Source organism: Mytilus edulis, chromosome 7, assembly GCF_963676685.1.
Source record: "Mytilus edulis chromosome 7, xbMytEdul2.2, whole genome shotgun sequence".
NCBI lineage: Eukaryota > Metazoa > Mollusca > Bivalvia > Mytilida > Mytilidae > Mytilus > Mytilus edulis.
In genome coordinates, this window is record NC_092350.1 from 92,863,133 (window position 1) to 92,935,221 (window position 72,089).

General features: G+C 32.2%; 1 protein-coding gene across 1 annotated transcript; it reads right to left on the minus strand.

Moving 5' to 3' along the window:
* Positions 1-2,544: 2,544 nt before the first annotated feature.
* LOC139483510 (uncharacterized) lies at positions 2,545-57,653 on the minus strand. Its single transcript, XM_071267530.1, has 9 exons — positions 57,607-57,653; positions 54,410-54,597; positions 52,168-52,479; positions 48,851-49,156; positions 45,765-45,979; positions 43,394-43,496; positions 8,398-8,451; positions 3,351-5,921; positions 2,545-3,254 (listed from the first exon to the last, which is right to left on the minus strand). Exons 1-9 carry the CDS (start codon positions 57,618-57,620, stop codon positions 2,545-2,547), a joined length of 4,473 nt encoding a protein of 1,490 aa, XP_071123631.1. The 5' UTR covers positions 57,621-57,653.
* Positions 57,654-72,089: the final 14,436 nt, after the last annotated feature.

Sequence of the window (72,089 nt, forward strand, 5' to 3'; positions counted from 1 at the left end):
TGCCCCCTCCCGCGCATGTCTTGCGGGGGGCCCATTTTCTTCATCTTGTTTCTATTTTCAACATACCCTTTGATTTTCTCCTTGGGTTGTTTGTCTCTTTTATTTATCTCCTGAAATAAGTTTGAGTGATATCTTCTACGAATCTCCTGCTCCTTAAATGTTTTTGTATTTTTCTTTTTTAACTCTGTTATTTGCTGTGTTTTGTTGATGGGTTTTCTTAATAGGTTAACTTCTTTATTGGCTATTTGGCATCCTGGTGTGATTTGGTAATGTTTCTCAGAGTTGAAAATTGGTCCACTGTATGGTATTCTCAATTGGTTTTTCTTTACAAAAGAACCATCAGTTCTTATCTGTATCATCCCTAGCTCAATCAGAGTAGATTTACTAATTAATGGTGGAGAATTGATTTTTCCTTTTACAACAACGAATTTTGTCTCTGTGCCACATGTTTTGTTTTTGATGATAGTTTTAAATTCTCCCTTGATTGGTAATGAATTTTGCAGAGAGCTCAACTTGATTTTACTCTTTTCTAATACTGGATTACCATATGTTTTACTCTGAAATTTTAGAAATAGGTTTTCATCCATTACGTTTACATCAGCTCCACTATCAGGTTCCACCTTCACATCTACGTCGTCTATTCTTACCGTCAATGTTTTGTCCATGTCTCTTATGCCTTGTACGGTCTTTACCTTTCGTATTTTCATTGTATGTTTGATCGTTTCTCCAAAATAATCTTCATCTTCATTATATTCTGATATATCTGTATTTGAATCTGTTTTAATTTTTTCTTCTGTTGTTTTCTTCACACTTCTTCCTTCTCGTCTAAAATTGCCAGCTCTGTACTGTTGTCTCTTCTTTTCCGCTCTGCATACTGATGCAAAATGATTATATTTCTCACAGTTTCTACATTGTTTACCATATGCAGGACATTTGTTTCCCTCACAATGTTCAAATCCACAATAACCACAATTAGACTTGGTTATATAATCCTGTGACCTATTATAGCTTGACCTTTTGCTTTGTATTTTATTTATGGAACTTGTACCTATGTCTCTGTGATCTCCTTTCATATCCTTCATCTGTAAACATGTGTCTTCCATCTGTCCTGCTTCTTCTACAAATTTATCTAAATTCCATCCTTTGCTTATAGCCCTCTTTATCAAATCCTGATTGGTTATTGTTTGAATACAATGTTCCAATATTCTTTCATCGCATGTAGCTTCAAACTCACACTCATGTGCCTTTTCTCTCAGTCTCGTTACATATGTTACTGTGTATTCATCTCTAAATGGCTTCATTTTGAAAAATAAATACCTGGCATGATGTTTGTTTTTCTTTGGCAAGTAATATTTATTTAATTTGTTCTTTAATACTTTATACTCATCTTCTCCTTCTTCATCTCTTAGGCTTCTTTCCAATCTTGATGTGTCTTTTCCTCCATAAATGATTAGTACATCCTTTTTATCTGCAGGTTCAGTTATCCTGAAATATCTTAATTCCCTCTCTATACTTTCCATCCATTCTTCCCAATGTTTTCCTGTAAATATCTGATTATCCGACTGTATAAACGGTTGTGATCGTAAATTTCTAGTTTCCGTTATTACCGTTATCTGCTGGGGCTCTCCTCGGTCCATAATCTCTATTTTATCAGTATCTTCTTTGAATTCCTTGTTTTAGCACTATCTTCTTTCAATTCATTGTTCCGGTAAATTTTCTCTTTATTTACGCTGCTAAACACTGCTTTCTTCTTTGTTTTTAATCCTCGTCGCCATTGAAAGATCGGAGTAAGACTTGATGGTTCAGATAGTAATTTAATAATGGCTGACAAATATACAATTGGTATCGCTGTAGCGACGTTACGTAACAAGTAATTGTCCCGAAGGTTTGTGCGTGACGTTCCCGGAATAATTGCAGATATTACAATTGCCAATCAGATTATCCAGCCATGTGATAAGAATGAGAGGTGGTATGATTAGATATTAAACAATTATCCACCAAAATAAAAAGATGATTGCAAATAAGAAAAACTAACCAAAGTAAACATAAGAAGATGGGGTGTGTTGGCCAATGAGAAAACTATCCACCCAAAAAAAAAGATAAGAAAGTATGGTATGATTGCCAATGAGACAACTATCTACCAAAAAGCAATTTAGGCACAAATAGTATACCGGTCAGGTGATTTATATGACAATAACTTTTGAGTTGAATTGGGTGATTAAATAAAAAAAAAAACAGACGTTTGTACCAAAATGTTTATGCTGACCCCAACCCCAAATGCGTGTGTTTGTGTGTGTGAATACCGGTATCACTAAAGACTGGTGGTGAAAACACAAAACGATAAGCTGCATGTGCGTTGTAAAATTAGAAACAGAGTAGAGTAGAGTAACAGGAGTAGATATCAAACTTTTCAATAAATAACAGATCATACTAGCGAAGAGCATTTACAGTAATGTATGATCATTTTCAGACTGGTAGGTATATATGAATGTTTATGTAAAACTGAGATAAAGAGTTAAAATTCATTGACCAAAAAAAAACGAGTTAAGAAAAATTTGGTTCCGCCTTATTTGTGAGATTTGCTAACATCATTACTATAGATGTATGTCCATTATCCTTAGCAATCTGTAAAGGAGATTTCCCATCAAGTCTACATATCTGTGTATCTGCTCCTTTATCTAACAATAAACGTACAATATCCTCATGTCCTACTTCACATGCATAACATAATGGTGTGGTGCCATCATCTTTTGTCATGTTAATGTTAGCAGTGTGGTCCAGAAGACAAAGGACTACATCTATTCTACCCATAAAACAGGCTATATGTAATGGAGAACAACCAGCTACTACATCAAAGGCATACTCTACCGACTTCTTACTCACGTATTCTGTTACACGTGATGATGTATTATTTACCAGGCTTTCAAATACTAATTGTTTTCCTTTATCTAATGTGTATGTATCTGTTAATGACTTTTTACTATATATACAGATATTACAATCAGCATTGTTCTCTAACAGTAACTTTGTTATCTCTATGTTTCCATCCAGTGCACTGACATATAAAGCATTACCTCCATCAAATGTCTGGGCATTAATGTTTGGTTCATGTTTGATTAATAGCTTGACAATACTGGTATTGTTATTAACACACCAGAAGATCAATGGTGTGAAGCCATCATTATTACATAGATCAACATCGGGATTATTATTTAACAGTAACTTTACTATATCAGTATGTCCTTTGTCACTTGCTGTATTCAGAGGACTCCAGCCATCATTGTTACATAGATCTACATTAGGATTCTTCTCTAACAGTAACTTTAATATTTCAGTATGTCCTTTAGCACTTGCTGAATTCAGAGGACTCCAGCCATTATTGCTACATAGATCTACATCAGGATTCTTCTCTAACAGTAACTTTACTATTTCAGTATGTCCTTTGTCACTTGCTGTATTCAGAGGACTCCAGCCATCATTGTTACATAGATCTACATTAGGATTCTTCTCTAACAGTAACTTTAATATTTCAGTATGTCCTTTAGCACTTGCTGAATTCAGAGGACTCCAGCCATTATTGCTACATAGATCTACATCAGGATTCTTCTCTAACAGTAATTTTACTATATCAGTATGTCCTTTAGCACTTGCTGAATTCAGAGGACTCCAGCCATCATTGCTACATAGATCTACATTAGGATTCTTCTCTAACAGTAACTTTACTATATCAGTATGCCCTTCATGACTTGCTGCATTCAGAGGACTCCAGCCGTTCTTGTTACATAGATCTACATTAGGATTCCTCTTTAACAGTAACATTACTATATCAGTATGCCCTTCATGACTTGCTGAATTCAGAGGACTAAAGCCATCATTATTACATAGATCAACATCAGGATTATTATTTAACAGTAACTTTACTATATCAGTATGTCCCTCATCACTTGCTGAATTCAGAGGACTCCAGCCATCCTTGTTACATAGATCTACATCAGGATTCTTCTCTAACAGTAACTTTACTATTTCAGTATGTCCTTTAGCACTTGCTGTATTCAGAGGACTCCAGCCATCATTGTTACATAGATCTACATCAGGATTCTTCTCTAACAGTAACTTTACTATATCAGTATGTCCCTCATCACTTGCTGAATTCAGAGGACTCCAGCCATTCTTGTTACATAGATCAACATCAGGATTTTTCTCTAACAGTAACTTTACTATATCAGTATGTCCTTTCTGACTTGCTGTTTTCAGAGGACTCCAGCCATCATTGTTACATAGATCTACATTAGGATTCTTCTCTAACAGTAACTTTACTATTTCAGTATGTCCTGTAGCACTTGCTGAATTCAGAGGACTCCAGCCCTTCTTGGTACATAGATCTACATTAGGATTCTTCTCTAACAGTAACTTTACTATATCAGTATGTCCTTCGTCACTTGCTAAATTCAGAGGACTCCAGCCATCCTTGCTACATAGATTAACATTAGGATTCTTCTCTAACAGTAACTTTACTATATCAGAATGTCCTTTCATACTTGCCATGACCAGTCCAGTAGTCCCATCATCTTTACACTGATCCACATCTACATCATTATGTAGCAGCCATTCTACCATATCATGAAAACCATCATAACAAGCGTCTATTAGTGGGGTATTACCTGATCCATACTCTTCTTTTGATCTCACTGTATCCTTGGTACTTGCTAATGTTACTTGTTGTGATACATCTAGTTGTAGTAAGTACTGTAATAACTGTTGTCGGAATGAAGATTCCTTCATATTATTGTTATCAAACACATCTGACACCTTTCCTGCTGACCAGTCTTTTATCAACCTTTGTAGATATGATTCTAAATAATCATCTGGTATATCAATAATGAAGTCTATGTTACTGTTTATGTCATCTGGTGATTTCTGCCAAATAAAACGTTCATGTAGTAAATCACTATCACCATGATCTATCAAACATTCAATCATTTTCTGACCAAAGTAATGAGCAAGAAAGTCAAACAGTTTATCATGTACAGTTCTATAAATTCCATTCTGTTTACATATAAATGTACCATCTAGAGTGTCAAGTTCTTTCTTTAATTTTGCCTTTGGTATACTATTGAACTCACAAGCCTCACATGTGTCATTTATGATCTGTCTTTGTTCATCAGTCGCTTTACCCTGGAACCATTTTTCTTCTAGCTGATTATTAAAGAGAACACACAAAGCAAGACTACATATCTTAAAGTTCCCTTCATCCCCATTCTCACTTAACCTGTCCAGCTCATCTTTATAGACCACAAAAGGATTTCTGAAAAAATCTTTCATATCTGAACTTTTTTTTTCATGATATAAGTAGCATAAAAGTGGAAAAAAATCACTGTTTTGTGATAAATCATCAATATCTTTTACATTTGTTCCAATATAGGTTTTTGCTATTTTTGTTTTCTCATCAGATGTAAGACATAATTCATCTGATACCAAGTTACATTCACAAGATTTAAAAGGTGTTAATATCTTAAACTTATCATCTTTATAGACTTGTAACCTACAAGATACAATGATCTTACAACATTTGTCTGCAATAACTCTATCAATCACAGGTAACAGTTGTTTCCAGTTATTAATCTGTTGTTGGTTGGCAGTGTAATTTCCACAAATATCATCTACAATGAAGACAGTCTGTTTACCAGGCTGATAATAAGTCTTTATCTCTGTTGGATATTCCACTGGTATTATTTTGTATCCTTTCTTCTGTAAAACAAGCGCTGTATGTCTACAGATAAAAGATTTCCCAACTCCTGCTGGGGCAGTTAAAGTCACACAACTGTTGTCCTGTACAGTTTCCATGACGTAATCACTGGCTCTTGTTGACACAAACTTCTTATCTTTCTGTTCCCAGTCTTCTATTTGAGCTTTTATCTGCTCTGAAAATATATATGATTCTTATCAATAAAAGAAAATCAAAAGCTTTGAATACACACCTGTGGTAAAATATAAATATATTGTTTGGGCAGTTCCGATCGTACTCCCACGTCATATGCTTTTTTATGAATGAGCTACCTGACGTCATAGAACTATGAAGTCAGAATATCAGCATTTTACGTGAAAATACACGCTTGTGAATTCGAAAATCATCACAAACAATGAAATGTAACCAACGATGCTAAAATGTGTTATATAAGCAATTTGTGTATACTTATAAGACATATCAGTACAATTGTCAATTAGATTCATTCAAACAAATATTTTATTGTAAATAGTTTAAGCATGTCACTTATTCAGTTTGCTCCGTTCTTTTGTGTCAATTCAAAAGTGCGTTTATTTATTGGAACAGCAAATAAAGCCTTCACCTAGAGCGCTTCAATCCAAAACAATTGCTGCATTTTGAAATAATTCATTTGGGCTTGAATATATCGTAATTTCACCACGGGTTGTCCCTTTGTGTTAATATGTTACTCTTCGCTATCGCTCAAGGTAAAATATTTGGCATAAAGGGCCAACGGCAACCCGTGGTAAAATCACGATATATTCACGCCCCCATGAATTATTTCTTTAATCTAGTATAAAGGTAGAAATGCCCTTTACTGTCAGGCGTCAAACGGTCATTTTAACATTACCATTAGTGTCAAATTGGTTAACATTTTACTGTGATTCGTCAAAATATCCTGATGGAGATTCTTCAGAGATCTGAAATATTTATCATTTATCCCAAAATAACATGATTCAAAATCAGTCGAATTCTTATCTTCAAAAAGGAAGTGTACATTTTATCATGATGCACCAAAATGTACTGATAATGTTTACCCTCTATTATTAATACATTAAAGTTGCAAACAGAGATAAATAGAGATTTCCCTTTTTCGAAAAATAATACAAGTTAACACTGAGCAAATCATATGTTTAAACACTGATGAGTCTTATATAGACGAAACGCGTGTCTGGCGTACTAAATTATAATCCTGGTACCTTTTATAACGATATTGCCCATAATATTATGAGAATCACTGAAAGACAAAAAAAAATATCTCAAAGTTAGGAGACTTAGAAAGTGACCGAATATCAGATAAAGCATTCATGGATAGCAAACATAGAAGCTCAAGAGAGTTACATCACCAATCATTACCGGTTTTAGAAGAATAAGACACAATTTAAAAAATAAGAAGAATGACGATTTCATCCATATTGTCATATATACTAGGTAAAAAACAAAAAGAAACGTTAAATTGGTTTTTAATTTGAAAAAAAATAACATATATTGATTTCAAATATTTTCAAGATTAAAACTAGTAACCTTATTTACTCATTTGTAAAACTATAGGAAATGACATGATATTATTTTCTGATTTCAAAGATTTAAAAAAAAAAATTACATATAGAGATGGAATCAAGTTTTCCTATTGGTTATTTATTCTGTGGAACACGATTGTTAACAAAAGGGTCGCATTAGAAAATAGAGAAACTTACATCGTAACTACAATCCCCTTCCCTTTCATGAATGTGACCTACCAAATTAGGACTATTTACCGGATTTTTTATCACATAAGCAACACGACGGGTGCCACATGTATAGCAGGATCTGCCTACTCTTCCGGAGCACCTGAGATCAACCCTAGTTTTTGGTGGGGTTCATGTGGCTTATTCTTTATTTTATTATTCTATGTTGTGTCATGTGTACTTTTGTTTGTGTTTTTCATTTTTAGCCATGGTGTTGTCAGTTTATTTTCCATTTACGAGTTTATCTGTCCCTCTGGTATCTTTTGTCCCTCTTTTACATGTAAATCAATGCCACGTCTATTTCAAAATTAGACAGAATGGGCTATTGGTATGTTCCCAGCAAGAATTACTCAAGTGCAGGTGGCAAATCATTTTAATGTTTATAGAATGACTATTGCATGGCTTAAGACTCGTCTAAGACTCGTCTAAGAGATACTGGCACACCGAATGCCACATGAAACGATGTTACATCAAACAGGCACATGCGCATTATTCATCACAGTAATCGATTTGTAGGCGTATCAAAACTGCACAACAACCCACGGATTTCTTCAAAAATAAGGTGTAACACTTTTACTCTTCCCTGAGCACATGAAATTACCACTGGATTTCTTAAGGGTTTTTAATGTGTTTGTTATGCAGTTCGTGTTGTGTATTGGTATTTGTCTTCTCATTGTTTTTGTTCGTTGCCATGGCATTGTCAGATTATTTTATCGCTTTATTGGTTTGAATATCACTTTAATGTATTTTTTCTCTCTTCAACCATCTACAATATAAACTATTGGAATAAAATTAAAAACTTATTTTGGCCGTTATGCTGCAATAGAATTTCCATACTTTGCATCAGTGCTGTCATTTTGATTGTCAAGTTAGAGAATATCAACACTACATGAACTATTAACATACCTCTTATATTCCTTGGGATAACTTCTTCCTCTTCAGTTTCTTTTTCCTTGTTCTCTAGAATAATGAAATATAGACTATTAAAAAAAAGTAATTAATAAAAATTATCAAGCAGTAGTCACAAATGTTATATTAATATTAATTAAATACTGGTACTGGTTACATGTTAAATTATGGAATCACATGCTTATTCCATATACATCAAATCATCCAACATTTATAACAATTTTGATACTGATTACAGTTAGATCACCTATCTGTTACTATGTACATTTATATCAGGTGTATGGTACTGGAAACATTTCTATCAGGCATCTAAAACTAAAAACATTTCTATCAGGCATCCAAAACTGAAAACATTTGACATCGGACAACTAAAATAGATTCCAATTGACATCTGACAACTAATCCTGATTACATTTCACATCTGACAACTATAATTGATTACATTTCACATCTGACAACTAAATCTGATTACATTTCATATCTGACAACTAAAACTGATTACATTTCACATCTGATAGCTAAATGTGATTACATTTCACATCTGACAACCAAAACTGATTGCATTTCACATCTGACAACTAAAATTGATTACATTTCACATCCGACAACTACACAGCTACTTTTGCATAGGTACTATTTCTGTACTTAAAATCTGTAGTACTGGAAATATACTTGTAATATATAGTATTATTTCTTTACTTTGAAATTATTGTAATATTTAGGTACTTGTATTTTTCAGTACTTGATTTGTACTCAAAATATTAGTACAAAAATGATGCCAACAATGATCACATATGCCATGTTTGAACATCATAACTTCATGACATTTGAAAAAGATAAACGGTCAAAATACTGAAAATTTAACCGTGCAACCAAAAATCTGTAGTACTTAAATTTCAAATACAAATCAATTACTGTAAAATACAGATACTAAAATATTACTATAATTCATAAGTAACATAATATTACTGAATATTAAAAGAAGATTTCCAGTACTACAGATTTGTGGTACATAAATAATACATAAATAGTAAAACTGATAACATTTGACATTTGACAACTAAAAATGATTTCATTTAAAATCAGCCTTCTAAAACTGATTGCATTTAAAATCAGCCTTCTAGAAATGATTGCAATTTAAAATTAGCCGACTTAAATTGATAACATTTGACATCTGACAACTAAAACTGATTACATTTGACATCTAACAACTAAAATTGATTACATTTGACATCTGACAACTAAAACTGATTACATTTGACATCTAACAACTAAAACTTATTACATCTGACAACTAAAATTGATTACATTTGACATCTGACAACTAAAACTTATAACATTTGACATCTAACAACTAAAATTGATTACATTTGACATCTGACAAGTAAAACTGATTACATTTGACATCAGCCAACTCAAACTGATTGCATTTGACATCTGATAACTAAAATTGATTACATTTGACATCTGACAAGTAAAACTGATTACATTTGACATCTAACAACAAAAACTTATTAAATTTCACATCTGACAACTTAAACTGATTACATTTGACACCAGCCAACTTAAAATGATTGCATTCACATCTGACTATTAAAACTGATAACATTTGACATTATTTATTTATTACATAGCTTTTATATAGCGCCTATCTAATAAACATAATACTATAAGCGCTCTGACAACTAAAACTCATTACATTTGACATCCGCCAACTAAAACTAATTACATTTGACATCTGACAACTAAAACTGATTACATTTAACATCTTTTCACATCTGACAACTAAAACTGATTACATTTAACATCTTTTCACATCTGACAACTAAAACTGATTACATTTAACATCTTTTCACATCTGACAACTAAAACTGATTACATTTAACATCTTTTCACATCTGAAAACTAAAACTGATTACATTTGACACCAGCCAACTAAAACTGATTGCATTTCACATATGACAACTAAAACTGATTACATTTGACACCACCAAACTAAAAACTGATTGCATTTCACATCTGAATACTAAAACTGATTACATTTGACATCTGACAACTAAAACTGATTACATTTGACATATGACAACTAAAACTGATTGCATTTGACATCTGACAACTAAAACTGATTGCATTTCACATCTGACAACTAAAACTGATTACATTTGACACCAGTCAACTAAAACTGATTGCATTTCACATCTGACAACTAAAACTGATTACATTTGACAACTAAAACTGAATACATTTGACATCTGACAACTAAAACTGATAACATTTGACATCTAGCAACTAAAACTTAATACATTTCACATCTGACAACTAAAACTGATTACATTTGACATCTGACAACTAAAACTGGTAACATTTGACATCTAGCAACTGAAACTGATAACATTTGACATCTGACAACTAAAACTGATTACATTTGACATTATTTATTTATTACAGAACTTTTATATAGCGCCTATCTAATAAACATAATACTATAAGCGCTCTGACAACTAAAACTTATTATATTTGACATCAGCCAACTAAAACTAACTACATTTGACATCTGACAACTAAAACTGATTACATTTAACATCTTTTCACATATGACAACTAAAACTGATTACATTTAACATCTTTTCACATATGACAACTAAAACTGATTACATTTGACACCAGCCAACTAAAATGATTGCATTTCACATCTGACAACTAAAACTGATTACATTTGACACCACCAAACTCAAACTGATTGCATTTCACATCTGACAACTAAAACTGATTACATTTGACATCTGACAACTAAAACTGATTACATATGACATATGACAACTAAAACTGATTGCATTTGACATCTGATAACTAAAACTGATTGCATTTGACATCTGACAACTAAAACTGATTACATTTGACACCAGTCAACTAAAACTGATTATATTTGACATCTGACAACTAAAACTGATAACATTTGACATCTGACAACTAAAACTGATAATATTTGACATCTAGCAACTGAAACTGATAACATTTGACATCTAGCAACTGAAACTGATAACATTTGACATTTGACAACTAAAACTGATAACATTTGACATCTAGCAACTGAAACTGATAACATTTGACATCTGACAACGAAAACAGATTACATTCAACATCAGACAACTAAAACTAATTACATCTGATGTCTGACACCTAAAACTGACTACATTTAACATCAACCAACTAAAAACTGATTACAATTTGACATCCGACAACTAAAACTGATTACATTTAACATCAACCAACTAAAACTGATAACATTCAACACCATCCAACTAAAACTGATTACAATCAATATTAACCAACTAAAACGGATTACATTTAACATCAACCAATTAAAACTGATTACATTCAACATCAGCCAACTGAAACATATTACATTTGAAATCAATCAACTTAAACTGATAACATTTAACACTAGCCAACTAAAACTGATTACAATCAACCTACTAAAACGGATTACATTTAACATCAACCAACTCAAACTGATTACATTCACATCAGACAATTAAAACTGATTACATTCACATCAGACAACTAAAAGTGATTACATTAAACATCAGATACCTTTGATAACTATAACTACCACAATACATTTGACATAAGAAAACTGAAAGGAATTATATTTGACATCAGATAACTAAAACATATTTCATTTAGCATCAGACAACTAACATGACTAAAACAACTAAAGCTGATCAGAAAACTGAAAATCTTTACTTCTGACATCAGGTAACTAACATGACTAAAACAACTAAAGCTGATCAGAAAACTGAACATCTTTACTACTGACATTAGGTAACTAACATGACTAAAACAACTGAAGCTGATCAGAAAACTGAACATCTTTACTGTTGACATTAGGTAACTAACATGACTAAAACAACTGAAGCTGATCAGAAAACTGAACATCTTTACTGTTGACATTAGGTAACTAACATGACTAAAACAACTGAAGCTGATCAGAAAACTGAACATCTTTACTTTTGACATTAGGTAACTAACATGACTAAACCAACAAAAGCTGATCAGAAAATTGAACATCTTTACTTCTGACATTAGGTAACTAACATGACTAAAACAACTGAAGCTGATCAGAAAACTGAACATCTTTACTGTTGACATTAGGTAACTAACATGACTAAAACAACTAAAGCTGATCAGAAAACAGAACATCTTTACCTCTGACATTAGGTAACTAACATGACTAAAAAAACTGAAGCTGATCAGAAAACTGAACATCTTTACTTCTGACATTAGGTAACTAACATGACTAAAACAACTAAAGTTGATCAGAAAACTGAACATCTTTACTTTTGACATTAGGTAACATGACTAAAACATCTGAAGCTGATCAGAAAACTGAACATCTTTACTGTTGACATTAGGTAACTAACATGACTAAAACAACTAAAGCTGATCAGAAAACTGAACATCTTTACTGTTGACATTAGGTAACTAACATGACTAAAACAACTAAAGCTGATCAGAAAACTGAACATCTTTACTGTTGACATTAGGTAACTAACATGACTAAAACAACTAAAGCTGATCAGAAAACTGAACATCTTTACTGTTGACATTAGGTAACTAACATGACTAAAACAACTAAAGCTGATCAGAAAACTGAACATCTTTACTTCTGACATTAGGTAACTAACATGACTAAAACAACTGAAGCTGATCAGAAAACTGAACATCTTTACTTTTGACATTAGGTAACTAACATGACTAACACAACTGAAGCTGATCAGAAAACTGAACATCTTTACTGTTGACATTAGGTAACTAACATGACTAAAATAACCGAAGCTGATCAGAAAACTGAACATCTTTAATTTTAACATTAGGTAACTAACATGACTTAAACAACTGAAGCTGATCAGAAAACTGAACATCTTTACTGTTGACATGAGGTAACTAACATGACTAAAACAACTGAAGCTGATCAGAAAACTGAACATCTTTACTGTTGACATTAGGTAACTAACATGACTAAAACAACTGAAGCTGATCAGAAAACTGAACATCTTTACTGTTGACATTAGGTAACTAACATGACTAAAACAACTGAAGCTGATCAGAAAACTGAACATCTTTACTTTTGACATTAGGTAACTAACATGACTAAACCAACAAAAGCTGATCAGAAAATTGAACATCTTTACTTCTGACATTAGGTAACTAACATGACTAAAACAACTGAAGCTGATCAGAAAACTGAACATCTTTACTGTTGACATTAGGTAACTAACATAACTTAAACAACTAAAGCTGATCAGAATACTGAACATCTTTACTTTTGACATTAGGTAACTAACATGACTAAAACAACTGAAGCTGATCAGAAAACTGAACATCTTTACTTTTGACATTAGGTAACTAACATGACTAAACCATTTAAAGCTGATCAGAAAACTGAACATCTTTACTTCTGACATTAGGTAACTAACATGACTAAACCAACTGAAGCTGATCAGAAAACTGAACATCTTTACTTCTGACATTAGGTAACTAACATGACTAAACCAACTGAAGCTGATCAGAAAACTGAACATCTTTACTGCTGACATTAGGTAACTAACATGACTAAAACAACTGAAGCTGATCAGAAAACTGAACATCTTTACTTTTGACATTAGGTAACTAACATGACTAAAACAACTGAAGCTGATCAGAAAACTGAACATCTTTACTTTTGACATTAGGTAACTAACATGACTAAAACAACTGAAGCTGATCAGAAAACTGAACATCTTTACTGTTGACATGAGGTAACTAACATGACTAAAACAACTGAAGCTGATCAGAAAACTGAACATCTTTACTTTTGACATTAGGTAACTAACATGACTAAAACAACTGAAGCTGATCAGAAAACTGAACATCTGTACTTCTGACATTAGGTAACTAACATGACTAAAACAACTGAAGCTGATCAGAAAATTGAACATCTTTACTGTTGACATTAGGTAACTAACATGACTAAAACAACTGAAGCTGATCAGAAAACTGAACATCTTTACTTTTGACATTAGGTAACTAACATGACTAAAACAACTGAAGCTGATCAGAAAACTGAACATCTTTACTGTTGACATTAGGTAACTAACATGACTAAAATAACCGAAGCTGATCAGAAAACTGAACATCTTTACTTCTAACATTAGGTAACTAACATGACTAAAACAACTGAAGCTGATCAGAAAACTGAACATCTTTACTGTTGACATGAGGTAACTAACATGACTAAAACAACTGAAGCTGATCAGAAAACTGAACATCTTTACTTTTGACATTAGGTAACTAACATGACTAAAACAACTGAAGCTGATCAGAAAACTGAACATCTTTACTTCTGACATTAGGTAACTAACATGACTGAAACAACTAACTCTGATCAGAAAACTGAACATCTTTACTTCTAACATTAGGTAACTAACATGACTAAAACAACTGAAGCCGATCAGAAAACTGAACAGATTTCTTCTGACATTAGGTAACTAACATGACTAAAACAACTGAAGCTGATCAGAAAACTGAACATCTTTACTGTTGACATTAGGTAACTAACATGACTAAAACAACTAAAGCTGATCAGAAAACTGAACATCTTTACTGTTGACATTAGGTAACTAACATGACTAAAACAACTGAAGCTGATCAGAAAACTGAACATCTTTACTGTTGACATGAGGTAACTAACATGACTAAAACAACTGAAGCTGATCAGAAAACTGAACATCTTTACTTTTGACATTAGGTAACTAACATGACTAAACCATTTAAAGCTGATCAGAAAACTGAACATCTTTACTTCTGACATTAGGTAACTAACATGACTAAGCCAACTGGAGCTGATCAGAAAACTGAACATCTTTACTGCTGACATTAGGTAACTAACATGACTAAAACAACTGAAGCTGATCAGAAAACTGAACATCTTTACTTTTGACATTAGGTAACTAACATGACTAAAACAACTGAAGCTGATCAGAAAACTGAACATCTTTACTGTTGACATTAGGTAACTAACATGACTAAAACAACTAAAGCTGATCAGAAAACTGAACATCTTTACTGTTGACATGAGGTAACTAACATGACTAAAACAACTGAAGCTGATCAGAAAACTGAACATCTTTACTTTTGACATTAGGTAACTAACATGACTAAACCATTTAAAGCTGATCAGAAAACTGAACATCTTTACTTCTGACATTAGGTAACTAAAATGACTAAGCCAACTGGAGCTGATCAGAAAACTGAACATCTTTACTGCTGACATTAGGTAACTAGCATGACTAAAACAACTGAAGCTGATCAGAAAACTGAACATCTTTACTTTTGACATTAGGTAACTAACATGACTAAAACAACTGAAGCTGATCAGAAAACTGAACATCTTTAATTCTGACATTAGGTAACTAACATGACTAAAACAACTGAAGCTGATCAGAAAACTGAACATCTTTACTGTTGACATTAGGTAACTAACATGACTAAAACAACTAAAGCTGATCAGAAAACTGAACATCTTTACTGTTGACATGAGGTAACTAACATGACTAAAACAACTGAAGCTGATCAGAAAACTGAACATCTTTACTTCTGACATTAGGTAACTAACATGACTAAAACAACTGAAGCTGATCAGAAAATTGAACATCTTTACTCTTGACATTAGGTAACTAACATGACTAAAACAACTGAAGCTGATCAGAAAACTGAACATCTTTACTTTTGACATTAGGTAACTAACATGACTAAAACAACTGAAGCTGATCAGAAAACTGAACATCTTTACTGTTGACATTAGGTAACTAACATGACTAAAATAACCGAAGCTGATCAGAAAACTGAACATCTTTACTTCTAACATTAGGTAACTAACATGACTAAAACAACTGAAGCTGATCAGAAATCTGAACATCTTTACTGTTGACATGAGGTAACTAACATGACTAAAACAACTGAAGCTGATCAGAAAACTGAACATCTTTACTGTTGACATTAGGTAACTAACATGACTAAAATAACCGAAGCTGATCAGAAAACTGAACATCTTTACTTCTAACATTAGGTAACTAACATGACTAAAACAACTGAAGCTGATCAGAAAACTGAACATCTTTACTGTTGACATGAGGTAACTAACATGACTAAAACAACTGAAGCTGATCAGAAAACTGAACATCTTTACTGTTGACATTAGGTAACTAACATGACTAAAACAACTGAAGCTGATCAGAAAACTGAACATCTTTACTGTTGACATTAGGTAACTAACATGACTAAAACAACTGAAGTTGATCAGAAAACTGAACATCTTTACTTTTGACATTAGGTAACTAACATGACTAAACCAACAAAAGCTGATCAGAAAATTGAACATCTTTACTTCTGACATTAGGTAACTAACATGACTAAAACAACTGAAGCTGATCAGAAAACTGAACATCTTTACTGTTGACATTAGGTAACTAACATAACTTAAACAACTAAAGCTGATCAGAATACTGAACATCTTTACTTTTGACATTAGGTAACTAACATGACTAAAACAACTGAAGCTGATCAGAAAACTGAACATCTTTACTTTTGACATTAGGTAACTAACATGACTAAACCATTTAAAGCTGATCAGAAAACTGAACATCTTTACTTCTGACATTAGGTAACTAACATGACTAAGCCAACTGGAGCTGATCAGAAAACTGAACATCTTTACTGCTGACATTAGGTAACTAACATGACTAAAACAACTGAAGCTGATCAGAAAACTGAACATCTTTACTTTTGACATTAGGTAACTAACATGACTAAAACAACTGAAGCTGATCAGAAAACTGAACATCTTTACTTCTGACATTAGGTAACTAACATGACTAAAACAACTGAAGCTGATCAGAAAACTGAACATCTTTACTGTTGACATTAGGTAACTAACATGACTAAAACAACTAAAGCTGATCAGAAAACTGAACATCTTTACTGTTGACATGAGGTAACTAACATGACTAAAACAACTGAAGCTGATCAGAAAACTGAACATCTTTAATTTTGACATTAGGTAACTAACATGACTAAAACAACTGAAGCTGATCAGAAAACTGAACATCTTTACTGTTGACATTAGGTAACTAACATGACTAAAATAACCGAAGCTGATCAGAAAACTGAACATCTTTACTTCTAACATTAGGTAACTAACATGACTAAAACAACTGAAGCTGATCAGAAAACTGAACATCTTTTACTTCTGACATTAGGTAACTAACATGACTAAAACAACTGAAGCTGATCAGAAAACTGAACATCTTTACTTTTGACATTAGGTAACTAACATGACTAAAACAACTGAAGCTGATCAGAAAACTGAACATCTTTACTTCTGACATTAGGTAACTAACATGACTGAAACAACTAACTCTGATCAGAAAACTGAACATCTTTACTTCTAACATTAGGTAACTAACATGACTAAAACAACTGAAGCCGATCAGAAAACTGAACAGATTTCTTCTGACATTAGGTAACTAACATGACTAAAACAACTGAAGCTGATCAGAAAACTGAACATCTTTACTGTTGACATTAGGTAACTAACATGACTAAAACAACTAAAGCTGATCAGAAAACTGAACATCTTTACTGTTGACATTAGGTAACTAACATGACTAAAACAACTGAAGCTGATCAGAAAACTGAACATCTTTAATGTTGACATGAGGTAACTAACATGACTAAAACAACTGAAGCTGATCAGAAAACTGAACATCTTTACTTCTGACATTAGGTAACTAACATGACTAAAACAACTGAAGCTGATCAGAAAATTGAACATCTTTACTGTTGACATTAGGTAACTAACATGACTAAAACAACTGAAGCTGATCAGAAAACTGAACATCTTTACTTTTGACATTAGGTAACTAACATGACTAAAACAACTGAAGCTGATCAGAAAACTGAACATCTTTACTGTTGACATTAGGTAACTAACATGACTAAAATAACCGAAGCTGATCAGAAAACTGAACATCTTTACTTCTAACATTAGGTAACTAACATGACTAAAACAACTAAAGCTGATCAGAAAACTGAACATCTTTACTGTTGACATTAGGTAACTAACATGACTAAAACAACTGAAGCTGATCAGAAAACTGAACATCTTTACTGTTGACATGAGGTAACTAACATGACTAAAACAACTGAAGCTGATCAGAAAACTTAACATCTTTACTTCTGACATTAGGTAACTAACATGACTAAAACAACTGAAGCTGATCAGAAAATTGAACATCTTTACTGTTGACATTAGGTAACTAACATGACTAAAACAACTGAAGCTGATCAGAAAACTGAACATCTTTACTTTTGACATTAGGTAACTAACATGACTAAAACAACTGAAGCTGATCAGAAAACTGAACATCTTTACTGTTGACATTAGGTAACTAACATGACTAAAATAACCGAAGCTGATCAGAAAACTGAACATCTTTACTTCTAACATTAGGTAACTAACATGACTAAAACAACTGAAGCTGATCAGAAAACTGAACATCTTTTACTTCTGACATTAGGTAACTAACATGACTAAAACAACTGAAGCTGATCAGAAAACTGAACATCTTTACTTTTGACATTAGGTAACTAACATGACTAAAACAACTGAAGCTGATCAGAAAACTGAACATCTTTACTTCTGACATTAGGTAACTAACATGACTGAAACAACTAACTCTGATCAGAAAACTGAACATCTTTACTTCTAACATTAGGTAACTAACATGACTAAAACAACTGAAGCCGATCAGAAAACTGAACAGATTTCTTCTGACATTAGGTAACTAACATGACTAAAACAACTGAAGCTGATCAGAAAACTGAACATCTTTACTGTTGACATTAGGTAACTAACATGACTAAAACAACTAAAGCTGATCAGAAAACTGAACATCTTTACTGTTGACATTAGGTAACTAACATGACTAAAACAACTGAAGCTGATCAGAAAACTGAACATCTTTACTGTTGACATGAGGTAACTAACATGACTAAAACAACTGAAGCTGATCAGAAAACTGAACATCTTTACTTCTGACATTAGGTAACTAACATGACTAAAACAACTGAAGCTGATCAGAAAATTGAACATCTTTACTGTTGACATTAGGTAACTAACATGACTAAAACAACTGAAGCTGATCAGAAAACTGAACATCTTTACTTTTGACATTAGGTAACTAACATGACTAAAACAACTGAAGCTGATCAGAAAACTGAACATCTTTACTGTTGACATTAGGTAACTAACATGACTAAAATAACCGAAGCTGATCAGAAAACTGAACATCTTTACTTCTAACATTAGGTAACTAACATGACTAAAACAACTGAAGCTGATCAGAAAACTGAACATCTTTACTGTTGACATGAGGTAACTAACATGACTAAAACAACTGAAGCTGATCAGAAAACTGAACATCTTTACTGTTGACATTAGGTAACTAACATGACTAAAACAACTGAAGCTGATCAGAAAACTGAACATCTTTACTGTTGACATTAGGTAACTAACATGACTAAAACAACTGAAGTTGATCAGAAAACTGAACATCTTTACTTTTGACATTAGGTAACTAACATGACTAAAACAACTGAAGCTGATCAGAAAACTGAACATCTTTACTGTTGACATTAGGTAACTAACATGACTAAAACAACTGAAGCTGATCAGAAAACTGAACATCTTTACTGTTGACATTAGGTAACTAACATGACTAAAACAACTGAAGCTGATCAGAAAACTGAACATCTTTACTTTTGACATTAGGTAACTAACATGACTAAACCAACAAAAGCTGATCAGAAAATTGAACATCTTTACTTCTGACATTAGGTAACTAACATGACTAAAAAAACTGAAGCTGATCAGAAAACTGAACATCTTTACTGTTGACATTAGGTAACTAACATAACTTAAACAACTAAAGCTGATCAGAATACTGAACATCTTTACTTTTGACATTAGGTAACTAACATGACTAAAACAACTGAAGCTGATCAGAAAACTGAACATCTTTACTTTTGACATTAGGTAACTAACATGACTAAACCATTTAAAGCTGATCAGAAAACTGAACATCTTTACTTCTGACATTAGGTAACTAACATGACTAAACCAACTGAAGCTGATCAGAAAACTGAACATCTTTACTGCTGACATTAGGTAACTAACATGACTAAAACAACTGAAGCTGATCAGAAAACTGAACATCTTTACTTTTGACATTAGGTAACTAACATGACTAAAACAACTGAAGCTGATCAGAAAACTGAACATCTTTACTTCTGACATTAGGTAACTAACATGACTAAAACAACTGAAGCTGATCAGAAAACTGAACATCTTTACTTCTGACATTAGGTAACTAACATGACTGAAACAACTAACTCTGATCAGAAAACTGAACATCTTTACTTCTAACATTAGGTAACTAACATGACTAAAACAACTGAAGCCGATCAGAAAACTGAACAGATTTCTTCTGACATTAGGTAACTAACATGACTAAAACAACTGAAGCTGATCAGAAAACTGAACATCTTTACTGTTGACATTAGGTAACTAACATGACTAAAACAACTAAAGCTGATCAGAAAACTGAACATCTTTACTGTTGACATTAGGTAACTAACATGACTAAAACAACTGAAGCTGATCAGAAAACTGAACATCTTTACTGTTGACATGAGGTAACTAACATGACTAAAACAACTGAAGCTGATCAGAAAACTGAACATCTTTACTTCTGACATTAGGTAACTAACATGACTAAAACAACTGAAGCTGATCAGAAAATTGAACATCTTTACTGTTGACATTAGGTAACTAACATGACTAAAACAACTGAAGCTGATCAGAAAACTGAACATCTTTACTTTTGACATTAGGTAACTAACATGACTAAAACAACTGAAGCTGATCAGAAAACTGAACATCTTTACTGTTTACATTAGGTAACTAACATGACTAAAATAACCGAAGCTGATCAGAAAACTGAACATCTTTACTTCTAACATTAGGTAACTAACATGACTAAAACAACTGAAGCTGATCAGAAAACTGAACATCTTTACTGTTGACATGAGGTAACTAACATGACTAAAACAACTGAAGCTGATCAGAAAACTGAACATCTTTACTGTTGACATTAGGTAACTAACATGACTAAAACAACTGAAGCTGATCAGAAAACTGAACATCTTTACTGTTGACATTAGGTAACTAACATGACTAAAACAACTGAAGCTGATCAGAAAACTGAACATCTTTACTTTTGACATTAGGTAACTAACATGACTAAACCAACAAAAGCTGATCAGAAAATTGAACATCTTTACTTCTGACATTAGGTAACTAACATGACTAAAACAACTGAAGCTGATCAGAAAACTGAACATCTTTACTGTTGACATTAGGTAACTAACATAACTTAAACAACTAAAGCTGATCAGAATACTGAACATCTTTACTTTTGACATTAGGTAACTAACATGACTAAAACAACTGAAGCTGATCAGAAAACTGAACATCTTTACTTTTGACATTAGGTAACTAACATGACTAAACCATTTAAAGCTGATCAGAAAACTGAACATCTTTACTTCTGACATTAGGTAACTAACATGACTAAACCAACTGAAGCTGATCAGAAAACTGAACATCTTTACTTTTGACATTAGGTAACTAACATGACTAAACCATTTAAAGCTGATCAGAAAACTGAACATCTTTACTTCTGACATTAGGTAACTAACATGACTAAACCAACTGAAGCTGATCAGAAAACTGAACATCTTTACTGCTGACATTAGGTAACTAACATGACTAAAACAACTGAAGCTGATCAGAAAACTGAACATCTTTACTTTTGACATTAGGTAACTAACATGACTAAAACAACTGAAGCTGATCAGAAAACTGAACATCTTTACTTCTGACATTAGGTAACTAACATGACTAAAACAACTGAAGCTGATCAGAAAACTGAACATCTTTACTTCTGACATTAGGTAACTAACATGACTGAAACAACTAACTCTGATCAGAAAACTGAACATCTTTACTTCTAACATTAGGTAACTAACATGACTAAAACAACTGAAGCCGATCAGAAAACTGAACAGATTTCTTCTGACATTAGGTAACTAACATGACTAAAACAACTGAAGCTGATCAGAAAACTGAACATCTTTACTGTTGACATTAGGTAACTAACATGACTAAAACAACTAAAGCTGATCAGAAAACTGAACATCTTTACTGTTGACATTAGGTAACTAACATGACTAAAACAACTGAAGCTGATCAGAAAACTGAACATCTTTACTGTTGACATGAGGTAACTAACATGACTAAAACAACTGAAGCTGATCAGAAAACTGAACATCTTTACTTTTGACATTAGGTAACTAACATGACTAAAACAACTGAAGCTGATCAGAAAACTGAACATCTTTACTTCTGACATTAGGTAACTAACATGACTAAAACAACTGAAGCTGATCAGAAAACTGAACATCTTTACTGTTGACATTAGGTAACTAACATGACTAAAACAACTAAAGCTGATCAGAAAACTGAACATCTTTACTGTTGACATGAGGTAACTAACATGACTAAAACAACTGAAGCTGATCAGAAAACTGAACATCTTTACTTTTGACATTAGGTAACTAACATGACTAAAACAACTGAAGCTGATCAGAAAACTGAACATCTTTACTGTTGACATTAGGTAACTAACATGACTAAAATAACCGAAGCTGATCAGAAAACTGAACATCTTTACTTCTAACATTAGGTAACTAACATGACTAAAACAACTGAAGCTGATCAGAAAACTGAACATCTTTTACTTCTGACATTAGGTAACTAACATGACTAAAACAACTGAAGCTGATCAGAAAACTGAACATCTTTACTTTTGACATTAGGTAACTAACATGACTAAAACAACTGAAGCTGATCAGAAAACTGAACATCTTTACTTCTGACATTAGGTAACTAACATGACTGAAACAACTAACTCTGATCAGAAAACTGAACATCTTTACTTCTAACATTAGGTAACTAACATGACTAAAACAACTGAAGCCGATCAGAAAACTGAACAGATTTCTTCTGACATTAGGTAACTAACATGACTAAAACAACTGAAGCTGATCAGAAAACTGAACATCTTTACTGTTGACATTAGGTAACTAACATGACTAAAACAACTAAAGCTGATCAGAAAACTGAACATCTTTACTGTTGACATTAGGTAACTAACATGACTAAAACAACTGAAGCTGATCAGAAAACTGAACATCTTTAATGTTGACATGAGGTAACTAACATGACTAAAACAACTGAAGCTGATCAGAAAACTGAACATCTTTACTTCTGACATTAGGTAACTAACATGACTAAAACAACTGAAGCTGATCAGAAAATTGAACATCTTTACTGTTGACATTAGGTAACTAACATGACTAAAACAACTGAAGCTGATCAGAAAACTGAACATCTTTACTTTTGACATTAGGTAACTAACATGACTAAAACAACTGAAGCTGATCAGAAAACTGAACATCTTTACTGTTGACATTAGGTAACTAACATGACTAAAATAACCGAAGCTGATCAGAAAACTGAACATCTTTACTTCTAACATTAGGTAACTAACATGACTAAAACAACTAAAGCTGATCAGAAAACTGAACATCTTTACTGTTGACATTAGGTAACTAACATGACTAAAACAACTGAAGCTGATCAGAAAACTGAACATCTTTACTGTTGACATGAGGTAACTAACATGACTAAAACAACTGAAGCTGATCAGAAAACTTAACATCTTTACTTCTGACATTAGGTAACTAACATGACTAAAACAACTGAAGCTGATCAGAAAATTGAACATCTTTACTGTTGACATTAGGTAACTAACATGACTAAAACAACTGAAGCTGATCAGAAAACTGAACATCTTTACTTTTGACATTAGGTAACTAACATGACTAAAACAACTGAAGCTGATCAGAAAACTGAACATCTTTACTGTTGACATTAGGTAACTAACATGACTAAAATAACCGAAGCTGATCAGAAAACTGAACATCTTTACTTCTAACATTAGGTAACTAACATGACTAAAACAACTGAAGCTGATCAGAAAACTGAACATCTTTTACTTCTGACATTAGGTAACTAACATGACTAAAACAACTGAAGCTGATCAGAAAACTGAACATCTTTACTTTTGACATTAGGTAACTAACATGACTAAAACAAGTGAAGCTGATCAGAAAACTGAACATCTTTACTTCTGACATTAGGTAACTAACATGACTGAAACAACTAACTCTGATCAGAAAACTGAACATCTTTACTTCTAACATTAGGTAACTAACATGACTAAAACAACTGAAGCCGATCAGAAAACTGAACAGATTTCTTCTGACATTAGGTAACTAACATGACTAAAACAACTGAAGCTGATCAGAAAACTGAACATCTTTACTGCTGACATTAGGTAACTAACATGACTAAAACAACTAAAGCTGATCAGAAAACTGAACATCTTTACTGTTGACATTAGGTAACTAACATGACTAAAACAACTGAAGCTGATCAGAAAACTGAACATCTTTACTGTTGACATGAGGTAACTAACATGACTAAAACAACTGAAGCTGATCAGAAAACTGAACATCTTTACTTCTGACATTAGGTAACTAACATGACTAAAACAACTGAAGCTGATCAGAAAATTGAACATCTTTACTGTTGACATTAGGTAACTAACATGACTAAAACAACTGAAGCTGATCAGAAAACTGAACATCTTTACTTTTGACATTAGGTAACTAACATGACTAAAACAACTGAAGCTGATCAGAAAACTGAACATCTTTACTGTTGACATTAGGTAACTAACATGACTAAAATAACCGAAGCTGATCAGAAAACTGAACATCTTTACTTCTAACATTAGGTAACTAACATGACTAAAACAACTGAAGCTGATCAGAAAACTGAACATCTTTACTGTTGACATGAGGTAACTAACATGACTAAAACAACTGAAGCTGATCAGAAAACTGAACATCTTTACTGTTGACATTAGGTAACTAACATGACTAAAACAACTGAAGCTGATCAGAAAACTGAACATCTTTACTGTTGACATTAGGTAACTAACATGACTAAAACAACTGAAGTTGATCAGAAAACTGAACATCTTTACTTTTGACATTAGGTAACTAACATGACTAAAACAACTGAAGCTGATCAGAAAACTGAACATCTTTACTGTTGACATTAGGTAACTAACATGACTAAAACAACTGAAGCTGATCAGAAAACTGAACATCTTTACTGTTGACATTAGGTAACTAACATGACTAAAACAACTGAAGCTGATCAGAAAACTGAACATCTTTACTTTTGACATTAGGTAACTAACATGACTAAACCAACAAAAGCTGATCAGAAAATTGAACATCTTTACTTCTGACATTAGGTAACTAACATGACTAAAACAACTGAAGCTGATCAGAAAACTGAACATCTTTACTGTTGACATTAGGTAACTAACATAACTTAAACAACTAAAGCTGATCAGAATACTGAACATCTTTACTTTTGACATTAGGTAACTAACATGACTAAAACAACTGAAGCTGATCAGAAAACTGAACATCTTTACTTTTGACATTAGGTAACTAACATGACTAAACCATTTAAAGCTGATCAGAAAACTGAACATCTTTACTTCTGACATTAGGTAACTAACATGACTAAACCAACTGAAGCTGATCAGAAAACTGAACATCTTTACTTTTGACATTAGGTAACTAACATGACTAAACCATTTAAAGCTGATCAGAAAACTGAACATCTTTACTTCTGACATTAGGTAACTAACATGACTAAACCAACTGAAGCTGATCAGAAAACTGAACATCTTTACTGCTGACATTAGGTAACTAACATGACTAAAACAACTGAAGCTGATCAGAAAACTGAACATCTTTACTTTTGACATTAGGTAACTAACATGACTAAAACAACTGAAGCTGATCAGAAAACTGAACATCTTTACTTCTGACATTAGGTAACTAACATGACTAAAACAACTGAAGCTGATCAGAAAACTGAACATCTTTACTTCTGACATTAGGTAACTAACATGACTGAAACAACTAACTCTGATCAGAAAACTGAACATCTTTACTTCTAACATTAGGTAACTAACATGACTAAAACAACTGAAGCCGATCAGAAAACTGAACAGATTTCTTCTGACATTAGGTAACTAACATGACTAAAACAACTGAAGCTGATCAGAAAACTGAACATCTTTACTGTTGACATTAGGTAACTAACATGACTAAAACAACTAAAGCTGATCAGAAAACTGAACATCTTTACTGTTGACATTAGGTAACTAACATGACTAAAACAACTGAAGCTGATCAGAAAACTGAACATCTTTACTGTTGACATGAGGTAACTAACATGACTAAAACAACTGAAGCTGATCAGAAAACTGAACATCTTTACTTCTGACATTAGGTAACTAACATGACTAAAACAACTGAAGCTGATCAGAAAATTGAACATCTTTACTGTTGACATTAGGTAACTAACATGACTAAAACAACTGAAGCTGATCAGAAAACTGAACATCTTTACTTTTGACATTAGGTAACTAACATGACTAAAACAACTGAAGCTGATCAGAAAACTGAACATCTTTACTGTTTACATTAGGTAACTAACATGACTAAAATAACCGAAGCTGATCAGAAAACTGAACATCTTTACTTCTAACATTAGGTAACTAACATGACTAAAACAACTGAAGCTGATCAGAAAACTGAACATCTTTACTGTTGACATGAGGTAACTAACATGACTAAAACAACTGAAGCTGATCAGAAAACTGAACATCTTTACTGTTGACATTAGGTAACTAACATGACTAAAACAACTGAAGCTGATCAGAAAACTGAACATCTTTACTGTTGACATTAGGTAACTAACATGACTAAAACAACTGAAGCTGATCAGAAAACTGAACATCTTTACTTTTGACATTAGGTAACTAACATGACTAAACCAACAAAAGCTGATCAGAAAATTGAACATCTTTACTTCTGACATTAGGTAACTAACATGACTAAAACAACTGAAGCTGATCAGAAAACTGAACATCTTTACTGTTGACATTAGGTAACTAACATAACTTAAACAACTAAAGCTGATCAGAATACTGAACATCTTTACTTTTGACATTAGGTAACTAACATGACTAAAACAACTGAAGCTGATCAGAAAACTGAACATCTTTACTTTTGACATTAGGTAACTAACATGACTAAACCATTTAAAGCTGATCAGAAAACTGAACATCTTTACTTCTGACATTAGGTAACTAACATGACTAAACCAACTGAAGCTGATCAGAAAACTGAACATCTTTACTTTTGACATTAGGTAACTAACATGACTAAACCATTTAAAGCTGATCAGAAAACTGAACATCTTTACTTCTGACATTAGGTAACTAACATGACTAAACCAACTGAAGCTGATCAGAAAACTGAACATCTTTACTGCTGACATTAGGTAACTAACATGACTAAAACAACTGAAGCTGATCAGAAAACTGAACATCTTTACTTTTGACATTAGGTAACTAACATGACTAAAACAACTGAAGCTGATCAGAAAACTGAACATCTTTACTTCTGACATTAGGTAACTAACATGACTAAAACAACTGAAGCTGATCAGAAAACTGAACATCTTTACTTCTGACATTAGGTAACTAACATGACTGAAACAACTAACTCTGATCAGAAAACTGAACATCTTTACTTCTAACATTAGGTAACTAACATGACTAAAACAACTGAAGCCGATCAGAAAACTGAACAGATTTCTTCTGACATTAGGTAACTAACATGACTAAAACAACTGAAGCTGATCAGAAAACTGAACATCTTTACTGTTGACATTAGGTAACTAACATGACTAAAACAACTAAAGCTGATCAGAAAACTGAACATCTTTACTGTTGACATTAGGTAACTAACATGACTAAAACAACTGAAGCTGATCAGAAAACTGAACATCTTTACTGTTGACATGAGGTAACTAACATGACTAAAACAACTGAAGCTGATCAGAAAACTGAACATCTTTACTTTTGACATTAGGTAACTAACATGACTAAAACAACTGAAGCTGATCAGAAAACTGAACATCTTTACTTCTGACATTAGGTAACTAACATGACTAAAACAACTGAAGCTGATCAGAAAACTGAACATCTTTACTGTTGACATTAGGTAACTAACATGACTAAAACAACTAAAGCTGATCAGAAAACTGAACATCTTTACTGTTGACATGAGGTAACTAACATGACTAAAACAACTGAAGCTGATCAGAAAACTGAACATCTTTACTTTTGACATTAGGTAACTAACATGACTAAAACAACTGAAGCTGATCAGAAAACTGAACATCTTTACTGTTGACATTAGGTAACTAACATGACTAAAATAACCGAAGCTGATCAGAAAACTGAACATCTTTACTTCTAACATTAGGTAACTAACATGACTAAAACAACTGAAGCTGATCAGAAAACTGAACATCTTTTACTTCTGACATTAGGTAACTAACATGACTAAAACAACTGAAGCTGATCAGAAAACTGAACATCTTTACTTTTGACATTAGGTAACTAACATGACTAAAACAACTGAAGCTGATCAGAAAACTGAACATCTTTACTTCTGACATTAGGTAACTAACATGACTGAAACAACTAACTCTGATCAGAAAACTGAACATCTTTACTTCTAACATTAGGTAACTAACATGACTAAAACAACTGAAGCCGATCAGAAAACTGAACAGATTTCTTCTGACATTAGGTAACTAACATGACTAAAACAACTGAAGCTGATCAGAAAACTGAACATCTTTACTGTTGACATTAGGTAACTAACATGACTAAAACAACTAAAGCTGATCAGAAAACTGAACATCTTTACTGTTGACATTAGGTAACTAACATGACTAAAACAACTGAAGCTGATCAGAAAACTGAACATCTTTAATGTTGACATGAGGTAACTAACATGACTAAAACAACTGAAGCTGATCAGAAAACTGAACATCTTTACTTCTGACATTAGGTAACTAACATGACTAAAACAACTGAAGCTGATCAGAAAATTGAACATCTTTACTGTTGACATTAGGTAACTAACATGACTAAAACAACTGAAGCTGATCAGAAAACTGAACATCTTTACTTTTGACATTAGGTAACTAACATGACTAAAACAACTGAAGCTGATCAGAAAACTGAACATCTTTACTGTTGACATTAGGTAACTAACATGACTAAAATAACCGAAGCTGATCAGAAAACTGAACATCTTTACTTCTAACATTAGGTAACTAACATGACTAAAACAACTAAAGCTGATCAGAAAACTGAACATCTTTACTGTTGACATTAGGTAACTAACATGACTAAAACAACTGAAGCTGATCAGAAAACTGAACATCTTTACTGTTGACATGAGGTAACTAACATGACTAAAACAACTGAAGCTGATCAGAAAACTTAACATCTTTACTTCTGACATTAGGTAACTAACATGACTAAAACAACTGAAGCTGATCAGAAAATTGAACATCTTTACTGTTGACATTAGGTAACTAACATGACTAAAACAACTGAAGCTGATCAGAAAACTGAACATCTTTACTTTTGACATTAGGTAACTAACATGACTAAAACAACTGAAGCTGATCAGAAAACTGAACATCTTTACTGTTGACATTAGGTAACTAACATGACTAAAATAACCGAAGCTGATCAGAAAACTGAACATCTTTACTTCTAACATTAGGTAACTAACATGACTAAAACAACTGAAGCTGATCAGAAAACTGAACATCTTTTACTTCTGACATTAGGTAACTAACATGACTAAAACAACTGAAGCTGATCAGAAAACTGAACATCTTTACTTTTGACATTAGGTAACTAACATGACTAAAACAAGTGAAGCTGATCAGAAAACTGAACATCTTTACTTCTGACATTAGGTAACTAACATGACTGAAACAACTAACTCTGATCAGAAAACTGAACATCTTTACTTCTAACATTAGGTAACTAACATGACTAAAACAACTGAAGCCGATCAGAAAACTGAACAGATTTCTTCTGACATTAGGTAACTAACATGACTAAAACAACTGAAGCTGATCAGAAAACTGAACATCTTTACTGCTGACATTAGGTAACTAACATGACTAAAACAACTAAAGCTGATCAGAAAACTGAACATCTTTACTGTTGACATTAGGTAACTAACATGACTAAAACAACTGAAGCTGATCAGAAAACTGAACATCTTTACTGTTGACATGAGGTAACTAACATGACTAAAACAACTGAAGCTGATCAGAAAACTGAACATCTTTACTTCTGACATTAGGTAACTAACATGACTAAAACAACTGAAGCTGATCAGAAAATTGAACATCTTTACTGTTGACATTAGGTAACTAACATGACTAAAACAACTGAAGCTGATCAGAAAACTGAACATCTTTACTTTTGACATTAGGTAACTAACATGACTAAAACAACTGAAGCTGATCAGAAAACTGAACATCTTTACTGTTGACATTAGGTAACTAACATGACTAAAATAACCGAAGCTGATCAGAAAACTGAACATCTTTACTTCTAACATTAGGTAACTAACATGACTAAAACAACTGAAGCTGATCAGAAAACTGAACATCTTTACTGTTGACATGAGGTAACTAACATGACTAAAACAACTGAAGCTGATCAGAAAACTGAACATCTTTACTGTTGACATTAGGTAACTAACATGACTAAAACAACTGAAGCTGATCAGAAAACTGAACATCTTTACTGTTGACATTAGGTAACTAACATGACTAAAACAACTGAAGTTGATCAGAAAACTGAACATCTTTACTTTTGACATTAGGTAACTAACATGACTAAAACAACTGAAGCTGATCAGAAAACTGAACATCTTTACTGTTGACATTAGGTAACTAACATGACTAAAACAACTGAAGCTGATCAGAAAACTGAACATCTTTACTGTTGACATTAGGTAACTAACATGACTAAAACAACTGAAGCTGATCAGAAAACTGAACATCTTTACTTTTGACATTAGGTAACTAACATGACTAAACCAACAAAAGCTGATCAGAAAATTGAACATCTTTACTTCTGACATTAGGTAACTAACATGACTAAAACAACTGAAGCTGATCAGAAAACTGAACATCTTTACTGTTGACATTAGGTAACTAACATAACTTAAACAACTAAAGCTGATCAGAATACTGAACATCTTTACTTTTGACATTAGGTAACTAACATGACTAAAACAACTGAAGCTGATCAGAAAACTGAACATCTTTACTTTTGACATTAGGTAACTAACATGACTAAACCATTTAAAGCTGATCAGAAAACTGAACATCTTTACTTCTGACATTAGGTAACTAACATGACTAAACCAACTGAAGCTGATCAGAAAACTGAACATCTTTACTTTTGACATTAGGTAACTAACATGACTAAACCATTTAAAGCTGATCAGAAAACTGAACATCTTTACTTCTGACATTAGGTAACTAACATGACTAAACCAACTGAAGCTGATCAGAAAACTGAACATCTTTACTGCTGACATTAGGTAACTAACATGACTAAAACAACTGAAGCTGATCAGAAAACTGAACATCTTTACTTTTGACATTAGGTAACTAACATGACTAAAACAACTGAAGCTGATCAGAAAACTGAACATCTTTACTTCTGACATTAGGTAACTAACATGACTAAAACAACTGAAGCTGATCAGAAAACTGAACATCTTTACTTCTGACATTAGGTAACTAACATGACTGAAACAACTAACTCTGATCAGAAAACTGAACATCTTTACTTCTAACATTAGGTAACTAACATGACTAAAACAACTGAAGCCGATCAGAAAACTGAACAGATTTCTTCTGACATTAGGTAACTAACATGACTAAAACAACTGAAGCTGATCAGAAAACTGAACATCTTTACTGTTGACATTAGGTAACTAACATGACTAAAACAACTAAAGCTGATCAGAAAACTGAACATCTTTACTGTTGACATTAGGTAACTAACATGACTAAAACAACTGAAGCTGATCAGAAAACTGAACATCTTTACTGTTGACATGAGGTAACTAACATGACTAAAACAACTGAAGCTGATCAGAAAACTGAACATCTTTACTTCTGACATTAGGTAACTAACATGACTAAAACAACTGAAGCTGATCAGAAAATTGAACATCTTTACTGTTGACATTAGGTAACTAACATGACTAAAACAACTGAAGCTGATCAGAAAACTGAACATCTTTACTTTTGACATTAGGTAACTAACATGACTAAAACAACTGAAGCTGATCAGAAAACTGAACATCTTTACTGTTGACATTAGGTAACTAACATGACTAAAATAACCGAAGCTGATCAGAAAACTGAACATCTTTACTTCTAACATTAGGTAACTAACATGACTAAAACAACTGAAGCTGATCAGAAAACTGAACATCTTTACTGTTGACATGAGGTAACTAACATGACTAAAACAACTGAAGCTGATCAGAAAACTGAACATCTTTACTGTTGACATTAGGTAACTAACATGACTAAAACAACTGAAGCTGATCAGAAAACTGAACATCTTTACTGTTGACATTAGGTAACTAACATGACTAAAACAACTGAAGCTGATCAGAAAACTGAACATCTTTACTTTTGACATTAGGTAACTAACATGACTAAACCAACAAAAGCTGATCAGAAAATTGAACATCTTTACTTCTGACATTAGGTAACTAACATGACTAAAACAACTGAAGCTGATCAGAAAACTGAACATCTTTACTGTTGACATTAGGTAACTAACATAACTTAAACAACTAAAGCTGATCAGAATACTGAACATCTTTACTTTTGACATTAGGTAACTAACATGACTAAAACAACTGAAGCTGATCAGAAAACTGAACATCTTTACTTTTGACATTAGGTAACTAACATGACTAAACCATTTAAAGCTGATCAGAAAACTGAACATCTTTACTTCTGACATTAGGTAACTAACATGACTAAACCAACTGAAGCTGATCAGAAAACTGAACATCTTTACTTTTGACATTAGGTAACTAACATGACTAAACCATTTAAAGCTGATCAGAAAACTGAACATCTTTACTTCTGACATTAGGTAACTAACATGACTAAACCAACTGAAGCTGATCAGAAAACTGAACATCTTTACTGCTGACATTAGGTAACTAACATGACTAAAACAACTGAAGCTGATCAGAAAACTGAACATCTTTACTTTTGACATTAGGTAACTAACATGACTAAAACAACTGAAGCTGATCAGAAAACTGAACATCTTTACTTCTGACATTAGGTAACTAACATGACTAAAACAACTGAAGCTGATCAGAAAACTGAACATCTTTACTTCTGACATTAGGTAACTAACATGACTGAAACAACTAACTCTGATCAGAAAACTGAACATCTTTACTTCTAACATTAGGTAACTAACATGACTAAAACAACTGAAGCCGATCAGAAAACTGAACAGATTTCTTCTGACATTAGGTAACTAACATGACTAAAACAACTGAAGCTGATCAGAAAACTGAACATCTTTACTGTTGACATTAGGTAACTAACATGACTAAAACAACTAAAGCTGATCAGAAAACTGAACATCTTTACTGTTGACATTAGGTAACTAACATGACTAAAACAACTGAAGCTGATCAGAAAACTGAACATCTTTACTGTTGACATGAGGTAACTAACATGACTAAAACAACTGAAGCTGATCAGAAAACTGAACATCTTTACTTCTGACATTAGGTAACTAACATGACTAAAACAACTGAAGCTGATCAGAAAATTGAACATCTTTACTGTTGACATTAGGTAACTAACATGACTAAAACAACTGAAGCTGATCAGAAAACTGAACATCTTTACTTTTGACATTAGGTAACTAACATGACTAAAACAACTGAAGCTGATCAGAAAACTGAACATCTTTACTGTTGACATTAGGTAACTAACATGACTAAAATAACCGAAGCTGATCAGAAAACTGAACATCTTTACTTCTAACATTAGGTAACTAACATGACTAAAACAACTGAAGCTGATCAGAAAACTGAACATCTTTACTGTTGACATGAGGTAACTAACATGACTAAAACAACTGAAGCTGATCAGAAAACTGAACATCTTTACTGTTGACATTAGGTAACTAACATGACTAAAACAACTGAAGCTGATCAGAAAACTGAACATCTTTACTGTTGACATTAGGTAACTAACATGACTAAAACAACTGAAGCTGATCAGAAAACTGAACATCTTTACTTTTGACATTAGGTAACTAACATGACTAAACCAACAAAAGCTGATCAGAAAATTGAACATCTTTACTTCTGACATTAGGTAACTAACATGACTAAAACAACTGAAGCTGATCAGAAAACTGAACATCTTTACTGTTGACATTAGGTAACTAACATAACTTAAACAACTAAAGCTGATCAGAATACTGAACATCTTTACTTTTGACATTAGGTAACTAACATGACTAAAACAACTGAAGCTGATCAGAAAACTGAACATCTTTACTTTTGACATTAGGTAACTAACATGACTAAACCATTTAAAGCTGATCAGAAAACTGAACATCTTTACTTCTGACATTAGGTAACTAACATGACTAAACCAACTGAAGCTGATCAGAAAACTGAACATCTTTACTGCTGACATTAGGTAACTAACATGACTAAAACAACTGAAGCTGATCAGAAAACTGAACATCTTTACTTTTGACATTAGGTAACTAACATGACTAAAACAACTGAAGCTGATCAGAAAACTGAACATCTTTACTTCTGACATTAGGTAACTAACATGACTAAAACAAGTGAAGCTGATCAGAAAACTGAACATCTTTACTGTTGACATTAGGTAACTAACATGACTAAAACAACTGAAGCTGATCAGAAAACTGAACATCTTTACTGTTGACATGAGGTAACTAACATGACTAAAACAACTGAAGCTGATCAGAAAACTGAACATCTTTACTTCTGACATTAGGTAACTAACATGACTAAAACAACTGAAGCTGATCAGAAAATTGAACATCTTTACTGTTGACATTAGGTAACTAACATGACTAAAACAACTGAAGCTGATCAGAAAACTGAACATCTTTACTTTTGACATTAGGTAACTAACATGACTAAAACAACTGAAGCTGATCAGAAAACTGAACATCTTTACTGTTGACATTAGGTAACTAACATGACTAAAATAACCGAAGCTGATCAGAAAACTGAACATCTTTACTTCTAACATTAGGTAACTAACATGACTAAAACAACTGAAGCTGATCAGAAAACTGAACATCTTTACTGTTGACATGAGGTAACTAACATGACTAAAACAACTGAAGCTGATCAGAAAACTGAACATCTTTACTGTTGACATTAGGTAACTAACATGACCAAAACAACTGAAGCTGATCAGAAAACTGAACATCTTTACTGTTGACATTAGGTAACTAACATGACTAAAACAACTGAAGCTGATCAGAAAACTGAACATCTTTACTTTTGACATTAGGTAACTAACATGACTAAACCAACAAAAGCTGATCAGAAAATTGAACATCTTTACTTCTGACATTAGGAAACTAACATGACTAAAACAACTGAAGCTGATCAGAAAACTGAACATCTTTACTGTTGACATTAGGTAACTAACATAACTTAAACAACTAAAGCTGATCAGAATACTGAACATCTTTACTTTTGACATTAGGTAACTAACATGACTAAAACAACTGAAGCTGATCAGAAAACTGAACATCTTTACTTTTGACATTAGGTAACTAACATGACTAAACCATTTAAAGCTGATCAGAAAACTGAACATCTTTACTTCTGACATTAGGTAACTAACATGACTAAACCAACTGAAGCTGATCAGAAAACTGAACATCTTTACTGCTGACATTAGGTAACTAACATGACTAAAACAACTGAAGCTGATCAGAAAACTGAACATCTTTACTTTTGACATTAGGTAACTAACATGACTAAAACAACTGAAGCTGATCAGAAAACTGAACATCTTTACTTCTGACATTAGGTAACTAACATGACTAAAACAACTGAAGCTGATCAGAAAACTGAACATCTTTACTTCTGACATTAGGTAACTAACATGACTAAAACAACTAACTCTGATCAGAAAACTGAACATCTTTACTTCTAACATTAGGTAACTAACATGACTGAAACAACTAACTCTGATCAGAAAACTGAACATCTTTACTTCTAACATTAGGTAACTAACATGACTAAAACAACTGAAGCCGATCAGAAAACTGAACAGATTTCTTCTGACATTAGGTAACTAACATGACTAAAACAACTGAAGCTGATCAGAAAACTGAACATCTTTACTGTTGACATTAGGTAACTAACATGACTAAAACAACTAAAGCTGATCAGAAAACTGAACATCTTTACTGTTGACATTAGGTAACTAACATGACTAAAACAACTGAAGCTGATCAGAAAACTGAACATCTTTACTGTTGACATGAGGTAACTAACATGACTAAAACAACTGAAGCTGATCAGAAAACTGAACATCTTTACTTCTGACATTAGGTAACTAACATGACTAAAACAACTGAAGCTGATCAGAAAATTGAACATCTTTACTGTTGACATTAGGTAACTAACATGACTAAAACAACTGAAGCTGATCAGAAAACTGAACATCTTTACTTTTGACATTAGGTAACTAACATGACTAAAACAACTGAAGCTGATCAGAAAACTGAACATCTTTACTGTTGACATTAGGTAACTAACATGACTAAAACAACTGAAGCTGATCAGAAAACTGAACATCTTTACTTCTAACATTAGGTAACTAACATGACTAAAACAACTGAAGCTGATCAGAAAACTGAACATCTTTACTGTTGACATGAGGTAACTAACATGACTAAAACAACTGAAGCTGATCAGAAAACTGAACATCTTTACTGTTGACATTAGGTAACTAACATGACTAAAACAACTGAAGCTGATCAGAAAACTGAACATCTTTACTTCTGACATTAGGTAACCAACATGACTGAAACAACTAACTCTGATCAGAAAGCTCAACATCTTTACTTCTGACATCAGGTAACTAACATGACTAAAACAACTGAAGCTGATCAGAAAACTGAACAGATTTCTTCTGACATTAGGTAAATAACATGACTAAAACAACTGAAGCTGATCAGAAAACTGAACATCTTTACTGTTGACATTAGGTAACTAACATGACTAAAACAACTAAAGCTGATCAGAAAACGGAACATCTTTACTGTTGACATTAGGTAACTAACATGACTAAAACAACTGAAGCTGATCAGAAAACTGAACATATTTACTGTTGACATAAGTAACTAACATGACTGAAACAACTAACTCTGATCAGAAAACTGAACATCTTTACTGTTGACATAAGTAACTAACATGACTGAAACAACTAACTCTGATCAGAAAACTGAACATCTTTACTTTTCACATTAGGTAACTAACATGACTAAAACAACTGAAGCTGATCAGAAAACTGAACATCTTTACTGTTGACATTAGGTAACTAACATGACTAAAACAACTGAAGCTGATCAGAAAACTGAACATCTTTACTTTTGACATTAGGTAACTAACATGACTAAAACAACTGAAGCTGATCAGAAAACTGAACATCTTTACTTTTGACATTAGGTAACTAACATGACTAAAACAACTGAAGCTGATCAGAAAACTGAACATCTTTACTGTTGACATTAGGTAACTAACATGACTAAAACAAATGAAGCTGATCAGAAAACTGAACATCTTTGCTTTTGACATTAGGTAACTAACATGACTAAAACAACTGAAGCTGATCAGAAAACTGAACAGATTTCTTCTGACATTATGTAACTAACATGACTCAAACAACTGAAGCTGATCAGAAAACTGAACATCTTTACTTTTGACATTAGGTAACTAACATGACTAAACCAACAAAAGCTGATCAGAAAATTGAACATCTTTACTTCTGACATTAGGTAACTAACATGACTAAAACAACTGAAGCTGATCAGAAAACTGAACACCTTTACTGTTGACATTAGGTAACTAACATAACTTAAACAACTAAAGCTGATCAGAATACTGAACATCTTTACTTTTGACATTAGGTAACTAACATAACTTAAACAACTAAAGCTGATCAGAAAACTGAACATCTTTACTGTTGACATTAGGTAACTAACATGACTAAAACAACTGAAGCTGATCAGAAAACTGAACATCTTTGCTTTTGACATTAGGTAACTAACATGACTAAAACAACTGAAGCTGATCAGAAAACTGAACAGATTTCTTCTGACATTAGGTAAATAACATGACTAAAACAACTGAAGCTGATCAGAAAACTGAACATCTTTACTGTTGACATTAGGTAACTAACATGACTAAAACAACTAAAGCTGATCAGAAAACGGAACATCTTTACTGTTGACATTAGGTAACTAACATGACTAAAACAACTGAAGCTGATCAGAAAACTGAACATCTTTACTGTTGACATAAGTAACTAACATGACTGAAACAACTAACTCTGATCAGAAAACTGAACATCTTTACTTTTCACATTAGGTAACTTACATGACTAAAACAACAAAAGCTGATCAGAAAATTGAACATCTTTACTTCTGACATTAGGTAACTAACATGACTAAAACAACTGAAGCTGATCAGAAAACTGAACACCTTTACTGTTGACATTAGGTAACTAACATAACTGAAACAACTAAAGCTGATCAGAATACTGAACATCTTTACTTTTGACATTAGGTAACTAACATAACTTAAACAACTAAAGCTGATCAGAAAACTGAACATCTTTACTGTTGACATTAGGTAACTAACATGACTAAAACAACTGAAGCTGATCAGAAAACTGAACATCTTTGCTTTTGACATTAGGTAACTAACATGACTAAAACAACTGAAGCTGATCAGAAAACTGAACAGATTTCTTCTGACATTAGGTAAATAACATGACTAAAACAACTGAAGCTGATCAGAAAACTGAACATCTTTACTGTTGACATTAGGTAACTAACATGACTAAAACAACTAAAGCTGATCAGAAAACGGAACATCTTTACTGTTGACATTAGGTAACTAACATGACTTAAACAACTGAAGCTGATCAGAAAACCGAACATCTTTACTGTTGACATAAGTAACTAACATGACTGAAACAACTAACTCTGATCAGAAAACTGAACATCTTTACTTTTCACATTAGGTAACTTACATGACTAAAACAACTGAAGCTGATCAGAAAACTGAACATCTTTACTGTTGACATTAGGTAACTAACATGACTGAAACAACTGAAGCTGATCAGAAAACTGAACATCTTTACTTTTGACATTAGGTAACTAACATGACTAAAACAACTGAAGCTGATCAACATCTTTACTGTTGACATTAGGTAACTAACATGACTAAAACAACAAACTGAACATCTTTACTGTTGACATTAGGTAACTAACATGACTAAAACAACTGAAGCTGATCAGAAAACTGAACATCTTTACTGTTGACATGAGGTAACTAACATGACTAAAACAACTGAAGCTGATCAGAAAACTGAACATCTTTACTTTTGACATTAGGTAACTAACATGACTAAACCAACAAAAGCTGATCAGAAAATTGAACATCTTTACTTCTGACATTAGGTAACTAACATGACTAAAACAACTGAAGCTGATCAGAAAACTGAACATCTTTACTGTTGACATTAGGTAACTAACATAACTTAAACAACTAAAGCTGATCAGAATACTGAACATCTTTACTTTTGACATTAGGTAACTAACATGACTAAAACAACTGAAGCTGATCAGAAAACTGAACATCTTTACTGTTGACATTAGGTAACTAACATGACTAAAACAACTGAAGCTGATCAGAAAACTGAACATCTTTGCTTTTGACATTATGTAACTAACATGACTAAAACAACTGAAGCTGATCAGAAAACTGAACATCTTTACTGTTGACATTAGGTAACTAACATGACTAAAACAACTGAAGCTGATCAGAAAACTGAACATCTTTACTGTTGACATGAGGTAACTAACATGACTAAAACAACTGAAGCTCATCAGAAAACTGAACATCTTTACTGTTGACATGAGGTAACTAACATAACTAAAACAACTGAAGCTGATCAGAAAACTGAACATCTTTACATCTGACATTAGGTAACTAACATGACTAAAACAACTGAAGCTGATCAGAAAACTGAACATCTTTACTTCTAACATCAACTAACTGAAACTTAGTTGCTTGCCAACAGACAATTAAAACTGGTTACATTTGAATTATTAGCAAAACCTTTACCCAATAGTCAGCTAGAAAAGCCACATAATGATCAATGTAAAACAATTCAAATGACAAAAGTAACAGACTGGTATATATACAAACCAATGGCAGAAAAACAAATATGATAATCAACAACAAACTACAACTATTAAAATAAGGCTTGTTGCTTAAGACAAACTCCTTTACCATGTTTACAACAATCATCAAACACATGATCCACATGCAAATGTTTCTCCAAATTGAGTGGACTCCTCAAGAAGCATTGAATATAATTTATGGTTTTATAATTGATTGATAGTTGTTATCTTTACGTGCAGTGTAAATCATTTCATTCTGGTGAAGGACAAAATATCAACAATAAATGCAAAAGATAAGTCTTACTATAAGCAGTTGATCATGATTTAGGGAAGGAAATTAAGAATGTGACTAGTAAATAGGACTTTATTAGATAGGGACAGAATTTTGTCAGGAAGGTACATATTAATCCCTCAAGAAGTTGTTGCATTAGAGTTCTTAACTGAGTGGCACTCCCTCCAAAAATGGCAACAAAATCAACTCTTAATTTGGTCGTTTATTTTTACACTTTTCAATAAATTATTTTCTTTCTCTTCCATTTTCCGGTACTACTTGTTAACCAAGATCGATTTTTTTTTATTTTGAGCTATAAAGTGTTATACTCTTTAGAAAGTGATCATGATCGGCTTAAGTTTAGGTATCATCTATTTAATTCATTAAAAGCATCATATCCATTCCAAATCTCTTGTCAAACATTGTTTATTTTCTTTAATTTTTGTATGGCCGCCATTGAATATTTTTGTGTAAACTACGGATTGGATCCCGGCCAGATATGACAAAATGCGCATTTTTACGATAACAACTACTGATGCCCAAATGGAACATTAGACAGAAAAAGAGAAAACTACGCATTAACAGACTATTTGTTAAATAACTTTGTTAAACAAATATATATCATTTTGATATAACCTGTATGAACTGTGACGCCCGTATTTGACACGGAAACCAGGCGTAGAAATCATACTTTATCCTGGCGGCACAATGCAGTGTTTACAAAATGCATGTCCAGGTGTCAACCAGGCGTAAACCAAGCGTAACTGAGGCGTAAACCAGGCATACAATTAGGCGTAATATTTGAATGAGTACGCCTGGTTCACAAAAAAAAACAGGCGTAATATGCAAATGAGTACGCCTGTTCAATAATTAATTAAGGCGTAATATCCTTACATAATACTACACTTATTTTAGATCAGTGTATTATCCTAGCTGTGTTCTTTTGTGTATTTGATACAAACTTCTGTACTTATGATTTTATTTCTCATTGTTTGGCAAAAAACTAGAACTATTAACCATTGAAGAAGCTTATATATAAATAAATACATTTTTGACAGACACTGGGCTCAAATAAGTTTAAGTTTATAAATAAGAATTATGACAATAAGTTTTCTTGAAATAAAAGTAGCATTTGAACTAAGTTGTTTTTTGAAAATTATATTCTTTTGAACATTTGAACTAAAATATAAATGATAATACTGCAATTTAACTTAAAGTAAAAGATTTTAATGTTATTATCCAAGGATAAAGGTTTTGGGATTTCAAAATTTCTGATAGAACATAAAACTTAATAACTTAATTTTGATAGGCAGTTACAAAGATATCAACAGCTGACCAGCAGGATAACATGTAACATGAGTGATGTCCAGTGTTCTCCCCAGAAATATTGGATAGCATCACATTTGGCGAAATAAAAATAAACTGTATTTTTTTCAATGTCATTTGTCACGTCGCGGTAATGATTTTTTTATGTATGTGTCCATCTGGTTGATTTGGTTCACACTTCGTTATCCTAATTGATGGATTTAACCCATTGCTGACAGTCCAGTGGTGAATTGTAATTAATTTATGTCCTAAAACTTGTACAGTACCTCTGCATTTAGTGGATAGTTTTCTCATTGACAAAAATACCACATCTCCAAATATAACTATATATATATATATATTGACTGAGAAACTTCACTTCAATTTTCAATATAGTGAACTTTTAATTTTCTTTGTCATATTTAGGAGCTTGGGTCCTAGTATTTATTTACAGGATTTGCAAGAAGCTGGTTAATAATAGTAAAATTCATATTAAAACAAACGGTTTATAAATTATTTGTAAGCACATATCTTCTTAATAGGATCCAAGTATCATATAATGTATTCAGTCATATTTAATAAATCCGTAGATTACCTTTTAAATGGTCAAGAATCTTCTTAACTTGCTTACACAGGACAGGACTCAATCTAATTTCTATATTATCAGGATTGTCCTTTCCACTCATTCTCATCAAAATCTGTTTACAAATTAAACAAAAATCATAAAAACTGATTTAAAGGGACATAACTCAAGAACTGTAAAAGTAATGCTACCAATATTTGAACTTTAACTGAGTTTTGTGGTAATAAGCATTATATATACATATATATCATAATACTTAGTTGAGACAAACATATTAAGTATTATAGAGATTCAAAACGAAACGTTTCAGCAAATTTTCCATTTGTTATGGGGCACAACCCTATAATAAAATTAACGGTACCAATTTTCTTGCACCAGATGCGCATTTCGACAATACATGTCTCTTCAGTGATGCTCGTGGCCAAAATATTTGAAATCCAAAACTTATATAAAAGATGAAGAGCTATAATCCAAAAGGTCCAAAAAGTATAGCCAAATCCGTGAAAGGAATCAGAGCTTTGCATGAGGTAGATACATTCCTTAATTTATAATAATTTCTAATATTTTGTAACAGCAAATTTTAATAACACAAAAAATCCGTATGTTCATGCCAGTACCGAAGTACTGGCTACTGGGCTGGTGATACCCTCGGGGACTAATAGTCCACCAGCAGAGGCATCGACCCAGTGGTAGTAATAAAATTAACGGTACCAATAAAGTATAAAGTATAAAGTTAATCTGATGCCACCAAAATTCACAATCGATCAAAGTTTAATCATAATTAGCATTGTGTATAAGTGTCATAATCATGATAATTTGCATTGTGTATAAGTGTCATAATTAGCATTGAGTAGAAACAAACTGTATAGTTAGAAAACAGAAAAAAAAATTCCGCAAATTTTCCATTTGTAAAGAGGCATAACTTTTGAACGGTGAATTTGCCACAAAAATTCAAACTCGATCTTTGTTTTGTGGTAATGAGCATTGTGTATGAGTTTCATATCATTTGGGTGCGACTTGGGTGGGACAAACTAAAGTTATAGAATGAAAGCAATAATTCAGTAACTTCGCAGTATGTAAATAGGCATAGCCCTTGGTTCAGTCAACCTAAGGTTCGAGAACGGAGACTAATTTTGGGACAGACAGACGGACAGACATAGGGACATGGTTAAAACTTAATTCCCCCACCACGTGGGCATAATAAAAATCCTGGTCTATGCAGGTATCTTATAATTATAAAAAGGTTGGGTAGCGAAGAAGTTAGATGGACCTTCAATTTTCAAAAATGTTAAAAGGTTGAGGACAAAATGATGGCAATACTTCACAACTTTCCTTTGAATTCTGTCCACAAGAGATCATCTTTCTTTTAATAAAGAGTATAGTAATAATATATTATAGTCGCCGTTACATAAAATTGGTACCTTGTTGGTTAAAAATTTTAAAACTAGCAACCACAATCATTCTAATCTAATTAAAAACCGATCTCTCATCGCTCCTGTTTCTGATATGTCGCATGGGAGATCTAACGAAACCCGCTTTGAGGTCACATATGAGTGACCTTGTAGGTGTGTCTTTTTCGACCAATGAAATTGAGTCTTCCACGATCTTGAAAATTTAACGTAAGGTAAAGGGATGTAACTCATTTTATTTACGACGAAATCGTCAGTCAAAATAATTCATAAACTTTTTTGATTGGCTTATTAATAGGTCGTCAACTCATTTCCATATCATTATAAATTAATAACTTTTAGTTCACTCACATGTGACCTCAAAGCCGGTTTTGTTAGATCTCCAATGCGACATTTCAGAAACAAGAGCGATGAGAGATCGGTTTTAAATTAGATTGCAATCATTCGACATGACGTTTTTCAATTTACAGAATCAAATATTATTCAAAAAATCAACTACTGTCCCAATTTACAAAAAATTTAAGATTTAGGACAAAATGATGGCAATACTTTACAACTTCCCTTTGAATTCTGTCCACAAGAGATCATCTTTCTTTTAATAAAGAGTATAGTAATTATATATTGTAGTCGCCGTTACGTAAAATTGGTACCATGTTTTTGGTTGAAAATTTTAAAACTAACAACCGCAATCATTCGAGATGACGTTTTTCAATTAACAGAATCAAATATTATTCCAAAAATCAATTACTGTCTTAATTTACAAAATATTTTATAGGTTGAGGACAGAATGATGGCAATACCTCACAACATCCCTTTGAATTCTGTCCACAAGAGATCATCTTTCTTTTAATTAATGTTATAGTAATCATATATTATAATACTTAATGTCTTCACCTTTTTAACAGATTGACAAGGTTTTGTTTCAAATAATTACATCCGAACAAACACTTAATATACATAGAATAAAAACTTACTGCTTGTGTTGTTTCAACAAATTGTTGATATTCCTGTAATTCCATCGTTGTCATTGTAATGATCTTTTTGTACCAAAACTGTAGTCTATACAAGTCTGCCGATAAACTGGTATCATGCCTCTCTGGTTCTGTTTTTGCAATCTGTACATCTTTAACCATAGATGCTAATGTAACCAGTGTCTGGAATCCTGGTTTGTTTGTTAGTGATGGTGTACCTGTTTTAAAAATACATATATAAAAAAGACAATAACAGACTTCCAATGTCAATTCGTTGCACTTATTATTTTTTGTTCTTACAAAGTTATAAATATTTTATATTAGAATTTATGAAGGCTTGGAAATTCAATGTTATAATAATACAAGTGTGCACACAATGAAATTTGCCATTTTTACTAACCATTGATATTATGTTGTAGTCCTAACTATACAACTGTCACATTACAAGAGGATACCAGAGGGACAGTCAAACTCATAAATCGAAAATAAACTGACAACGGCATGGCTAAAAATGAAAAAGACAAACAGACACATGACACAACATAGAAAACGAAAGAATAAGCAACACAAACCCCACCAAAAACTAGGTTTGATCGTAGGTGTTCTGGAAGGGTAAGCAGATCCTGCTCCACATGTGGCACCCATGGTTTTGCTAATGTGTTAACAAATCCGGTAAATAATCTAATTCGTAGGTCACATTCATGAAAGGGAAGGGGATTGTAGTTACGACGTAAGGAACATATCCGATATCATTTGTGAAACGGTTATTCCATAACAGTCAACCAACTCGTGATGGCGTCTGTAAAATTTACGAAGGAATGATTTCAACTTCAACATCTGGAACTCTTGGTTTTACAGCTTCCTTGTGAGCAGCAACCCTCTATCAAGAAAATCATGATAGGAAATGCAAGCAGGGAAATATTGTATCTATTGGGAGACATATACCTCGTATGCAGGTCCTGCTGGAAAGTTGCTACTTAGAAATGGAAAGTTCACAATTGGAAAGCTGAAATCATCTCTTTTGTCGAAAAATTTAGTTTTCAACCGGCCCTCATTGTCAATTTCTAGATGTATGTCAAGATATGAAGCCGCCTTAACTGTATCTGTAGTATCCTTTATCTCTAGTTGGATGGGATAGATGCGTTCAACATAGTCACCAAATTTTGAATTATTTAGTGAAAGAACATCATCTATATAGGGGGAAGTAGATTTTTAAAGGATATTGCTTATTTCTTATCTTTCTTCCTAAGAAGTTCCTGTAATTAACATGATCCAAGAAAATGAAGTTAAGGTCAGATTATAAACCAAAGGAGAAATTAATACATGTACACCTTACAATCATTCCATACACTAACTATAGTTGTATTAATTGCTGATAGTTTCTAAGAAACAAACTTATAACCAAGATAAATAAACATTGACCAATGAAACACCAAAATTATGTCAAGGTCAGATGATACCTGCCAGAAAGACAGACAGCTTAAAATCCTTCCATACAACAATTATAATTGACCTAATGCTAATAGTTTATGAAAAACACACCAAAACATTAAAAACTTAATACTGAGCAATGAACCATGAACATGAGGTAAATGGCAAATAAAACCTGCAAGACTGACGTGTACATCAGAAAATATTTCCATACACGAAATATAGTATTAGACAAAAAAATCATAAAAATAATGTCAAGGTCAGATGACACCTGCCAGTTGGACATGTACACCTTAAAATCCTTTAATACACCAAAAATACTAGACCTATTGCTTTTAGTATCTAATATATGGACTTGCCCACCAAAACTTTTCCTTTTTCATTGATCCATACAATGAGGTCCTGGTCAAGTGAAAACAGTCAGACAGGCATGAGGACCATGCTAGGTATATTTGTACATACCAAAAAAGTTATCCTATTACTCATAATAAGACAGAAATTAACATTACAAAAAATCTTAACTGTTCTTCAAGTAGTTACTGAATCATGAAAATAAAGTCAAGGACAATGGACATGTGACAGACTGAAACTTTATATCATAAGGCATCTACATACAAAGTATGAAGCATCCAGGTCTTCTAGTCTCTAAAATATATTACTATTTTAGAAGTTATGTAAAGCTGTTGCCAACAACGCCGCCGGATCAATATCCCTATGTTGATCTTTCTGTGACAAAAGTTGCAGGCTCAACAAAAATTGGTACTGAATTCTAAACTTGTCCAAGACATTGCTATTATAAACCAATGATATCAATTTATTAACATCTGGCAAAAATTGTACCCATTAGGGACCTTACGATGCATTTTTCATATAACAAATATTTCCAAGAAATTTATCTCTTTTGAAATAATTGAGATTTCAGGAAATGAAGAGTACAAAAAAAAAAGCCTGTTGATAATGTTGTGAAATTCATATACTGTTAATTTTCACCAAAAAACAAACAAACATCGTAAGAGATTATGAACTATTACAGAAACTACTTTTCTCAATTCCACAATGAAAGGTTGTTTTCTAATGAATAAGTAGTGCAATATCTGTATATAATTACTGCCTACATGCATATGGAATTTTATTTTTATAAATGTAATTTAATTTTTTTTCAAATGTAAGATATGTTATTTTCTTGCAAAATTTGAGGCAGCAATGGGGGAAAAAATGAAAACAGTTATATTGAAAAAATGTAACATATTAATATATTAATATACCCATCCTGGCAAATTTTTAAGAAGAATACACCTGAACAATACCTTAAATTAAAGTTCCTACTTAACATACTATTACTTTCAAATTACAAATGAACTTATCATGAATATACCATACAGCAAGTATGGAAAACCAAAATTACTCTTTTGAAATCAAACCATCATCACATGTATGTAAACCAGTTAGAGTAATCAACACTCCTGTCAAATTTCACCGGTTGACTAAGTAAATCAGCAACTTTACCTTCTTGTTCCCGTCTTAAACCCTATCCGTGGTATATAAGAATTACTCCCTAATCCCTTGGAAGTTGTAGATGATTTAATGTTTATTATACTTGCAGTTGTGCATTCTATGTAGCATGGTAAATTCAAAAATAGGTCATAAAATAACCGAACCTGTTTGAACAAGGTTTAATTCCTCTTTGCTAACATCAGTTGATTCTAAGTCAGATGCCAGTTCTTCATTGCCAGGGTCCTCCTTCAGAGCCTCCAGAAAGGACATATAATCTTGTTCACTTCTGATCTTAGCTATTAGCTTTCTATTCATTTCAGCTGACACTACACTAGAAACTATTTCTACATGGTCGTCGGGTTCTAAAACTCCCTTTGATATTAATGAATCAATGACATTTCTTACATCAGATAAATTCTGAGTCAGATGGTGGTAGTTCTTTTGTAACCTGACTGAATGGTTCCCTGTAACTATAACATATATGAACAATATTTTAAAAGGTATAAGTCACCATTATTATTTTTCAGAAATATGAGGTAAAAAAACGTTTGTAGAAATACTTCTGTGAAATACATTTGACCAGATGATTACGAATTATCATTATTTTAATGTATTGTGTTTTCAATGCTGGTTAAATATTTTGAATAATTTGCGGCTTTTGCTTTAATTAACTGTAAGCTTTCTTTGATATATGGTATATAAATTCATTTAAGATTTCTTACTAAGTAGTTGGTGTTTTCATTATATTTATACTGTTTACATTTAACAGTAAATAAAGGCAACAGTAGTATACCGCTGTTCAAAACTCATAAATCCATGCACAAAAAACTAAATCGGGGTAACAAACTAAAACTGAGGGAAACGCATTAAATATAAGAGGAGAACAACGACACAACATAAAAATGTAACACACAGAGAAGCGGACTAAGCATAAGACAAAATCCTATGAGAATAATAAATATAACATCAAAACCAAATACATGAATTTGGGATAGATAAGTACCGTGACACGTCTTATAGTAATGTGAATTCACACTCAAATATAAGAGGAAACAAACGACACAACGGAAACACAACGTGAAAATGTATCACACACAGAAACGAGCTGTAATATAACAATGACCATATTCCTGACTTGGTACAGGACATTTTTAAAGGAAAAAATGGTGGGTTGAACCTGGTTTTGTGGCATACCAAACCTCCCTCTTTTATGGCCATGTGAAATACAACATTTAAATGACAACACAACACCACAGGACTCCAATACAAACAAACAGAAGAACACAATTGACAAAGAAACACACAAACAATAGCCAACAAAAGGCAACAAGTTTAAAATTTTAATACGCCAGAAGTGCATTTTGTCCACACTAGACTTACTAGTGACGCCCAGATACAAAAGTTTGAAAGCCGAAACAAGTACAAAGTTGAACAGCATCGAGGACCAAAAGTTCAAAAAAGTTGTGCCAAAAACGGCCAGGGTTTTCTGTTAGGTATTTAGAATAATTTATACTTTTGCAAACAGTAAATTTTATAAAATGACTATACAAAAGATACATGATAAAACTGAAGTATTAACTAATTACAAGAAACAACCGAAATACACTTCATAACCCGACGAAATGCAGCACATCCGAATAAGCTTAAACCTCAACGCCAAGTGACATCATATTTTAAATTGTAAAAAAAGACAAAAAAATTACGTCACATTTGAATTTGTAAAACAGATCATCAAAAAATGAAAAATGACGTCACATTTGAATGAATAAGATAGAAAAAGGATTGATTTAAGATTATATTTGAACTAAATACTGATATTACATTTAATAACAATGCACATTTCAATTCTTATTAATAGCAAACTAAGGTAGTAATTAACTATATTATATGTCCGGTTTGTTTTTAATCTAACTTCAAACGTAAACCATCGTACAGATTACGTTTAACAAAATGAAAACTAATTTATGAAGGTGGTGATTAATTTTCTTTACCATAACACATGAATAGAAAAGAAAAGACGTGAACACATTTGACAAAATCCGATGAGAATTACAAATATAACATTAAACATTTAAACTAAATACATGAATAAGGGATAGATAAGTACCGTAACACGTCTTATAGTAATGGGAATTCACACTCAGCAAAACAGTCACAATCGGTAATAAGTCACGTTTGGTAATTATAAGATTAAACGACGTAATGACAAATTACAATCTACCATGCGGTAAAAATGTTCTTAGCTAGCTTGGTCAAAGACACATCGTATGGATCCACCAATTCGTGATGGTGTCCATAAAATTTACGGAGTGTCAATTTCAATCTGTCCTCCTCATAACTTTGTTGGAACAGTTCCTGCGTAAGGAGCACACTCCTGTATATGAAGTCCGTATAGTGTGAACAAACACGAGAATAACGTATCAATTGTGATATGTAAACACCATACGAAGGGGCAGAGGGTATGTTACTGCTGAGAAATGGGAAATTGATAATTGGGAAGTTGAAATCGCCCCGTTTATCATAGATTTTCGTGTGAAGTCGTCCATCTGCGTCAATGTTGAGGAAAAGATCAAGGTAGGAAGCAGTCTTTCTAGTATCAGTAGTATACTTAATTTCAAGTTCACCAGGATACATGATATGTATGTATTGGCTGAAATATGGGTTATTCAATGATAGAACATCATCAATATATCGGAAAGTAAAATTAAAGAATTTCGAAAGGTGCTTTTTCTTTTCGTCTTTTAGAAGGTTCTGAAGGAATTCTGCTTCATACGAGTACAAAAACAAATCGGCCAGCAGGGGTGTACAATTAGTACCCATTGGAATACCGACTGTCTGTTGAAATATAAATCCTCCAAACTCATCAAATATATTGTCGATAAAAAATTCAAGCATTTTGATAATATCATCTTTAGTATATTTTCTGGAAGATTCAGTGTTATTCTTCACAAAATATGAATTATTGTAACCCAAAACAAGACATTTGTATCTACGATTCCCATTTGTATAGAAAAAGTTCTGTTTTATGAGATGGTGAAGTCGGTCTTTCAACTGAACATGGAGAATAGTAGTATATAAAGTAGAAAAATCAAAAGTTTTTATGTTGCTGCAAAATTGCTTTTCCTATCTACCAACCTTTTTTCAGTGTTTCCTCAATGTAAATCTAATATTCTGAATAAAAAAAAGAGGTATATTTTTTTATAGTTTTTTTTCTCGTTTAAGTGTTAATAAAGCATTGCATTTGATTCATACACATAATCAAAATGAAAAGTAATTTCAATTTGAATGGTTTTACACTAGTAATTTTCGTGTCCTTGATAGCTTGTTGTTCGGTGTAAGCCACGGCTCCGTTTTGAAGACCGTACATTGACCTATAATGGTTTACTTTTATAAATTGTTATTTGGATGAAGAGTTGTCTCATTGGCACTCACACCACATCTTCCTATATCTCCATAATCAAAATGAAAAGTAAGTACTCACTACTTGACTTAACTATAGAATGTGAAACAACTTCTTGATGGGAAGTTTGAGTTTCCATACATTCTATCAGGTCTTTAGGACAAGTAGGAGACTCCTTAAGAACGTATAATAATACGCTGTATGAATCTTGTGGTCTTTGAATTAGTAAGTCTAAGATACATTTGTTGCGGTCAGATTGTCTAGGATAGTGTTCTATCTCTGCTCTGTCATCTATCCCAAGGATACATCTAGATATCAGTTTATCAAGGACGTCTTTATCCAAAATGGTGTCTTGTATGATCTTATCATAAACATGATACAATCTGTAGTGAACTAGAAAAAAATAATGTGGTTACCATGGTGATTTACATTAGGTAATGCATGAACCAAGTCTGTTATATAACAATGGTTTTCCATTCGTTTAATGTTTTTGACCGTTTGCTTTTGATAAGGGACTTTCCGTTTAAATTTTCTTGGATTTTTTTTTCACTTTGTAGATAGTTATGTTTAATAATTGTGTATACTATGTTGTCTTGCATAATATAATCATAGAAATGAAACATTTTTTGGCCGACTAGGTTCATGTTTTGCTTCAATCCTTATATGAGAAGAAAGTTTATCCCTCCGAGGCACATGAACTTTTATTTTTGGTCAGATTCCTGTTGCTGCATTTAGTTTTTTCTATGTTGTGTTATGTGTACCGTAGTACTGGTATTTTCTTTTTGGTCATTTTTTTGTTATTTGACGTTGCATGGTCAGTTTGATTTCCCCTTATGCACGTTTTGTGTTTGAAGATTCATTTGGTATTTTTTGCCTCTCCATTTCTCTTTTTTTAGTTTCAAATTTGGATAAAGTCCTTTCAAAGCGTCATTAATGAAATGTGTGTTTTTGTATTTTCATTATATACTGTAGTTAACGAATATTTCAATTCAACCTGGTAACTCACTGCTTAGTTAAGAAATGTTAAAAGTCGATTTGATGGTTAATTATAGCAAATACATATGAAACTAGAGTTTCTAATGAGCTTGTGTAAATCACCTTCGTCTATATATGTATAATCAACAAACGACGTACTCCAACATCTGAAAATCTCTTTTTTTTTTTATCTTGTACCTTTTGTAATGCGAATCATGTAATCTGTTTCGTTTCTCTCTATGTTCTTTATATTTTTCTCAAACACAAAAGAGGGTAAAAATAATGCTAAAGAGTGACGTTTACTTACTATATCGACACGATTTGACCTCGTATTACATCTTGTCTTGCTATTTGTTATTTTGCTTATCTTAGATTCTATGTTTATATATTATAATTTTTATCATACAGACCAAAGGACAAAAAAATGTTGAAAATCGTCATAAAAGGGCAATAATCTCAAAATGAAGTCATTAGACGTTTTTCACCGTATTAGTAGATCATGTCTTGATAATCATTTTTGCTGATATTTTTTTTAGGTTTAAATTTTCTCTTTATCTAGTATAGTTTTCAAAATCATAAACAAACACGAAAAGCATAGTTGAATTTGTCATTTAAGGTCAATAACTCCTCAATGGACAATCGTTGGAGCTACACATAGTGAACATATTTGCCCTATTCTTTTTGTTGATAATGATTTTCCAAATAACAGACAGAGCTCGTATGTTACCCTTATATTCTATCTTTAGCCATTTCAGCCATTTTTTGTTGGTAAGCAAGGTCTTCGGACGCATTTTTTAACAAAGATTTACTAAGTTTTGTAGAATTTGGCCCAGTAATTACTGAGCATAAGAGAAGATTCACTTAAACACGACGTTAAACAATGTTAAACAACGAAGGTGACTATTATGACAGAAAATGGACACAAAGTGTGAAAATAGCCCACTTGGCTTTTTGGCTTGTTGATTTAAAATAAATAGTTACATTAAAATTGAATTCATTATATATGCAAATACCATTGACAAAAACTTAACAGTTGCAGAAATATTGTTCTCGTCTTTTTAAGCTCCAAACAATTTGCTTTTAATTTTAAATTCATGTGTAGATATTAATATTTTTTAGTTACCATTACTGTCTGATTTTACATCAATTTTTAAAATTGTTCTACCCAAACTTTGAAATCAATTTCCTCTATTTTACATCGTTTCTTCTTAATTGATTTGCAAATATTGGTTTAGTTTTATGGTGTTGGCTTTTTATATAACTGTCATTTAACTTATGTATTTTCAACTTTTTTTTCAGTTTTTTTTTTTATCTTACTAATAAGTCTCAAGCTAGATTAGTAATGTACCTATTAATTGGCTGAGTAAATCCCATTCCTCTAATCTGAGTTTGGTCTTTAGTTGATCTTCATGATCCCGGATAGCTTGGAGAAAACCACCTTTGTACTCTCTGTCGATGTAGTGTTCAACAGCCACAGGTACAGTATAAAGGACTGTATAGGCTGCCTGTAATAGGGTGTCCTTCTCTGTTTGTAATCTATATGGAATGTTCTATTTTTTTTATTTGAGGCCAAATAAAATAGTATACATGACAACAATGTATCTGAATTGTAATAAAAATTTAGATGCTTTGTTGAGCACAACCTGATACGACCGCAAAGGTCGAACCCTGAACAGTTGTGAGAGTGCGGACACAATATTCAAACTGAATACTGTTTTGAATGTATTTGGATTGTGATTATATACACTCAAATATGAGTCCACTCCTTAACCGGAAAATTGATAGATAGATTAAATTTTTGACATAATATAGGTTTCTGACACAAACAAAAAATGGTCAAAGGTCTATAAAAATATATTGCGAATCACTTTTTTATTGTGCAATACTGTTTAATTTATGTTTTCTTCTTCAAACTTTTGAAAACATATATGAACCCTTCAAAAACATTTGGAAACCTCCCAATTTTTTAACCCCATGGAGAAATTACCCTTTAACTCAAACCCAACCTTCCCTTTGAGGTATTGATCCTTGTAAAACAATTTTAGAGAGATCCATGAACTTAACCATAAGTTATTGTCTGGAAACAAGAAAAAGGCTTGTTTTAGGCACTTTTTACCCCTTATTCCTGCATGTTTGGAACAATTACAGCAACCTAGCATTATCCGAACCCAAAAAATATTTTAAGGTTGTTTAAAAATCAAGAAATTAAGAATAAATATGTACAAACCATTCTAACTGATTTTACAGTTTGTGTATATGTTGTTGTGTTACAACACTGTCCCAGGTCAGGATATTCTAAGTGGTTTGGGCGCCCTCTGACATGTTTAACCACACCACATTCTGTATGTGCCTAACTCGAGTCAGGAGCATATAAATCAGTGGATGCCGTTGGTTGCTTAATGTCTTATTTGTATTTCGTTCATTGTTTTCCTACATTAATTTAAGCCGTTAACTTTTTTGAATGAAATGTTTCACTTTTAAAGCTAATTATGCAGTATGGGTTTTGTTTATTGCTGAAGACTGTACAGAGACCTTTAAATGCTTACTTTTATATCATTTGGTCTATGGTTAAGAGATATTAATTATACCACATCTTATGTCTTTTTATTTATAAGAATAAGACCAACAAAAAAAGTTTAATCACGCTGCATTTTTTTCCTGTCCCAAGTCAGTACCCTCTTGCCATTATTTATCTTGTATGTTTTTTTTTTTAAATTTAGTTCATTTATATGTCATATTCATTAAACTACAAATATGCTGGATTTTCTTGCTGTGTTGAAGACCAATTGGTGGCCCTTAGATTTTACTGCCAATGAGATGTGCCAATGCTAAACGTTTACACAAATCATACCAAATATCATTGAATTATCATTGGGTAATTCCTAGGCCGCAAACGAAACTTTACACACTTATTATTAATAAGTTCAGTAAACAGCATGTCGAAATTACGCCTCGATATACTTTATCAGGACAAGTCTCAAAATGCTTTTCATAGATGTCTAAAAGAAGGACGAAATATATACTAAATTGTAATCCTGGTACTATACAAGAGGGACAGTCAAACTCATAAATCGAAAATAAACTGACAACGCCATGGCTAAAAATGAAAAAGACAAACAGACAAACAATAGTTCACATGACACAACATAGAAAACTAAAGAATAAGCAACAAGTTTCAAGCAAAGAAACGTAAAATATGCTTTAGTCTTATATTTAAATTTGTGCTTTTCTTCCACGTGTTCCCACAAAATCTCTTCCAATTATTTCCCATAAATGTGAATGAATGCACATTACAATAACAAGGTAATTGCTAACTATATTTGGATAATACATACACTGAATTTTTTTCTTGATTGATTGATGTTTATACAGTAAAACCTGTATAAACCGGCCGGCTACGGGACTATGAAAAAGGGCCGGTTTGGACAGTGAGCCGGTTTATTCAGGTTAATAATTAATGTAATTAAGATTATTGGAACTTCATAATTAGACCGGAATTCGGAATAACCAGGGTCCGGTTTACAAAGGGTATTTTAACAAAGATTTTGAATGGAAAAATATGAGACTTTCATTTTCGGCCGGAATGGACAGGAAACCGGTTTATTCAGGGTCCGGTTTAATCAGGTTTAACTGTATAGTTACCAGGAATATAATTTAGTACGCCAGACGCGCGTTTCGTCTACATCTGACTCATCAGTGACGCTCATATCAAAATATTTATAAAGCCAAGCAAGTACAAAGTTGAAGAGCATTGAGGATCCAAAATATAATAATATAATATCCAGTGGCAAAATTTACTAACAAGAACGAGGCCTTCAAAGAGTTGTTGCACTGGTTTCTAAATGTACCGGATAGACTTAAGTCAAGAGTTAGAAATGTATTTGGTTTTGTACACATTGATATCGTATATTATCTCACCTCAGGTAAATTAATGAGGTTGTGATTGGTTTACCATGGTCACGTGCTGACCATTCATATGTATGGAGTCAATAAATTTCATAGCATAGGGGTATCATATCATCACATCAACTTTTTATGGTGACATCATCTATATACACGTATATATGGTATTGTATGTTATTGATTATCTTTATAAAAATATGGCAGAAAGTCTTGTGCGTGATAAATTCATTAAACGGTTCACTATTGACATGACTGACCCCTTGCAAATAAATATATGTTCGTACAATTCAAAGAGGATTCTTTTGCCCTCAAACCCTTTTGATTTTTTCTAACCCGCTATGGATCCACATAGGGTCATTAGGAAACTATATAATATAAGGTACACGGTGTGCTAAAATTCCATGTGAGACAAAAGCGTATAACCAGTCACTAGCACACAGTGTAACTTATTTATCTTACCGCCTATTAAATATGAATATTAAGATGTATTGCTGTAAACCTTGATATCACAGTTTTACCACAATACTATATGCAGAACATACAATATCTACAGTGAGAAAATCAGCCTATCTTAGACGTGTAAGATGATCATAAAAAAGCTATGAAAATTTTATAAATTGTGAATGACTGTTTTTTACTTACAGATGTGCTTCCATTGTTGAAGAATGTGTCCTTCTTCTTTGAGCTTTTCCTTCAAAAATTAAAGTTGTATATTTTATTGACGTCTGCATAATATTTACTTTTGCAACAAAGTAAAATAGCAACTATATCTAAAAAGTACTTTTGTTATCAATTTTCAAGTACAATCACAGTCTATAAAAATAGAAGTTTGATCAGATGTAATTTTTCGGTGGTATTCATATTTTGCTTGAGTACTGTGGGTGGAAAGGAGGATGTTGATTACTTGTTATGTAGTGTGTGGTATGGAAGGTTTCCTGGCGGTGAAGTGACGGTTTTATTACTTGCTATGTAATGTGTCACGTATGGATGATCTACTGGGATAAGTTATTATTGCATTCGTTGCAATGAGTTAGCATGATTTCCGAGTGAAATAAACTCGATAATGGCGTCTAACAACAGCGTGAACAATAGGTGTTGTCGACACTTTATCAATAATGTCGTATCAAAGCAAATTATTATTGCGAAATAAAGATATAGTTGCTTACTTTTACTACTTTAATTTAATTAAAAAGCCCATTATCAATGTATTTAAATGAATTACTAATCAAAGAATTACAATATAAAAGAATATTCAACTCGTGACAGAACAACACTGATACTTAACTTATTCGCTTCACACATTTGTAAATTAATTTGTTGTTTGGTTGTTCTTTGAAATATTTTCTGAATTCTATGTTTTGTTTCTATTTTGTAACTATAATAATTTTCAGCTTTATATTATGTAATAAGAATGATCTACATAACCATATAACAAGGTTGTTAATAAAATCAAGAGTCTCTGAAACTTATCACATTGTTTGTGTTTTTTTGACAGATGCTATCAAAACCACTCAGATACAGTCGAAATGAATAAAATTTGTGTCAAATCTATTTATCTCAACGTATGTCCTTATTATCTATAATATGTTGTTTAGAGGAGCTGCAAAAAAAAATATGTTTTGCTGATCGCAGCATGATATGACTACAAAGGTGGACTCATGAACAGTAGGGGCAAACTTAGACACACTACTCAAGCTTGATACTATGTGAATTTGGATTGTGCTAAAAAAAAATGACATGATATAGGTTTCTAACACAAAATAAATGTGGTCAAATATTTTACAAATCTAATGCGCAATACTGTGCAATTGGAGATTTCTTCTTGAAACTTTTTGAAATTTGAAAAATGTTGAAAGAAAATAAGAACCCCTTTAACAAAATTGGGACCCCCTTTTAAACTTTTTGAGTCCCCTTGGAGCATTAACCATCAAACGCAATCCGAGTACTTCCTTTGTAGTATGGAACATCGTAGTACAAATTTAGAGAGATTCATACACTTTAAACATAAGTAATTGTCTGGAAACTTTAAAAATGCTTGTTTTAATCTCCTTTTATGACCCTAATTTCCACCTGTTTGGGGCAATTAACCCAAAATCAATCCCAGCCTTCCCTTAGTGATATGGAACCTTGTCGTACAATGTCAAAGACATCCATACACTTACACACAAGCTTTTGTCCAGAATCTACAAAAATGCTTGTTTTGGACACTTTTTGGTCCTTTATTCCTAAATTGTTGGCACCTTACCACCCATAAGTCTCAACCTTGTACTTGTGATATTAAACATTGCGGTACAATTTCAGAGCAATTGGAACATTTATACACAAGTGATTATCCTGAAACTATGAAAATGTTTGTTTTGTTTTCCTTTCAGGCCCCTATTTCCTAAACGGCTTGGACCATCATCCGCCAAATCAATCTTAACCTTCCTTTTGTGGTATTGAACAGGATAGACGGTCAGAGGGAAAGTATAACAGACAAAAAAATTATACCTGACGTAATAATTGCGTGGAGTATAATAACAGACATGCCAGCTCTAATCAGAATTGAACCACTATAAAATGTACGCTTGAAATCAGGACCACCACTACATGATTTTTGGTGATTTGGACAACCACTACATCTAAAATTGGTGGACCTAAATGACTGTTAGTGGACTAGACCATCACTTCATCTGAAATTGGTAAACCTTCCTAAATTTTGGTGGTCTGCACCACCAGTACATCTAAAATTAGTGGACCTAAATGACTTTTGGTGGATCTTACTGACTTCTGGCCCATCACTACATCTAAAATTTGTGGACCTACCAGACTTTTGATCACTTCATCTAAAATTAATAAACCTACCTAATTTTAATGTTGGTGGACCACCTCTACATTTAAATTGGTGAGCCTACCTGACGTTTGGTATTGGTGGACCTACCTGACTTTTGTCCCATATTAACAAGAAGGTTTTTTTTCGTATTGGATCGTCTGATTTGATCATATCATCTAATTGTTAAACCTATAACATAAAATCACATTGGTTACTGCACTTTAAATATCCTCATTCTGTGCAACCTACAAAAACAGTTGAGCTAAAAGATATTTGATATAGTCTGCATGCTTTATATCTAATCAATCAATGCTATGTTTGGAAAAATTTATAGATGCGCTTGTAGTCTAGTGTATTCGTTGAGTAAAAATCACTCTTTATGTAATGTTTGAAAAAAAAATTATTAATGAGATTTTTCAAACAAAATAAGATTTCTTTGTAAGTATGACTGCCATAATGGAAAATGACAGACAGCTAGTAAAGGCATAATGAACCATTTGAGCAAATATAGGGAAAAAAACATTCCAACGATTTGGTAAATTTGTTATGTAGGAAGATTTTGACATGTAGAAAATTATGCTGATTATCTTTACTTATAGGTTTATTTTATTATTGGCGGCCTTGCGTATGAGGATACTCGGATATTATTTACAAACACTATATTTGAAGAACACACTGACAAATGGACAGCACCATATAGAAATCGACATTATGCTAGTGGACCTCATAATGGGCGTTTGTTTTTCATTTGTCATTTTCTGGAACTTTTGTAGCTGACTATGCAGTATGGGTTTAACTTGTTGTTAAAGGCCGTATGAAGACCTTTCATTATCAATTTTCAAACCATGTTTGCTGTTGTGGAGTGTTGTCTCTTTGCAATCGGCAATTTTTTCCATTTGTAATTAAAGGACATAGCTCTAGAACAGTAAAAGTGAGGACACCAAATTCAAACTTCATCTATGTTTTGTCGTAATAAGCTGTATCACAAGTAAGTTTTCTAACATTTGTTTCAGACAAACTAAAGTTAGTGAAGGGAAACCAATTTTAAGACATACCAACCTATGGATGTATAGACAGACAAGGGTAAAACCTAATCATTATAAAAATGTAAGTTAGGAATGACCAGTAAGTTTTAATGATAGGATGATGTACATTATATGTTTGCCATAAAGTAACGGCGGTAGGTAAGAAAAACCTTTTATATGAAACTGTCATTTACTCAAATTTAAATAATTCTTTAGAAATAATTAAATCCAGTGAACCATGAAATCTTGGTTTTTTTCCCTTCACTTTATACATGTCCTAAAAAGTTTATCTACATAGAAGATTAACTAGATGTTAACTCAAATAGTTTATCAGAGTTAACAGCATATTGTGAAAATCATTACTTTATTTAAATTATACATCAAAACGTAAAATGTCACATCTGGTTTTATGTGAAAAAAAGGTTAAACAAAAATTCCCGTGAATTTTACAGTTGTAATTTTTTTTTATACCTGTCCAGGACTTAAGTGTACCAAAAAATCTCAGTCATAAACAGATATATTGGGTGTTCAGATATTTTTTTATTTATTTCCCCAAGGTTCCATCAAGGTATTTCTTTCAAGTACTTTATAAACTTTTTCAGCAATATTCTTACTTTATGCGGAATTCTAAATTTTTATTTTGGAAACTTAAGATGACAGGTTAAATGAAGCTTGTAGACAGGAAGAAAGGGGTAATTAATTGATTGGTTTACTTCTGGTGATGGTTATTATCTTATATCCAATGAAATGTTATGTGAAGTTTTGTCTGTAATCCTGGACAGGATAAAACTTTACTGATCTAAGTCTTTCTTTATTTAAAACAAACGATAATTGTACACAGTCATTCTGAAAAATTACAATTTATCTAAAAAATGAAGATGTTGGAGCAAAATATCTATTTTTTTTCAATCTATCTGGTTGTCTTTAAAACTTTCTAAATTAAAATTAATTATATTACATTTATATAATATTTTTCTATATCATGCACTGCTTCCCCAAACCCTTAAAGATAAGATGAAAGATAGTTCTCTCAGAGTCCGACTAATGTGTTCTTTACGTTGAGGTAGCATTTTATAATACGACCCAGCTCGTCAGTCTGGAGAGAGCAGGTTACATTTCACAGAAAATACATGTTTTATTTTACACTGGTAAGCACCGATTAACCATTCAATCCTAGAATCCAAGAAACTGGCATAATTAATATGGCTGATTACTAATTGAGACACGTGGGTAAATAACATGCAGATGTATATTTAAATGTAGTTTGAAATTTGGTGCAAATACTCTTTCAGTGGCTTCAAACTGAAACGTCTTAAAGTTGGTGCAAATATCGTTGTCCACCTAGTAGTCTTTGGTCTATGTTGTCCTTATTGCACTAGACCATAACATTGACCATATTATTCCCAAACATTTATAGATTAAGAAGTTGTGGTAATAATGCCACTGAAACAACTCTCCATCATAGTCATAATTTGTAAAAGATAACCTTTATAGGTCAAAGTACAGCCTTCAACACGGAAAATTTCCTCTCATCGAACAGCAAGCTATACAGGACCTAAATATGACTGTATAAAGCACTTCAAATAAGAATTTCAACGGTCTAATCAATATAAAAACCGAGAAACGGGAAACACTTATGAAGCACATCAACAAACGACAACCACAGAACAACAGGCTCCAGGCTTACAGCTTACATTTAGGACACATTATAAAAAAAAACCACAAAATTGCTTTATTCTACACATGCAGAAGAAAAAAAGTTCAACAGTTCAGTAATAACAATAATAATAATTGTCATAAAGTTAGATTTCTTACATTTCAGGTTCAGAAAATCTACTGTTACAAGTGGGGTCATCGGGTTGTCTTGCAATATTGATCTGAAATCAAAAAAAATTATAACATTCATTTAGCATACATTATTTATTATATAATAATATTGTATGATTGTCAATAAGACAACTGAGACTCCACCATAGACCAAATGACATGGCACGTTACAACGAAAGCTAGGTGATCGTTTGGTCTTCAAGAATGAACAAAGCCCATACAGAATAATCAGCAACAAGAGACCTAAAAATGACAAATGTTAAATAATTCAATAGAGATGGGCTTATCTAAGTAAATGGCCTAATATTATTAGTTAAATAGTGTGAAGCGAAGCTCGTACCCCATATTGAATTTACTTACCCAGTATATATCGTATTAGGTCACTAGCACACTACTATGTAACGAATTTATCTTACCGACTATCTTTATTTGTTGAATTTAGACTAAAGTTGTCTTATTTGCTTTCATAACACATCTTCTTATTTCTGTGTTAAAGTGTTCAAGTGTTCAATTTTAAGAACCTTCTCCAATTGGTCTGCACTAAACCACTAATGAAAACGATAAATATTTATTATCAACAACCTTGATATCAACAATATTAAACAGAACTTTAATAGTTTTAAATAATCAAACAGTGCCCAAGTCGTAAATCCACAACTCACTATGTATTGAAATAAGCCCCACCTCCCTACTAAACTAATATTGAATATACACGGTCTCCACGAGGTCGCTTTTAACCAATCATATTCGTAGAAATGTATAGGAGGTAAGATAAAATGATTTATCCTGCAATTGTGTGTTCTACTATACAGATACAGCCCTACATATATCGCTATGCTGTATCTGTATACTATACAGATATATCGCTTTAAAGCTTTGCCCACTGCCGGACATAATGTGAGAATGGCATATTGGTATTACAATGATTGACGGATAAAGGCAACAGTAGTATACCGCTGTTCAAAACTCATAAATCCATGGACAAAAAACAAAATCGGGATAACAAACTTAAACCGAGGGAAACGCATTAAATATAAGAGGAGAACAACGACATAACACTAAAATGTAACACATATAGACAAAATCCCACGGCATACAGACAGTATGGTATGCTATAGTCCAAACATGTGCTCGTTTAATAACAAGAAATGTGTTCTGTCGACACAAGAAATATGTTCTGTCGACACAAGAAATGTGTTCTGTCGACACAGGAAGATGATGAAACACTGATACATGTTTCATCTATTGGTGTCATTGTTTCTTTAAATCAAAAAATTAATCGGGTAATAAAATTGTGAATATGAAATGGTTACACAACAAACAGCCCAATGATGTTTGTTCGTCACTTATGTGAGAGTGTATTTTTACTGTGATACTTTACAATCAAAAAACGTAAATCAACACACTATGAACGAATACATAATGCCCATTAAACTCAACATAGGTCAGCTTCAAATGTCTAGTAAAACTAAAAATGAACGAAATGTCCAGTAAAACTAAAAATGAACGAAACATCCAGTAAAACTAAGGATGGGTCAAATGTAAAATAAAATAATGCTGTTGGTAAATTGAGAACGGACGCCATAGCGAGTTGGTTGATCGTTATGAAATATCCGTTTCATAGTTGATATCGGGTATGTTCCTTATGTGTTTAATTAAATTCCGTTCCGTTTTCACCAATGTGACTTTCCGCAGTAAACGATTAAACGGGTTTGTAATAACATGATCAACACGACGGGTGTCATATGTTGAGCAGGATCTTCTTACCCTTCCGGATCACAAAAGATCACCCCTTGTTTGTGGTTGGGTTTGTGTTGATTGGTCTTTATTTTCTTCGTTATGTCTTGTGTACTATTATTTGTCTGTTTGTCTTTTTCTTCTTAAGCCATGGTATTTTCAGTTTATTATAGATCTATTATGTTGACTGTCCCTCTAGTATCTTTCGCCCCTCTTTTGTATCTCTGTGAATTTTGAGTATAAAAACGTTAATTGCTAACACAAAATAACTGCGAAATTGACGACATATTTTTTTTTTACTAATATGTGCATATCTAATATTTAATGTATTATCAGTAAACAAAGCCTGCAAGACTTCCGTTAATAATGGGTATGCTTATATTGGTTAAGGCACTTGTAAAAATAGCTATACCAGTTCATGATGTTACTTGATCAACTGTTTTGAAATTAATTTGAAAAACATACGTAATCAGAAGAAACATAGAAATAAAACATAGGCGTTTAAAGTCAAGCAAGTTTTTCAGTCAAATAAATACTTACTTTTAATACTTAGATATATTTGTTTCTCAAATAAGTGGCCATAAAATAGGAAAAAGCTTGTAATGGATTTTTTCTAACAAGTTTTTCGTTAAACTAGTTGTTTTCAAAGGATAAAGTAGCAATGTTTCTCTATTGTCATAAAAATTCATAATATCTAATAAAATTAATAGATTAAGCTTACAAAGTCCTTATATTTCAATAAGGTAACTTTATTTGTTAGTGGAAAATTGTTTTATTGTTAATTAGGCTTAAATTAAAAACTGTTTGCTTTCCCCTCTCTGTGATTAAAGTAAGATAACTCTGGTCAATTTTCTTAACATTCAATCATTATGGGAAGATGATATAGTTCTGTTTTCATTTATAGTCTTTTTCAGAAAAGTTCTAATTGTTTTGGGTAGGTCCCAATTACAATTGTACACTCTAGCATTCGACAGCAGTTAGAAGCTTCTGGAATAAAGTGTTGGCTATGGTGTACTGTTTTGTGTTTGTGCGTATGTGTGTTTGTGTTAGGCGTTATTACACTTCTTTCATGTATTTGTCTTAAAGGATCGAGTAAAGCAGATAAGTTACATCAGCTTTCTGCTTCATTTGAGTTCTGGTATAATGGTATACACCATATCGATCTTAGAAACAAATGCCTTTACGAGTAGAATGACGAATGCTGTTGGACATTTTTTTATGCATACCACAACTTGAAACAGTGTATTCTTGACAGCACAAATAATGTTTTTCATTGGCATATTGTACCTCAAGTTAAAAGTAGGAAAAAAGTGGTTTTTTTATAATTTCCAGGATAAGGCTTTAATAGAGAGTAATTTCATGAATACTTTGAAGATGCTTTTTCTGTGACATAGTCACTTGTTTCAGAATATTTCCCCTATATACACTACAAACTCCTCAGAGTCTGAATTGACCAGTTTTTGTGCTCGACCAGTAAAATCGAGCACGCATTTTACTCGACTAGTCTCGACATTGTCTCGACTGTACTTAACTGTACTTATGTGTACTCGACTAGGTCTCGACTTTACTTAATTAGTCTGATTCAGTACTTGATGATCTTTGTGTAGTCTAAAATGGTCTTAACCAAGGCTCGACCTGTCTCGACCTGTCTTGACTAGTCTCGACCTGTCTCAACTAGTCTCAAACAGTCTCGACCTGTCTCGACTAGTCTTGACCTTCAAATTTAGTTTTGACTGGTGTAAATCAGCCCATCTAACTAAATTAAATATTGATCTTACAAAATTCAAGCTTATTAGGTAGTTTGATTTATTGCTGTGAAATGAAAGAATTTTATTTTACAATATGTAAATAAAAAATTATTATATAAAAATTCAGATAGGCATCTTTAATTTTTTTTATAACTTTTTCAAATCAACTTGGATTTTCATCAAACTATGCAGATATCTTAGATATATATCAAGCTTACTGAATCCCATTTCATTTAGTTTTTTGTTGTATTGCTGTAAAATTTAAGAATTAAAGTAATTTTGGTAAAAAAAGCTAGGATTTGCAATTCGGACAAAATAGAGATAGTACACTTTAATTTTTTTTAGAACTTTTTCAAATCAACTTGGATTTGCATCAAACTATGCAGCTATCTTACATATATATCAAGCTTACTGAATCCCATTTCATTTAGTTTTTCGTTGTATTGCTGTAAAATTTAAGAATTAAAGTAATCTTGGTAAAAAAAGCTAGGATTTGCAATTCGGACAAAATAGAGATAGTACACTTTAATTTTTTTTATAACTTTTTCAAATCAACTTGGAATTTCATCAAACTATGCAGCTATCTTACATATATATCAAGCTTACTGAATCCCATTTCATTTAGTTTTTTGTTGTATTGCTGTAAAATTAAAGAATTAAAGTAATCTTGGTATAAAAAGCTAGGATTTGCAATTCGGACAAAATAGAGATAGTACACTTTAATTTTTTTAATAACTTTTTCAAATCAACTTGGATTTGCATCAAACTATGCAGCTATCTTACATATATAACAAGCTGACTGAATCCCATTTCATTTAGTTTTTTGTTGTATTGCTGTAAAATTTAAGAATTAAAGTAATCTTGGTATAAAAAGCTAGGATTTGCAATTCGGACAAAATAGAGATAGTACACTTTATTTTTTTTAATAACTTTTTCAAATCAACTTGGATTTGCATCAAACTATGCAGCTATCTTACATATGTAACAAGCTGACTGAATCCCATTTCATTTAGTTTTTTGTTGTATTGCTGTAAAATTTAAGAATTAAAGTAATCTTTGGTATATAAAGCTAGGATTTGCAATTCGGACAAAATAGAGATAGTACACTTTAATTTTTTTTATAACTTTTTCAAATCAACTTAGATTTTCATCAAACTATGCAGATATCTTAAATATATATCAAGCTTACTGAATCCCATTTCATTTAGTTTTTTGTTGTATTGCTGTAAAATTTAAGAATTAAAGTAATCTTGGTAAAAAAAGCTAGGATTTGCAATTCGGACAAAATAGAGATAGTACACTTTAATTTTTTTAATTACTTTTTCAAATCAACTTGGATTTGCATCAAACTATGCAGCTATCTTACATATATATTAAGCTTACTGAATCCCAGGTTATTTTGTTTTTTGTTGTATTGTTGTCAAATTTAAGAATTAAATTAATCTAGGTCAAAAAGCTAGAATTTGCAGTTCGAACAAAATAGAGATAGTACACTTTAAGCTTTTTAACAACTTTTTCAAATCAACTTGGATTTTATTAAAACTATATAGCTACCTTGGTGATCTTACTAAATCCCAGGTTGTTATGAAGTTTTAAAATATTTTTTTTGTCAAATTTAATGACATGACACTATACATGATTTAATTACATCAGTACACGTGAGTTTTACAGGTAAAAAGAAAGCCCTACTTTTCTTAAACTCGTGTATTACTTATCTAGTGAATTAAAAGCCCTGCGATTTAGATTTAACAGGATGTTGCAACTTTGAATAAATGTTATTTAGAATTTAAAACTCTGTGGCAGATGTGATATTTTTAATAAGTTTGCCCCAAGCAGAAGGCATTGCTTTATAAATCACCACAAATCAGAAGAACTATTTTAATAATTTCTAATGTTTCATCCCTTTTTGATATATTTATATAGTGTATATCAAAAGGAATAAAACATTAAGGGAATTTTATTAATATTTTATGTATACTATTTCCCAAATTATGAGAAAAGATATATTTCTAATATCGTAGCTTTTTGACCTAGGTTAATTAAATTCTTAAATTTGACAGAAATACACCAAACAAAATAACAATCTATAATTCAGTAAGATCAATATATTGCAAAGATATTTGTAGAGTTTGATGAAAATCTAAGTTGATTTGAAAAAGTTATGAAAAAAATTAAAGTGTACCATCTCTATTTTGTCAAAACTGCAAATACTAGCTTTTTTTACCTAGATTAAATTAATTCTTAAATTTGACAGCAATACAACAAACTTTATAACAACCTGGGATTCAGTAAGAAGAATACATCATCAAGGTAGCTATATAGTTTCAATAAAATCCAAGTTGAATTTAAAAAGAAATAAAAAAAGTTAAAGTGTACTTTCTCTATTTTGTTCGAACTGCAAATTCTAGCTTTTTTGACCTAGATTAATTTAATTCTTAAATTTGACAGCAATACAACAAAAAACTAAATGAAATGAGATTCAGTAAGCTTGATATATATGTAAGATAGCTGCATAGTTTGATGCAAATCCAAGTTGATTTGAAAAAGTTATTAAAAAAATTAAAGTGTACTATCTCTATTTTGTGCCGAATTGCAAATCCTAGCTTTTTATACCAAGATTACTTTAATTCTTAAATTTTACAGCAATACAACAAAAAACTAAATGAAATGGGATTCAGTAAGCTTTATATATATGTAAGATAGCTGCATAGTTTGATGCAAATCCAAGTTGATTTGAAAAAGTTATAAAAAAAATTAAAGTGTACTATCTCTATTTTGTCCGAATTGCAAATCCTAGATTTTTATACCAAGATTACTTTAATTCTTAAATTTTACAGCAATACAACAAAAAACTAAATGAAATGGGATTCAGTAAGCTTGTTATATATGTAAGATAGCTGCATAGTTTGATGCAAATCCAAGTTGATTTGAAAAAGTTATAAAAAAAATTAAAGTGTACTATCTCTATTTTGTCCGAATTGCAAATCCTAGATTTTTATACCAAGATTACTTTAATTCTTAAATTTTACAGCAATACAACAAAAAACAAATGAAATGGGATTCAGTAAGCTTGATATATATGTAAGATAGCTGCACAGTTTGATGCAAATCCAAGTTGATTTGAAAAAGTTATTAAAAAAATTAAAGTGTACTATCTCTATTTTGTCCGAATTGCAAATCCTAGCTTTTTATACCAAGATTACTTTAATTCTTTAATTTTACAGCAATACAACAAAAAACTAAATGAAATGGGATTCAGTAAGCTTGATATATATCTAAGATATCTGCATAGTTTGATGAAAATCCAAGTTGATTTGAAAAAGTTATAAAAAAAATTAAAGATGCCTATCTGAATTTTTTATAATAATTTTTTTTTACATATTGTAAAATTAAATTCTTTCATTTCACAGCAATAAATCAAACTACCTAATAAGCTTGAATTTTGTAAGATCAATATTTAATTTAGTTAGATGGGCTGATTTACACCAGTCAAAACTAAATTTGAAGGTCAAGACTAGTCGAGACAGGTCGAGACTGTTTGAGACTGAGTCGAGACAGGTCGAGACTAGTCAAGACAGGTGGAGACTAGTCAAGACAGGTCGAGACCGGTCGAGCCTTGGTTAAGACCATTTTAGACTACACAAAGATCATCAAGTACTGAATCAGACTAATTAAGTAAAGTCGAGACCTAGTCGAGTACACTTAAGTACAGTTAAGTACAGTCGAGACAATGTCGAGACTAGTCGAGTAAAATGTGTGCTCGATTTTACTGGTCGAGCACAAAAACTGGTCAATTCAGACTCTGAGGAGTTTGTAGTGATACCTTATGGTATATTAAGGTATAATAATAACATAAGATGTAACGGGAAGGATTGTGTCTGATATTCATATGATGAAATCATAATCTTTCAATCAGTTAAATTGAAGGCTGGAGCTGGCATGTCAGTCAACTGCTAGTAGTCTGTTGTTATTTATGTATTATTGTCATTTTGTTTATATTCTTTGGTTACATCTTCTGATATCAGACTCGGACTTCTCTTGAATGAAATTTTAATGTGCGTATCGTTATGCGTTTACTTTTCTACATTGGCTAGAGGTATAGGGGGAGGGTTTAACCCCGCCACATTTTTGCGCTTGTCCCAAGTCAGGAGCCTCTGGTCTTTGTTAGTCTTGTATTATTTTAATTTTAGTTTCCTGTGTACAATTTGGAGTCTAGTATTGCGTTTATTATCACTGAACTAGTATATATTTGATTAGGGGCCAGCTAAAGGACGCCTCCGTGTGCGGGAATTTCTCGCTACATTGAAGACCTGTTGGTGACCTTCTGCTGTTGATTTCTCTATGATCGGGTTGTTGTCTCTTTGACACATTCCCCATTTCCATTCTCAATTTTATTCATTATAATGCTTCATTCTGATTGTCTAACTGCACATCACGTGTTTTTCCTTGAGCGATTGCATTACTCAATAAAATTTACAATTCATGAAAACACGTAGTCCCACAATAAAGTGCACAAGTGAATTAAATAAAATTCGTGATTTGATGATCATAGCTAAAAAATGTAATTATAAGTATTGCATGCTTAATTTTGTAACTTCATATGGTTGTAAAAGCGTTGACCGTGCGCACTTTTATAGAATGAGCGCGGAACGCGCTTCATACAAAATTTACTTCGGTCAACGCTTTTACATCTCAATGAAGTTACAAAAAGAAGCATTCAATTCATAAATAAAGGAAATTTTTATTCTGAAACGAGTGCCTGTGATCTGTGATTTAGAGCAGTTTGTGTCATCGCTCTACGAAAGTTAGTGATGATAAAGACAGATTTGACCTTGATTATTTTTGACGTATAAACACGGTATGAATACTTACCGATAACAAAAACATGTTTATAAGATAACAAAATAATTCTTTATATTGGTATATATTAATTTTAAACATTTCAAAACAAATACAAGAAATTATAGATATACATAAATGTCTTTGATAAACTAATGAAAAATACGAGTATCTAGTACATTACAGATTTTGTAACGATTTTTAATTCAATTAAAAAAACAAATTATAACTCTGTTCAAGGAAGACAATCAACATATTGACTTTATGAAATTGAACATAGACTCATAGTTGTATGGAATATAACTCTTGTATACAAATGACACATCAATCGAATTATTTAGCTGCGAATTTGTGCGCCACCTTCAAAGAAAATTCTAAATTATCAATATAACCACAAGTTGTTAATCTGTAGATACTGACGACTAATTATAGGTTAGACAATACTTGGTCATGTTTTATGAAGCTTTAAGCCCAAGGCGAAACCGAGGGCTTAAATCTTCATAAAACATGACCAAGTATTGTTTGACCAATTAAGAACATATTCACACTTTCGAGTGACCTTACAAAAGTATCCTTTTCCATTGTAATATTTAAACCTAAATAAGAGTTCACATTTTATAATGAACTAAATGTAAAACATAGGTAATCATCATTTCAATGGATGGAATGAAAAAGCTCGGACATAGTTTGTGAGGACAGAATGAATAAATTATTTTTCTTCTGCTACAGGTAAAATTTAATACTTTGTATCTTAAGATTCTTTTATTTTAAAAAAGCAACACAATGTTATAAAAATCCCCTTTTTATAATTTGACTTTTTTTAATAAATATAAAACTCTCTGTATAAATATTTAAATTAAGACCATTCAACATTAAATGCTTACTTTTTATTGATGAATTTACATGTACATGTATTGAGGTTCTCCGAAAAAAATTCTTTGCTTTATATATCAGCAGTCTGTCATTGTTTTCTTGAAGAAAAAAAATCCCTCAAATGTCAGGTATATAAGTTAAATAAGTATCATTTTACCTACATCCTTACCCAAATTGTTTTTGTTTATTTTATATATGTGTAATGTTAGAAAATGTATGAAAATTTGCAAATTTCAAAACGTTTTATTTTAATCTTTGCTCTTC

Bases quoted from the DNA above. Each gene is read 5' to 3' on its own strand.
- LOC139483510 (XM_071267530.1), bottom strand. The intron at 8,452-43,393 runs GTAATCTACGGA...TCATTATTCTAG, and splicing joins GATTCTTGACCATTTAAAAG to AGAACAAGGAAAAAGAAACT. The intron at 3,255-3,350 runs GTGCTAAAGGAC...CTCTGAATACAG, and splicing joins GAGTCCTCTGAATTCAGCAA to CAAGTGACAAAGGACATACT.